At 35.7% G+C, this 60,948-nt stretch overlaps 3 protein-coding genes and 1 long non-coding RNA gene across 5 annotated transcripts; 3 read left to right on the forward strand and 1 right to left on the reverse strand.

Annotated features, from left to right (window-relative positions):
- Positions 1-6,818: 6,818 nt before the first annotated feature.
- LOC144446411 (cytosol aminopeptidase-like) lies at positions 6,819-28,571 on the forward strand. 2 transcript variants are annotated; one of them, XM_078136167.1, is made up of 14 exons: positions 6,819-6,934; positions 18,224-18,413; positions 20,502-20,623; positions 21,523-21,577; positions 21,986-22,160; positions 22,648-22,753; positions 24,049-24,204; positions 24,659-24,817; positions 25,152-25,365; positions 25,855-25,960; positions 26,692-26,771; positions 27,336-27,448; positions 27,589-27,719; positions 28,243-28,571. In XM_078136167.1, exons 2-14 carry the CDS (start codon positions 18,402-18,404, stop codon positions 28,299-28,301), a joined length of 1,488 nt encoding a protein of 495 aa, XP_077992293.1. In that variant the 5' UTR covers positions 6,819-6,934; positions 18,224-18,401; the 3' UTR covers positions 28,302-28,571. The 2 variants fall into 2 exon arrangements, with proteins under 2 accessions (XP_077992293.1, XP_077992292.1); XM_078136166.1 differs by lacking the exon at positions 6,819-6,934 and having other exon boundaries at positions 17,912-18,413.
- Positions 28,572-28,704: 133 nt separating this feature from the next.
- On the reverse strand, positions 28,705-32,983 carry LOC144446768 (mediator of RNA polymerase II transcription subunit 28-like). The gene is made up of 4 exons (XM_078136599.1): positions 32,904-32,983; positions 31,652-31,718; positions 30,453-30,565; positions 28,705-29,799 (listed from the first exon to the last, which is right to left on the reverse strand). Exons 1-4 carry the CDS (start codon positions 32,952-32,954, stop codon positions 29,425-29,427), a joined length of 606 nt encoding a protein of 201 aa, XP_077992725.1. The 5' UTR covers positions 32,955-32,983; the 3' UTR covers positions 28,705-29,424.
- A 117-nt stretch (positions 32,984-33,100) lies between these two features.
- Positions 33,101-40,894, forward strand: LOC144446594 (succinate--CoA ligase [ADP/GDP-forming] subunit alpha, mitochondrial-like). Its single transcript, XM_078136396.1, has 7 exons — positions 33,101-33,146; positions 34,850-35,067; positions 36,097-36,309; positions 37,184-37,325; positions 38,227-38,378; positions 39,487-39,675; positions 40,756-40,894. Exons 1-7 carry the CDS (start codon positions 33,113-33,115, stop codon positions 40,780-40,782), a joined length of 975 nt encoding a protein of 324 aa, XP_077992522.1. The 5' UTR covers positions 33,101-33,112; the 3' UTR covers positions 40,783-40,894.
- A 10,151-nt stretch (positions 40,895-51,045) lies between these two features.
- Positions 51,046-52,505, forward strand: LOC144446502 (uncharacterized). Its single transcript, XR_013481961.1, has 3 exons — positions 51,046-51,141; positions 51,636-51,673; positions 52,436-52,505. It is a non-coding gene; the product is annotated as an uncharacterized LOC144446502 (long non-coding RNA).
- The last annotated feature ends 8,443 nt before the right edge of the window (positions 52,506-60,948 follow it).

Raw genomic sequence — 60,948 nt, forward strand, 5'->3', positions numbered from 1 at the left:
ATGTACGATTTGGGCCAGTGGCCTTTAAAACAGAGAGAGAGAGAGAGAGAGAGAGAGAGAGAGAGAGAGAGAGAGAGAGAGAGAGAGAGAGAGAGAGAGAGAGAGAGAGAGAGAGAGAGAGAGAGAGAGAGAGAGAGAGAGAGAGAGAGAGAGAGAGAGAGAGAGAGAGAGAGAGAGAGAGAGAGAGAGAGAGAGAGAATCATCTTGATTTTTTCCTCTGAGTCTGACGACTATAATAATATAATGTCTTTGGAGACCACTCGACGTATGCATCAGACTCAAAAAGTACTCTGTTCACGTGATTCACGTGTTCACGTAAATACCAACTCTCTTGTGGGTGGAAAGATTGGCTGATGCGTTCATAGATATGACAAATGAATACTATAAATATAGTTGGGAATCTTAGATTCGCATCTTTGAATATATGTAAAAGCTTTCAAATTCCGTTTCCGACTTCATGATGAAGATGGACATCGGAAATAGTTTTTTAATTTTAAAACTCGAGATAGTACAGAAGAACTTTCAGGTTTAATGCCCTGTTATTCATATCAAAAGAAAACGAAGATTGCGACATACATCTTAAATTCTCAATCCATGGAGAGGTAAAAACGGTTACTGGATGCCAACAGCAGTGCCTTTTCATAGTGTAAAGCTTCTCCTTCTGCCTTTTTAAGGATCAGCGCCATAAACGAGGGCTCAGACCTCATACCACTACAGTATCAGAGCTCGGGCCTGGATGTAATGTATGCCTGGCGTGCGCGTTTACAAATAAAGACCGGTCTGAAACACCCGGTCTACTGTCATGTTCAAATATGAACAAGTAAATTACAAGAACAAACCTGAAAAAATCATACTTTTCAACATCTAGATCCATTCATAATCATATCTCCACTTTGGCTACATCGCTCTATATTTTAGCTAGACTGGCCCGAATTTAAACCTAGCTGTCCTTCATGCACGTCAAAACGGAGGAAAACACGACTGTCGACATTGCATTGTACGATTCGACGAGCACATATATTTTACTCGTACTATTTTTTTCAGTTAGTATATGCATGATTATTAACGTTCTCCCACGTTCAACCCGTGTCTTAAGGGACACTCAACTCTCTTGGGGACATCTCATCAATTCATGTATCTTATGCTCACCGTACACAGTACAGGTATAAGCTTATATACAATCTGTGACAATCTTTGTGCGGCCGTCGCCTTGGAAAATAAACCGTTGGTTGGGTAGGGGATGCCATGGCATGACAGAGTTATACTTCTAAAACACCCGAAAGAGTTGAATATTTGACAGCGCAATTTTAAAATTGATATCTTGATGAGATACAGTACATTAACTTTACGGTTACTGATCTGTTTTGTAAAGCTCTTCAAATCTGTTTAATCGACCGTTACCATCAGGAATGGTGATTTTATATGATTGATACCAATGATGAATTATGAAATTCCATTAATAGAAAGTAAAACTCAGTGGATAACATAATGTATGACGCCACCAAGTCGTGTGATTTTTAACTCTTTAATTTGTAGTCCTTGATCGATTGTTTGTGTTGGTAATCCATAGAAAGTAATAAATGAGAAAGGCGACCTTCGATATTTTCTATTACAGATGGAAATCAAAACATCGAAACTTTGGCTTTGTTTGAGATATCAAAATGATAAGTTTGGGAAAATATCAAATCACAAAAAACAAGATTAGTTTGGGTTTTTGACAGAAGGAGTGGGACAAAACAATTCTGATCAGTATTGTATTGGAAAGATTACTTTTCTATATAGTATGTTTTCGTGGCAACCTATACCCGTGTCCACCTTTTCTATACACCATTGAAAGGTTAGATCGTGGATTTCAAAAATTCCAAGATCGACGAGAAGACTAGACGAGAGTAGTATTGTGGGGTTTCACACGGTGCCATATGGTTCCTGGCATCAAAATATAACAAAGTTAACCTAATTATATCAAATATTCAAGTGTGAACCGTTAATCTAACATTTCATTTTATAGGATGGTAGAAACTCATATTGTTGTGTCGAAGGTTATTTAAAAAAAAAACTATATATTTTTCTCTTTAGGTAAAGTACGTAGTTAATAGTTCTCCAGACATGATATGGAGGGTAAACGAACTATTGTTGTATAAGTCACAGGTAATCTGTTGCAATTGATTGTCGACGCCGTAACTCTCCCATGACAAGCTGTCAGATGTTACGAAATTGATAGAGGAATTCTACTTCAACAAAGTTTGTTTACACTAATCCCCTACCTTAGCTTAGCTCAATGATAGAGATTAAATGGATTATGAAAACCAGTCTAAGTCACAGAGTGATAAAAAGTTGCCAGTACAAACTAGTTGCCTAGTTATTTGGACAATTTGAGATGTATTTCATTTACACTGGACTCCTTTAAAGCATAGACCATGTAGGGACTATGATTAAAACTTACTGACTGATTGGCCATGGGATGAGGTCGGTTCTAAACTACACGAATTTGTGATTATATTGAAATCAACAGTGTTCAATCTATGTCCGTTTCACTTTAATGAATTCCAACTCGGGTCTTTGTATTCAAAAGTACGTTGCCATTTCCAAACCAAATCAATCACCGATTGATCGGATAACCTCAGCAGGGTACGGAAAATGTTATTTCCGGTAAACAAGCGGCAAATCAGTGCTGATCAGATGCATGGACGTGAGGGGTACTGCCACTGGCTATGGGATCCGGAGATGTACAGTGTGATGCTGAGTATGAAATGGAACTGGTTTGTGAACTGTGTGTGATGAGCTATGATTGACAGCTGTACCATCTACAGTATAGTGATAAACAAAAAAAGCTTTTACTTTCGAACTTTTGAAAGCAATCATCTTAAGTTAGATTTGATGCCCTTTAACAGTGAACTGTCGAAATGACGAACAATAATTGCCTATTGGCGGCGTGCAGGTGGAATTGATTTTTCGTTGTTTATATGGCCTAAATATTTTAATGGAAGCACATTTTTTGTGTTGTAGACCCAGTATAAGTCTAATCGAGGATTGAAAATGTAAACAAGCACGACAAGAGCTATGACGCGAAATTGCCATGTCTTGTGAATTTTAATCTTTAATTGATAGAGTCAGATATTAAAGTAATCAAAATAACTCAAAGGTAGATTATCATCCAAGGCACAACGATGATTGTAATCTTTAGGCGTCTCTGACTATCTTAAAGAGTTTTTCTTCATTTTTTAACTCCCCAATCAAGACAAATCAAATGTTTAAGTAAGTTATTACACTGAGATAAGCTAGCTTATACAGATTTCCTTGGATTCATTGCAACGCGAGTACACGAATGTTGAAATTAACAAAGAAGTATGTAAACCAGTGTATGGACAGTGATTGATTACTATTGGACCTACTTACAGAGATAACACGTGAACACATTCACAATAAATCAATAGCACTATATATATCTGTAGAAATATTGTTGATTATTGTTATATTGTAATACCATCTCTCTCTCTCTCTTGCTCTCTCTCTCTCTCTCTCCCTCTCTCTCTCTCCCTCCCCCCTCCCCCCCCCTCTCTCTCTCTCTCTCTCTCTCTCTCTCTCTCTCTCTCTCTCTCTCTCTCTCTCTCTCTCTCTCTCTCTCTCTCTCTCTCTCTCTCTCTCTCTCTCTCTCTCTCTCTCTCTCTCTCTCTCTCTCTCTCTCTCTCTCTCTCTCTTACTGTTAGGGCCTAACTGTAATTGAGACCCCGGCGTTTTTAATTGTAAGCGTATATTTCCAGTGCTAAATTTACTTTTGGGGATATGTTATTATATTATTGAATAATCTTGAACCATTGTTGGCAATCTTGACCCAATCGAAATATTAACCCCTTTCTAAATATCTGTATGCCTGTATGTTTGAAAAGAAATAATATCAAAATATTCTCCATTGACGGATCATTTATTGTTTATTTATCAAACGTAAACATGAAACTATTTTCTCCTTATTTTGCAAAATAAGGTTTTACTGTGTCTTAAATGTATATGGAGAATCACCAATTATGGCATTCGTAACTTGCATTATTTGCCCCCCCCCCCCTTTTCTTTGTGTGGCATTGTGGGAAAATTTACATCATGATATCCAAGATGGCTGCGCCCATGATAGGAACATGGTTCCAAAGTGTAAACAGAATTTGTAAGCGGAATGGACGATTAGTGTACCATGCTCAACGATCATGTTCGTCAGTAAATAAAAAGGCAAGTAAAGAGCTATACCAAAGTGTTGCAGTCCATTACTAGTAACATTTAGAATCTAGTACCACTCTGGTGTCATGTCAGTAGCCCGCTCACTTATTAGTCCTGCTTACAGCTGAGACGGTGCACGCACGAGTCGAGTCTAATATTACTGACTCGACTCTAAAACACCAATTGTCAGAATGGAGTCCCGGATTACTCCGTATGCAAGCACGACAATAGTTAGTCCTGCTTACAGACGGTACACGGGTCTATATTACTGACACGACCCTGGGACGACTTGCTCCGTGTGCAAGCAGAAGGAAGGGACGACTTAGGGAGTGTCCAGATTTTACTTCCAGGGGGACCCCGGAGGATTTCCCCTTTTCCTTGTGTATGTTTTTCATGCCCCCCCCCCCCCTCCTGCAAGTTCTTGATTTTTTTCCATGCCCCCCATAGACTTACACACATACACAACATACATGCATATATATCTCGTATGTCTGTGTCTGTCTGTCCGTCCGTCCGTCCGTCTGTACACACACACACACACACACACACAGTGTCAGCACCATGCCTATAGCCGTTGAAGCTCTGAACCTTTGTCCAGTTGTGCTAAAAAAAAAAAATACTCATAAATAACTTATAAAGTGTAAACACTTTTACAGGGTAAATCATTATGCAGAAAATAGGGAGATAACCATTTCATGCACAATGACAAGAACACCATATTTCCATTGGGCAATGTGGGTATACTTTAAATACTTCACAACTGTTCTACTTTTTAGATACATTGTATGTATCAGCTTGTCAACAATTTTGCAATTAGTATAAATGTGAACATTTTTATTATTGGAAGGAATAGTCAAAAACTGAAATAATTTAACTATCAACATTTTTGCTTGTTATAATTTGACTGATATATAAGTTTAACTTCTGTTTCCATTATAACACAAACTGAACTGTAGATGACTTCAATTCCAACCCCGTGCCAACATACAAAGCTGTATGCTTCAAACAGTTACATGATGCAATTGAATTTGCTATATCTACCAGTTCTACTATTGTGGTAGTAGACACTTTGATATTTATCTTTACCGTATAGAGTTACATCACATCTCAGTCCTGTCAACTATCGAATTCTCTTCGGGGGGGGGGGGGGGGGGGTGTAATCAAGCTCAGTCTGTTGCATAAAATGTGACCGTTCGCCAGGAGAGGAGGGTAAAACTTGCACAGTTCTATGCACTGTACATTAGTGATGTCAGAGGTCATCAGCTGGTCATTCGCTTATAATGGTCAACGTGTGGATGCCTGGCTCGGCTTATTTCTCCTCATTTCAGGACATACGTGCCGTTATTTACAAAGCCTTTTTACAACTTGTTATGATATGTCCGTGTTAATTACATGAAATAACTTGCGCATTTTGTTTGATTTTATCTTGCCCGATGAACTCCGTATGTTCGTGGTATTTTGTATGTGAAAATCGACCAAAAGTGATTGTTTTCAAGCCAAAATGCAATCACTTTCATGTATTTTCTGCCATCCAATAATACTTGGAAAGGATGTACGATATCAGGTAAGTTCATGCCATTTTTACCTTCCATAAATAAGGAAGGTTATATATTTGGTCTGTCTGTCTGTCTGTCTGTCTGTCTGTCTGTTTGTCTGTCTGTCATTTTCACAAAGACAGCTCAATTCAAAAGAAAGTTGGTGCACATATTCTTTAGGGTAGTGACCAGCACTGATCAGGTTTTTGAATATTCAGTCCATACCTGACCTGACCTGGCCAGTACCTGCGTTTTGAACAGACCATTCTTCCTCCATGGTACGAAGGTAACAACACAAGTATCCATCATCGAGTGCGGTTACTTCGTTTTTAATTTTGCAGTAGTATCTAGAGTTACAGTTACAGTCATTTGCATATAATAAATTAATTATTATGTTGTATTTCAAGAATACACACTTCAAATTTCATATCATAGTAATTTGGTACATGCATTGATATAGTTTACTGATGTATTCTTTAATTGTAATCAGTCATTTGTATAATTAATGATTTGTGAGAATACAAGCTTAAAAATCAGACGGCATGCATGTTGATGAGAACAAATTACATGTGTCCCATCAAGCTAGATTATTCATTTGCACAATTAATGATTTTCGGTAATTCGGTAATCTTAGTATTGTAAGTATACAAACTTCAGATTTTAATAGTTTCACATAACTATTTGCCAATTAATTAAAGGGCATATGTCAAGTATATGATTGCTGTAGCTAGAATTATTGTGTGTAAGAATGAAAATCTAAAGACTTTGTCCTTACAGAAGGCATTCAGTTTAAATCTCATTGATGAAGTTACTGGTCCCATTTCATATCTATAATGTGTGTTGTCCGTTGTCCTTACATCTCTGAAACAAGTTCTATTGAAATAGGACATTATTTACATTTCTGAAACAGTTTCTGTCTGTTGAAATAGAACATTGTACAATGTATATTTACAATCTCTGAAACAAATTCTGTTTGATTTCCTAAACAGGACAAAAGTTACATTACACAAATTCTGTTTAATTTCACAGACAGGACATTATTGACATAACTGAAACAGATAGTCTGTTTTGATTTTGTAAACACATTCTTGGTACAGTGTAGCTGATTCAACATATTCTGTTTCACAACAAAGACAGCATCGGATGAATTGACGTCACAATAGTTGTCAAGCAAGATTTCAAAATGAACACAGGTAGGACTGTCTGCAATATCTATGTACATGTATTTTATTCTACTAATTAAAATCATAGACATATATAGAATCGATTTTTAAACTATTAATTTTTGACCTTGTAAGCCATTTACCCAGTTTTACATCTTTCAGGAAAATCGCTCAAAAGCCGTTTCAACATAAAGTGGCAAGTTGCTGGTGTCAAACCATTCCATGTCAAATTCTTTGTAATCGTACAGAAGTCTTCATCCTTGTAGAATGTTTTATAAGGTCCTTCAACATTGAAATTGTCTCCATGTCGTATAGTAATATGCAAATCACGGAGCAAAATACCAAAATAAACATCATAAATTTTAATAATTGGTACTTTTTGTGAAATATCAACAACTTTTTCTACAACATCGAACGACATTATTGTTGCAGCTCTTTTATCACAATGTGGCGGGTAATATTCTGCCTGCCATTCGTCCATTGATACATACCATTCACTTTGAGGTGAGCGTACAACTATAGAATCTGACCTTTCATGACAAAATACATAATTTGTTTGCGGTGCTGAAAGTAAATGACGCAGCACATTTTCAATGTTCACGTGAACAGTCGCTTCAGAAAACATAACAAATGTTCCTGGTAACCTTGAAGTAGTAGCCCAGTGAAGAGCTGAAAGAAGATTCCTGGGGTTATTCTGTGGTGTGTCAATAAACTTCTGGTGTAAAATATCTCGATAAAGTTCCTGTTCATGTTTAATTATCATCTTGAGGTCATCTTTGAATTCAGTAGATGTACCAATGACAAAACGAACCATAATCATGTTAGTAAGGATGCCTAACCGACTGAACTGTAATCGGAAATATCTGCGATAAAAATACTCCTCTGGTAATGTCATCACAAGAATAAGAAGAAATGGCTGATTATTTTTTTCGTGATTTGAAAAATACTGGAAAGGAGGGTACATCGCATTTGTATTATTGGTTACTGACTGAATCGATGGGTTCTCTCCAATGACAGATGGATAAAAGTTTGGTCTCAGTTTCTCCAGAGTGCGTCCACTGCACTTGTCTAAACTGGAAGAGTTTTGCAGCATTTCCCAGAAAAGCCTATTCTTTTTTGCAGTAAACCCATGAGAAACAAGTGCAGATGGAAAAATACATGGATGGCGATACTTTCCTTCATCATCCAAGTCAAAATGTATGTGTGGGTAAGGCACTATTCCGAGCTGCTGTAAAATAAAACCAATGTAAACATCCTCCCATTTGAATATTGGAATTATTTTGGTTTTCTCTATGATTTTGGTAACTAAATCTATTGAAAGGACATACGACCCACCACTTGCATAGGGTGGAAAAGAATCACTTGGCCAAATCTCCAATGGCGTGTACCACTTGGCCTTTGTGTTCCGTATAGCTCCCGTACCTAGTCTTAGGTGTCCCATGTAGAAATTCTTTCTCGGAGAGTTTTGTAAAAATTCGACCAAATTATGATAATTCAGAAACACATCGTCATCAACTTTGATTAAATATGTAGCATTTGTGCAATATTTAGACGCCCATTTTATAATAGAAAGTGTTTTCAAAACCAAATGTTGATAAGATTCAACAAAATTGCATTGAATGATATCTCCATTCTCAAAATTTTCTTTCTCAACTGACTTCTGGTCTTTCTCGCTCTCGGTTAATCCTATGAAAAACACAGTTTCTATTCGAAGGCCCGATTCAATATCAGAGCTACCCCAGGTTTCTCTAATGGCTCTGCGCAACTCTTTGTTCTTTGGACGAGTGAGGATGCCCACCAGTATGAATACATCGTCAGTTGTTTTGATGGGTTTACACCTCTCAGGGTGGTTGATAAGGAACGGCCCAGACCCATGTCCTTTGGTGGTTGTTGGCTCTAGTCCAAATACTTGTCCTTCTTCAACACCTATCCCTTCCAACGTGCTGTGTTTCAATTCAATATTACTTCGACTGCAGCGTTTAAAATTTCCCCATTCCTCCAGTTCTCGCCATTTTGTGAACATTATGTTACTAGTCATGTTATTGGACACGATGATTTCTTTCAAGTCGCATATACTTTGTCTAGAACCTGACATATCAAATCCATCATGATGCAGTGGTGAAATTCCCAGATAACTTAGTTGCATGCTCAAATAAACCTTTTCAAGTGGGAAAACTCTTTCCGACCGGGCAGACAACAGCAGTTCGTTAGCTACATCTGACGTCATAATATATGCAAATCCATTCGGGACAGGAGGTAATCTTTTGAACAAATTTGGTTGTAATATTGTTGAAATATTAGTATGTTCATTGATTGGTGTCTTCGTAACATCCAAAACGTGACCAGTGAAAAAGCAATGTCTGGGAGAGTCCAATAGCATTTTCGCAAGGTGCCGAAGATTTACGAACACATCATCATCAACTTTCATGATGAATTTTACATTTTGACAATGTGTAGATATCCACTTTAGAAATTTCAAAAATGTTGGCATGTTATCAGTTCCATTGTCAACTCTGTGAATATCAGAAAGTATGATGTCATGGTGTTTATTGTTCTCCCGTAACACTTTGTCATTGTATGAGTCTTGTATGAAAAATATTTGAATTATTTTTTTACCCCCGATTTCCATAATTCGTCCACGAGTATTTCTAATGGTCTGCCTAACTTCTTCATTCTCGTGGATTGATACTGTTACCAGTAGGAGAAAAATTGCCTCCCGATCTCCGCATGGATTTTTAGCATTTGTTTGGAATACAATGAATGGAAAATGATCATATGTCCCATTTCTCCCAAGCCTTGAATCAAAATTTTCCATGGATTTAGCAGTTTGAGATGTTGTATTCTCGACGACTTCATCACCTAAACTTTGTCCAAGTGCGTACATGAGTCTAGGTTCTACATTACACGACAGTAATATGTCTTGTAGACCACAATGTGTTCTCCTTGCTCCATCGTTGTCAAATTGTTCGATGTCAACCGTGGAGATGTGTTGGATATCTTCTAACATACGAAAGTAAGAGTTGACACTCATGTAGGGTGGGAACCCATCCCTTTGGAACAAATCTGATGTTCGAAGAATGACATCGACCGACATTAAAAATGGTTGACATTCATCAGGATGAGGTTTATCAAACTCTGATATACTATTTTGATTTTGGTTCAGAAGGCGATATTTGTTGCCTACTTTACGGCCAGCGAAATATATCGTTGTAACTGTATTAAGATAATGTAGTACATTGTCCAGCATTACAAATGTTGTATCGTCAACTATCAACACATAACGAGTGTTGATGCAGTAATTTCTCACCCAATGGTGTATTATCGATACATCAGGTGACAATGACGACACATTTGATGACTTGAATAAGTAACTTCTTTGAATAATATCGTTGTGACTAAAGTCTTCTGATTCTATGGACTGTTGTAGAAATTTGTCGGCAGTAGGCCCAACAAAGAACAGAGAAATCACTTGGCTGTCATTCACATCAGGAGTTGCACCTCTACCCCAAGTGTTTCGTATTGCAGCTCGCCTCAAACCTCCATCTGCATTTGATAAAACCAGTACCAACAAACTTAACATCTGGGAATCTGCACATTTTGTTTCTTTATTAATGACATAGACAGTGTCCTTTATCGATGAACTTCTTGCTCTTGGTGGTGCTGTTTGGTAACGACCGCCTTTTATCGATGAACTCTTGGGTCTTGGTGGCGCTGTTTGCTTTTCATCATTTGGTACAGTATGATCTGAACCTGTAAGTTTAGGTGCAGTTTTATTGACAGCTGTCACTTCCTTGCCAAAACTTAGATTATCAGGGATCATAGCTTCAAAGTGTAGAGGTGGTTTTGTAATGCTTGATACGGGCTCACGTATTGACCACACCATTGAAAGTTGAGATATTTTTGGTATTTTCTCGAGATGGAAGTATATAAGGAAGAGAATGTTAATGAGAAATAAAACAAGCCCATAATGAAGAAATGATCTCCGTATCGGTCGCATTGTGACCTTTCTATAGGTAGCGCTGAACAAAGCAGTCAACTCTCAGTGTTGAAGACTATCTCGAGTCGTGAGACTTCTCTAACCCTCTATCTGATTGGACTGTATCCTGCAAATTAACTGAAACATTTGCTAGTTAGCCAACCAAATACAATGTGTATTACAGGAGAAATGATATTGGCTTGATATTTCACTCATACATGTAAGCATGATGTTGGCATGATGTTTCATATGATGTTTTTGACACAAAGATAGACACACTAACAATAACAGAGACACAACAAACACAGCAGGATCCTGTGCCCAATCACACTGAAAAGTGATAAGCATCGCTATTCTTTAACATTACTGTAGAAACAGGCTGCTGTTGAAAATATTACATTTGGACTTGATGATTATACTGACTTCAATCGTATCTCTTCCAATCTGTAATCAACATGGTATCTTGACTACTTCTACATCCCTACTGTGTGTAGCACCTGACAGTGTATAATTATTAGTTAGGGGAGACTACTACAATGGGATCTGTGCATCTGTGCATCAATAATATGTTATTTCTCTGCCATGAAAAATCCAATTTCAATCAAACCTGGTACAGAGGTGACATACCATATGGGACATACAATGTATGCATGTCTCTTTGTTTTATGAGATATGTAAGTTTGATTGAAATGATGTATATAGTTGTAGTATATTTACTACATATAGGTGGTTGATATCCCCGAGTAATAATGGAATCATCCACTTATGTTTTCAAAACCAAACGTTGGCATGTCTGGTAGTAATACCAGGCAGAGTTGGCCAGATTTGACCACCTGACAAAAAAAAGAAAGGCAAAAATATAAATTCAAATCCAAGGCACAGCTGCAATATCCAGAAGGCTGCTACACAAAGACAATAGCCAGAATGTTACAACAATGAGATCATAAGGCAACACACATACCCCCCCCCCCCACACACACACACACACATTCTGCCAAAACCAAATAAACAGAAACTCCCAGAAAGCTGCTGTGAAGTAACAAAAACATATCTGATTCAAGAAATCCTCCCAACCTCAAACTAAAGCATACTATAATAATTTGTATAAGGAAAGGTGTTATGCCAAAAAAGCCACAAAAGAGTCAAATTGTACCTGCCTTATGATTTATGTACAATTCATTTTGTCACATGTTGCCATACTTGGACAGCTATGTGTATTGTACGTGAGGGGGATTGTGTGTTCTATGAAGGCTTGTGTATGGAAAGCCACAGCTGACTTAAGTGTGCAATTACTATTATTGTATGTGCAAATACTATGTTATTATGTGCATTCAATAGTTTATTATGTACTTGCCTTAAGTTATTATGTGCATACTGTATTATTCTATATACAGTTACTATTATTATATGCGCTAACACTATGTTATTATGTGCATTAAATATTTTATTATGTGCAAATCTTAAGTTATTATGTGCATACTGTATTATTATATGTACAGTTACTATTATTATATGTGCTAACACTATGTTATTATGTGCATTAAATATTTTATTATGTGCAAATATTAAGTTATTATGTGCATACTGTATTATTATATGTACAGTTACTATTATTATATGCGCTAACACTATGTTATTATGTGCATTAAATATTTTGTTATGTGCAAATCTTAAGTTATTATGTGCATACTGTATTATTATATGTACAGTTACTATTATTATATGTGCTAACACTATGTTATTATGTGCATTAAATATTTTATTATGTGCAAATCTTAAGTTATTATGTGCATACTGTATTATTATATGTACAGTTACTATTATTATATGCGCTAACACTATGTTATTATGTGCATTAAATATTTTATTATGTGCAAATCTTAAGTTATTATGTGCATACTGTATTATTATATGTACAGTTACTATTATTATATGCGCTAACACTATGTTATTATGTGCATTAAATATATTATTATGTGCAAATATTAAGTTATTATGTGCATACTGTATTATTATATGTACAGTTACTATTATTATATGCGCTAACACTATGTTATTATGTGCATTAAATATTTTATTATGTGCAAATCTTAAGTTATTATGTGCATACCGTATTATTATATGTACAGTTACTATTATTATATGCGCTAACACTATGTTATTATGTGCATTAAATATTTTATTATGTGCAAATATTAATTTATTATGTGCATACCGTATTATTATATGTACAGTTACTATTATTATATGCGCTAACACTATGTTATTATGTGCATTAAATATTTTATTATGTGCAAATCTTAAGTTATTATGTGCATACTGTATTATTATATGTACAGTTACTATTATTATATGCGGTAACACTACGTCGTTATGTGCATACAGTAGTTTATTAAGGGGTTTCGTTAAGATCCCCCGCTAGAGGGCACACTTTCTCGGATTCAAACACGCACGCGCAGAATCGAGTTGCTGTTGTGTTATCCTTTTGTGAGCACGTCCCGTCGTCGTCTGTCATGGAGTCTGTTCTGTCAGATTTAGGTCTGTCAGCTTTCACAGCACGTTTCTTGACAGAGGGAGTCACTTTCTCTCATGTGCTCGACATGACTGAGGAAAATTTAATAAGTTTTGGTGTCAGAAGATTGGGTGACCTACTTGATTTAAGAAGTCGGTGCCGGGAAGCTTTGGGGCGGCCCGGGCCGGGCCTGGCTGGGAGCTGGCGCCATGGCAGAGGGTCCAACTCGTGCGGCAACTAGATCGTCTAGTGACGTCTAGATCGAGATCTACCGTAACTAAAGGGAGAACCGTTTGATTTCGGGGGGGGGGGGGGGGGTATGGAGGAAGTAGGTATGGGAGCAATTTTTTTCCCAGTCAGAGTGACAGCAATTTTTTTTTCTACTGTCAGTCCTGCATCAATTTTTTTCAAATGGAGTAGCAGTGCAATATTTTTTTTAATTAATCATTAAGTTTGAATGCGTTTTTCATACTTATACCACGTCACAATGGTTCACAACTGTACCTCTAAATAACTTGTTCTGTGCAAGTAGAAGAATTAGCAGTTAGTATGAAAGACGTCTGTCTACGTTAAATTACAACTTTAAATTATAGAACAGTTCCAAAATCAACTCTGATCAGTACTAAACCTGCTTTTCTTTGAATCAGTCAATTCCTGTAAGTTCTCAGGGAAGATATTATTTTTTGTATTTCGTTATATTTGTTGTTCCTCAATTTTCATTGTCAACTTGAGAAAGATTTATTTGTACATCTTTATAAGAGATTTATATTGAAAGAAAAACACTAGATTTTAACACTAGTTTAGTGACTCCTGTCTTGTTTTTTAAATTGTCTTATTTTACAGAAGCCAAATAGTCCCCTTCAGATATTGACTGTGTCATTGAGATATTGCAACAAAAATCCTGAAATATGTTTTCTTGGGTCAGAAAAGGAAAGGAAAACTTTGTGTGCACTTGGGTTTAAAGCAGAGCTATATAGTGCATGTTTTAATGATAAGTGCTGGAAAAAAACAGGAATTTATACTTGTATTAAAAACATTTGCGGCGCCTATGGCGGCACGCCGCCAAAGAATACATGAGAATAAGGTTTCCAAATTTGCTCATTTCTGGTGCATTGTGACAATTTTTTTTTCACTTCTGTCTGTTATGACAATTTTTTTTTCTCAAGCCATTACAGGATCAAAAAAAAAATTTTTCTGGTTCACCTGGAAACAATTTTTTTTTCTCAAAATCCTCCATACAGAACACTATGTTGAGTATGCACATAATGTCCTAAAGTCTGTCCATAATATACTATCGCGAGTTAACGTTATAACATAGCGTTTGCACATAGAATAATAGTAACTGTACATTGAATAATACAGTATGCACATAATAACTTAGGGTTAGTACATAATAAACTATTTAATGCACATAATAACAATGTTAGCACATACAATGATAGTAACTGTACATTGAATAACACAGTATGCACATAATAACCTAAGGTTGGTACATAATAAACTATTTAATGCACATAATAACATAGTGTTAGCACATACAATAGTAGTAACAGTGAATAATAAACTATTTAATGCACATAATAACAGCGTTAGCATATACAATAATAGTAACTGTACATTGAATAATACAGTATGCACATAATAACTTAAGGTTAGTACATAATAAACTATTTAATGCACATAATAACATAGTGTTAGCACATACAATAATAGTAACTGTACATAAACTATACAATGCACATAATAACAGTGTTTGCACATACAATAATAGTAACTGTACATAATAAACTATTAAATGCACATACTAACATAGTGTTTGCACATACAATAATAGTAACTGTACATAATAAACTATTAAATGCACATACTAACATAGTGTTTGCACATACAATAATAGTAATTGCACACTTAAGTCAGTTGTGGCTTTCCATACTTGTGTGTTTTGCATTTGTAGCTGTCTGAGTGAGTGTAAATTATGTTATGATAAATGAATGGAACACAAAAGCAACATCATTTGTATTGTAGCATGTTACATGTAAATGAGTATACAGTCGGTCAGATGTCTGTTCTCAAGGAGAAAATGGGTTGGACCATGAGTATTATAACCTTTCTGCTCAACCTATAATATTTCATGACACTCTTACGATCAAGTGAAATTTCCTCTTCAATAATGTCTGTAATAGTGACATTTCTTTCATATTACCTAATACACAGCTTGTCCCGTTGAATTTACAATTGAGGTCATTTAACTGCAAAAAAATGGCATTGTTTGGCAATCTAAAATTCTCATATGTATCCCATGAAAAGAAACAGTAGGAATCCAACAAAGAAACTTTGCTGAGTCAGATGATGAATTATAGAAAAGCTAATAAGATTTTTGTTGCGCCAGTTGGTGAGTTATAGCAAAATTAGTAAGATTTTTATACGTCGAGCCAGACAATGAAATTTGGCTACGTCCATTACTTTTGTGTCGAGTCAAACTATGACTTATTTTAGGTTAAATTGAATTGTAAAAGTCTTGTGTGCATGTTCTAAAGTGATGTTTCATTCACAATACCTGTTATCTTCCTAAGGCTGGCTGATTCTTCTTCTATTCCTAAGATGTACAAATGTTGGGCATGTTGCTGACACCAAATTGCTCTATAAACACTCTAGCCTTATCAGTCAGTGTACTCATTTACGTACAATGTTTTACCTTTATTCATGCGCATAGCTGTGAAATATAGTACCACAGGATAAACATAGATAAAATGTACCAAGCATTTAAGTTAGGTTCTTTATTTTCAAAAAAATTATTAAGGTCCTGTTATGTATCATTTTAATTCGTAATAAGATACCTGCAAAACAGCCACTTTCCATGGTAACATTGGCATGCCATACATTGAAATCATTGAAATGGTCTGTATTTCTGAGTATGAATTATATGACATAAAAAGATAGCCTGATCACGTACGTTCCAACCTCTGTATCCACAGGTTCAGTGAAAATGTCAACATATTAACTAGCTGCATAGAAACCCAGACTCGTTATAACTTATAAGCAAAACTCACGAAATAACTAGATGTAAATGGTTAATGCCTCTGAAAGGATTGTTATTCCCATATGATTTGGTACCATAATATTAACGTGTATACCACATTATATGAAATTTAAAGCATGCAGTAAGATATTGCCTAATTACCCAAAATTATTAATGAGGAAAAGGGCCTCAATAAAATTAACAACTGCATCAAGCAAAATAGAAATGTGGTCCTTGTTATCATCAGTGCATGTACAAAATTACAACTAAAATGACGGTAGTTTGGTGTTTCAATCATGATGTAACATGACATTTTAGCTCTGCTGTCAGTAGTAGTTGAGCAGACCTTTTGATTCTCTGCCATGGTCAGTCGTCCATCTGTCAAATGGGGGGGGGGGGGCTATTCAGATTTGTTCATGCCAAATTGATCTGTGCTATTTTCATTTTCATGTTTTTTCATCATTTTTGTCAAAAATGATATCTTCACCCTTACGGAAATGGTCTATAGTATTCTTATATGATTCCTATAAGACCTATAATATTCCTATAGGATTCCTATAGGACTGAGGACTGTCCTAAAAAATTCCTTTAGGATTATCCTACAATATTCCTAATTCCTATAGGAATTGTAAAGTATTCCCTTAAGAAAGGGGCCAAAATCCTATAGGATCTTATATAATAATCTTTTAGGAATGCTTTAGGAACTTTCCGTAAGGGCAACTTCTTCTGAAATGCTATTTATCAGATTGCTTTGATATCTGGCATGTAGATAACCAGAAGGTAGCTTACTCAGATTTATTAATTTCAAGTCAGTACATGTTCTTTTCTATTTTTTGTGATTTTGTATGTATTTTTTGAACAACTGAATTCTATGAAGCGTGTGCATTGTGACCGACACCATATTGGCCATCAGCACACTAGGCTGAAGTAAGCAGCCACTTTTCAAAAGACACCATTGAGGGCAGACAACAAGCAATGTAATTTGCTATAGAATTCTATGCATCGTGCACCCTCAACGACAAGTGTCTGTTTGAAATAGGTTGTAGGCTTCAGCACAAATCTGAACACCTGCCAAAATGGCATCCTGCTGGAAATGTAAAGTTAATTACGTAAATACCCTCAAAATGTTTGGTTTATCTCAGGATTTCTGATTGTACTGTAATGCTATTGTAATGCTGGTCTGTGTAGGTTGATGACATCGTAAAGTGAATACCCTCGAAAACTATTTGTTTTTCTAAGAGGTCTCGAACAAAGTTTTGTAGATTGAGTTGTAACACTGTTCTGAGTGTAGGAATGTTTATTTAATTGATTAATTTGAATCAACATGTAACAAAAATGACAGGATTTCTTATCATATGGCGTAATCATAGACAGTCTATGATTCAATATATGCTGTAGGTGGACATTGTAACATACATCAACTTCTCACAGAGTGTGAACATTTCAGATTGCTATTTTCACCTTTGACCCTATCAGAGTTTGCTAATAGATAAAGATCAGTTTGTTTTTACACAGTAACAATGTTGTTATGGTATCGCTGATACAGAATTATTTTGAAAACACTAAAAATTCTATTAGTTTTAATGATAGATGTAACAATGCATGTAATGTTAAATACTACTAGCATTGTATACATCTAACCCAGGGGTTTTGAATTACTTCAACGGTTCCAAGTTTTAAGTGATGTAAATTGATTTTGTTGTTGACTACTCGAATAAATTCATCAATCTCTGAATCTTGAATATTAAAATCTTTTAAGAGGATACCATTGCGATGATTAATAAAAATGTTCTTATTCTTTCTCCATAACAGAGAAAATTCAAAATGGAAAGAAACTCTGAGAGGGTAAAGTTCAAGGAAGGTTATAGGAGACGGTGTTCGAATGTCAAAGACAGAGAGAAAAACAACATATTAAGTGATTTTAATATAGAGGCAATGAATCAAGATGTCATTATGGACTATGATAATACTAAAGGAAGAATGAGACGACATGGAGGATGAGGTCAATGAAACAGAACAGTAATACAGCCATAGTCAATCATTGCATCTTTGAAGTAGTTGCATTTGTACAGAAATCACATGTGGTTCATTTTATATGTAATTTTGAATGTAATTGTTCGCTTTTTTTTTTTTTCATTTAAAAAATTGTAAATAAAAGAAATAATGTAAAGTATGTGTAATTGAATGTAATTAGTTCTTGTTATAAAGGGATACTGTGTGTGAAGGACAAGAGTACACTTTGTGTATATGTACATATCTCTGTTTGTCAACATAAAGAATAGACCATTTATTAAACATTTCATAGAGTGTGCAGTGCTGATTTTCATTGCTGCACACTGCTGAATTTCATCGCCAAATGCAGTGCTGGATTTTCACAATGGTGAAATTCAGCACTGAATGGATACAGTGGTGAATTTCATCGCTGAATGCAGTGCTGAATTTCAGTACTGTGCACAGTGCTGGTACAGCACTGCACTGCAGCAGTACTGCAGGAAGTTGGCTGAGAAAGTTCCTGTGTGTTTAGTCAGACATTAAATTGATTTTTAGATTGTTGACAACAGGACTTGCCTTTTAACAACCTCGTTATTTCTTAAAGTTATTCGAAATCCTACAAAAATGCATGTCTGGATCAACATGGCTGTAATTTAGTCATCACATGTTTGGTAATGTGAAAATCAATTTAAGTTTTTCTTTATTTTTCTATTTTACAAATTTGATGCAAGTTATAGTCTTATAGCTTGCTATAAATAATGGCAATAGCAATTTTGTGACTTAAAGTGGCCATGTGGATGAGGATGGGGTATTTATTTTAGATTTTTAATTTATAAAACAATTTTATCATGACTTCCTACTTGAAAAATCAATGTGAAACAACACATGCCAAGTCCTTGTTTGTAACTCAATACATTGCAAAAAGTTAATAAATGTGTAAAATGTGTGTTATTGTACGTACAATAACAAACTTTTTAGAATTTTAAAAATCTTTTTGCAAGGTGACATGGTCTATGTTGTTTCAAATTAATTTCCCCAAGAAGGACGCCGTGATAAAATCAGTTAAATAAATCCAAAATCCAAAATAAATACCCACTCCTCATCCATATGACCACTTTAAAAGTTGCAGAAATTAAAGTTATGCTTGTTATACTACAGTCACAGAAACACACATCTGTCTTGCTTCTGTTGGTGTAACTGGATGTGGAAAGACAAAGTACATTATATATATGAACATTTCATGTGATTGATACAAATATGAAAAAATAAATAAATGCATTGCCACATTCAAAGTTGATTTTAAAAGGCAAAATTATCAATCTTGAATAAAAATAAAGACACATGTCTTTTAAGATAAGGAATTATATGTTTCTAAATTAATCCTTTAAACATAAAAAAAAAATTAAAATTACACTTGGTTGGAAAATTACAACTCAAAAGCTTCTTGATTGACTTGCAACTACTTGTTGTCATGGTGACAAATTTTCAAAAATGACGAAAAATGATGGCTAAATGTACTGGGTAATGCATATTTGATCAAATTTTCAGTACAAAATGTAAGAATGACAAAAATATTAGGAATGGATTTGTTTTTCTTGGTTTTGGTGTATTTCTGATGGCAAAATTGACACATATTTACAAAATGTCTGACGGCCGTCAGCTCCAGAAAAATCATGCATAAATTGCATTCATCGATCTTGTTACGAAAAATAAGTAAGCTGTGTTTACTGGATAACATCAAGAATGTATGTAATACTTTCGAATTTCCAAAAAATTAAAAAGTTATCTCGACGTACCTGCGAGAGAGACGTGTGAGGACATTTAAACTTTCTGCAGGCAGAGGAACTCTGTTTTCAAGTATTTACATACTAGCTATAGTTGTATTGTCATTATTTACTAAGCATCACTCATTTTGAAATAGGTCATAGTTTATCTCCCACAAAATTGCCTCTCCATCGTACTTTACAGAGCAGTGTATTGATCTTGTTATGCAAAGTCTCCATAGTAATATTCTATCATTATGTTAGGAGGATATAATTATATATAGTAGCACTTTGATTGTCTTATATAATAACTTTCAATATTCTTGTTTGTGTAGCGAGGTGTTGTACTAGGAGTGTACGAGAAAGAAGAAAAGGACCAAGATGGTGTGACTTTCACTTCCAGTTCTGAAAAATTTAATGAACGAACATCAGGAAAATTACTAGAATTATTAGAAATGTGAGTATTGGCTGTTGCTTTCATGTAAAAGGTTTACTTTGATATTTCTTATGCATGAACACTTGAATGAACTAATGTTGGAAAGCTGTGACTCTCGAAGTAATGATAGGTATAATTGCTTGTTGATGGGAGTGTTAGTACTTACATATGGATGGTTGACTGGTTAGAGTCAGAGCTTGAAATTAACTGTAGTTATGTGTCCACAGATTACCAATTCTTGTCATGGGGCTATCATAATTTGCAGCTGGTAGCCCACTCAGGCTACAACTGATTATGCAATGAATTACAGGATGGAAGATTTACAGAAATTAAAGTATTTTAATAACAAGCATATTTCCAATAGAGGAACTCTGTTTTCAGTTAAGGGATACATGACTATAGGTCACCATCCTTGGGCTACCACTTTCTGAAATTGGTAGCCCACTAGGACTACCAAAAGAAAAAAAATTATTTTGAGATCTGGGAGTGAATGTTTATTTCTGAACTCTATAACCACATGGGTGTTAAAGCATTCACATTGCAACCTCTATCCTACCAGGTTCCCAGTTATACAGTTGGGTTGACTGGGGACACAATCATGGTTAAAGTCTTGCCCAAGGACTTTAGCCATTCAAAAACAAACGGCAGCAATGGGGCTCGAACCTGCAACCTGCAGATTTCAAGCTGACCACACTAACCACTTGACTGTCTTGACTCCCATAGTAAAATACTAAAAAGAGGTGTCAAGATTTGGGGGATTCTAGCCTTTCATTGAAATAGAATACAGTGTCATATTTATCTTGAAATGATACACAAAAAAATCAACTTCTGTGAAAGTGTTTTCCAAAAAGGAATTTTTCATGATGACTCATCAAGATCCGAAATACAAAATTTCATTTGTGTATATTTTCCTTCATCAGATCTGGACCGACTCTGAAAAAGGGCAAAAGCAGGGTGTTCTATGGACTAGACAAAGTAAGTTGTGATTTTGATAAATAGTGTACACTATGATATAATGTAGCAAGGTGACAAGGTATGGTAAAATGTGAGTTTGATAAATAGTGTACACTATGATATAATGTAGCAAGGTGACAAGATAGGTACAAGATAAGGTAAAATGTAGAGAGGACGAAACGGAGAGGCATTGAAACATGAAGATGATTTTTTATTTGTTTACTTTTGTTTTTAAATCAACCAACCGACCCATAGTTGCCATGAAAAAGTAACAAGAAACATAAAAAAATAAGGTCACCCTCAGTTAATATATCAGTATATGAATAATTAAATTTTATGCATGAAAGAATTTGCACAATAATTCCAGTCTCAAATGTTACAGTACATGTATAGTATGTTGACTGAGTACTATGTTATGGTATATTCTAGGATTATCCAAGTGTTGCAGTGGTTGGACTTGGAAAGCAATCAGCTGGTATCAATGAATTGGAAGAAATTAATGAAAGCAAGGAGAATATCAGAACAGCAGCAGCTGTAGGGGCAAGACAGTTGAGAGATGTAGGAATAAAACATATAGAAATAGATCCATGTACTGATCCACAAGGTAGATATACTAATATTGTTCTAGGGTGGCATATCATGCCTAACTGTGCTTTCTTTCCATCACTGTCACAGAGACTAGATAAGTTCATCATTTAACTGTTCATGCCTAACTGTGTTTTGTCAGTTTTATGCTCAATACCAGTAATGTGACTAGATCCACGCCTAACTGCACCCATCATCCAAGCCCTAAAGTATCACTTCATGCCTAACTGTGATTTCTCAAATACCTGTAGTAAATTTTTCCCTATCAATTTGTTCAATACACCTATACATTACTAGATTCACACATCATTCAAGTTGATTCAACATACCCCCCCCCCCCCCCCCCCCCCCCGTAGACTATAGTGTGTTGAGTTCATGCCTAACTGCCATGTCGTATCATATCTTTGTTGTGTTGTGGATTTCTTGCCTAACTGTGCTTTATCAAATTCCAGTAGTCTATTTATATTGATGCCTAACTCAACTGTCCTTGTATCTATTCCCTGTAGCTGCAGCGGAAGGTGCATCACTGGGACTATTTTCTTATGATGAATTAAAAGATGAATCTAAACGCAAACCTAAAGTAGAAATTGCTCTCCATGGTAACCAAGACAGGTATTGTATTTAGATTTGTTCAGTTGACAGGTTTATTCCATGAAAATAAGAAAATGTAAGCTTAGTACTATGCAGCAGTTCTCTGGTGTATTTCACAGTTTTTATATTATAGACCTTTCCAAAATTTGCCATGGTGGTGCTCTACTTCCTGTCTGTGCGTACCTCGGGGGAATACATGGTATAGGTTACTCGGTTAATCATAGAGCACTGCTGATTTCAACGATGTCTGAACAATACAACAAACATCACTGATTTACACTTCTACATAATACCAAGGGACAAAGCTCTTAAGAAACGGTACTATTAGGTGATGATACCCCCATTTTGAGCGAGGGCGCTGTATTCTCAATTTCCTGTTTGCAGTCTGGAAGACCTCAATCATGCATACAAGTGTGGTGAACACAAAAGTCCTGAGAGAAAGCCAGTATCAAGTTGTTACTGTAACAAGCTAGATACTGAGGCTAACTTTAAAGGACTACACATCAGTAACTCCCAACAATAACAAATTTACAAGAATTGTTTTAACAATTTATTAAATATTTCATTCAGAAATATACAATACATTGTACTTGAACAACTAACAAGTGTAGTATGTATCAAGGAATTCATACAATAACTTTTGAAAATTTCTTTTCCTTCATATTAATGTACTTGAACAATAAAGCCTAGTTTGCATTTCTATATATATTATCAAACACTTTGTATCCTCAGGAATAAAATTTCAGTCTACATAAAAAGCAAAAAAACCTAAAAAATCTGAATACTGTATTTTCCACAGCCTTGAAGATTGCATGGTATGGATGAGAGTGACCGTATTTTTTTATGTTTCTCATTACTCTACCTATGGGTCGGTCGGTCGGTCAAAAATTTTTTTTTAAAATAATAAAATCATTATCTTCATGTTTCTCTGCCTCTCCTTTTCCTCCTCTCTATCTTCTTTTTATTGGATTCCTGGTAACAAACCCTTTCCCAGCTTCTCTACACAATTGCCATGTTCTCAGGTCCCCTACTTGAATAACTTCCATCACGAAAGAAATCGTCACTGCCATGACTGTAGATGATGTCAGCAGTCCAGACACTTGCTTATTGTTGCCAGAGATGGTGCTGTTCCACAATATTAAGGCTGGGTGAAAATAAAAAATATTTTTTGATTTTGATTTTACAGCTGAAAGTGTGGGTTGGTTGGGTATTGAGAAACAGAAGAAAAAAAAATGGGTCACCCTTATAATAGTTAGCAAAGAAACAACATAAATGTCACAGTTATAGATTTGTATATTTTCTGTTCATACAACCAGTCTAGACAAATGGCAGAAAGGAATGATTGTCGGAGATTGCCAAAACTTTGCCAGAAAACTCATGGAAATGCCAGCAAATAAATTAACTCCGACAGAGTTTGCAAATATGACTTTTGATAGACTTCAAGATATGGACAATGTCGAAACCATTGTAAGGTAATGTATTGTGACTTTCCAACATTAAAATGTAATACAGGAAATAGGGTTTAGTGACATTGCATGTCACATTTATCAGCAAGGGCCTAAAATTAATATTCTGTAACCTGTAACCTTTTCAAACAATTTTCATTTTTTCTTATAAGGTGTGGACATGACCTTTGACCTTTGACATGATTTGGAAGGTCACCATTCTTGATACAATAAATATGTATTGTGGATAAATACAGGATAATATAATGTGACATTATTAACATTATATCAAAACAAAACATAACTTGAAGTGAATAACCTTTGAAACATTGACTTGTAGGATAAACTAAGTACCAACTTGAAGATAAGTCTAGTTCCTATACAGTATCATTGCGATTTATACCTTCACTAAAGTTGTATCAAATGCTGCAAATGAAAATAGGAAAGTTAGCCCACACTGAATATTTATTGATTGCCATAGGTCCAAGGAATGGATTGTAAGTCAAAAGATGGGAGCTTTCCTGAGTATAGCACAGGGATCCGTCCAACCACCAGTATTCCTGGAAATCAAGTATAATGGAAGTAAGGAAAAAGATGTCAAACCAATCGTACTGGTTGGGAAGGGAGTCACGTTTGACTGGTAAGAAAATATTAGAAATAGAATAATGTAATTCAAACCAATCTGATTGACTACAGAGTTAACATCTCAGTTGTTTCTATTGCCTGTCATTGACATTTCTCCACCGGTTTCATCAGTGGATGTTTTCTTATGGTTTCCATGGTGATTTAAATTTCACTGTCATCAAAACCTAATTTAGTCTCACCCCAAGGAGATGCAATCACTCGTAAGATGTTTGAAACATCGTGAATGACATAATCAACAAAATTAAGTATTTTAATCTATATAAACAATGCAATATTGCTTTTGAATGTGATTATCCTGTTAATTAGGGTTTCCCTGGGTTTTCCTACAGTGGTGGAATTTCAATCAAGCCATCAGCACAAATGGACTTAATGAGAGGTGATATGGGTGGTGCTGCCGTGGTTAATAGTGTTACCGCTGCCATAGCAACGCTGAAACTACCAATCAATATAGTATGCCTGATTCCTCTCTGTGAAAACTTAGTTAGTGGAGAGGCTGTTAAACCTGGTGACGTTGTCACGGCAATGAACGGCAAAACAATACAGGTAGTTACAATGTAGATTCCACAATGATATCAGAGAGTGTGTGTTTGTGTGTGTTTTATGTCTGTATGTCTGTATGTATGTATGTATGTATGTATGTATGTATGTATGTCTGTATGTATGTATGTATGTATGTATGTATGTATGTATGTATGTATGTATGTATGTATGTATGTATGTATGTGTGTGTGTGTATGTATGTATGTATGTATGTACCGGTATGTATCTGTCTCTCTGTATGTATGTATGTATGTATGTATGTGTGAGTGTGTGTGTGTGTGTGTGTTTATGATAATAGACAAGTCATTATTAGACACTGTTTTATTAACATGTAGTGTAGATGGAATTTTGAAACAATGATGATTAATTATTGCGTTCTGTATATTTGTATAGCCGTGAGATTTTTAACTCAGAAATGACGTTTTATTGTAAGCTTTCATATTTGGCTCATTTCTTGATAAAAATATTTTTTTTATTTGAATTGCTATTCAGGTTGACAATACAGATGCTGAAGGTCGCCTTCTTCTTGCTGATGCATTGCATTATGGGTGTACTACACATACTCCCTCCAGTATAATCAATGTAGCAACACTAACAGGTAACATGTAACAAAATCATTCAAAGCAAGAGTGAAATGATATTGTAGCAGTACAGTAGCTCAACCACTTTAGTGTTGTGTGTGTGTGTGTGTGTGTGTGTGTGTGCGTGCGTGTTGCCTGTGTGCCATCCTTTTGTGCCTGCGTGTCTGTCTCCACATACCAGTATGTGTCTGTGTGCGAGCTTTGATGAGAAATCTACCCGTTGTATGTGGTTACAACTGATACAGTCTACAATTAAACTATTCCAAAACCTTTCTCTACCTCCTTACAAGTGGGAAGTTCATACAAATAACGTTAGGCTAAAGTGCGATACTTATCACTTCCTGCTAATGTTATTTCTGAGTTTCAGGTGTGTACATCAAAAAGAACTTACCAGAAATACAAATATATCTGTTTTCCAGAGCATTGTAACTGTACAGTACCTCTGAACTCTACATCATAGTGGAAAGTGGTGCTTTATAAATTCGATGATTGATTCGTTCATTCATTCATTCATCCATTCAGATTAACAAAATGTGTATTCGATATGATTTATTTACACTAACTCTGACATACTTGCAAGATGTGACATGTACATCATGTATGCCATTATGAATGAAGCATCTGAAATGATGCACTACTGCCATTGATAATGAACAACTAAAAGTTAAGACACAGTCCACTGGTCTTATTTCAAATGAATATATGACCAACATACCACATGACTTATAATAACATTGTTTTGTTTCAGGTGCAATGCAAGTAGCATTAGGTGCTGGTGCTGCTGGTGTCTTTTCAAATTCTTCTAGTCTTTGGACAAACTTACACAGGGTAATTGATTCACTGAGTTTCCTTAATATTGATTGGTTTTATCCAATCTGATTAAAATCTGATGTGGTGAAAGTGGGTAAATGTCTTTATTTACCTCTGTTTCCATCACTTTGTTTCGTGTCTTTTGTCCCAGGTGATCACCACCTTCCCACAAGCAATGGAAATAGATGTAAATAAAGACATCTAGCTGCTTTCACCACATCAGATTCTAATCAGATTGGGATTAGCATCAGTTTCGTAAATGAAAATTTTTACCTGGTCATAAAATCTTTTGGGGAAAACGAATCCCTGACATTTGCTGAAACTGCCAGCATCATCAGGAGTTTATTACAAATGAGCTGTTGTCACGTGTTTCTATTGAGGCACGTGAAACAATCTGATATTTATATCAGAGAACCCTATGAACATTCAGTCTCGCAACATCACTTTTCTTGTGTGAAAATTACTTGCAATATTGGAATCATTTATTCACTATCAGAATGTAAAACCAATAACTCATACTCCTGCATATCTCCTCCTACCCTTTGTCATTTCTGATTGGTTGTCTTGTTGTCATGACTACAGGCTGGTATTGAGACAGGTGACAGACTATGGAGGATGCCATTATTTCAACATTACACTGAACAAGTCACTAAGAGTCAGCTTGCTGATGTCAATAACATAGGAACTGCTGGAAGGTAAGCTATATTCTATTTTGATTTGATGTTGCTTCTAATGTTACCTTGTAACTTATTGTATGAAATAAGAATACTTGTGTGTATTGGTGCATGAGATTACCAACTGTCAAAATGCCCACTTACTATCTTTATTTCTATAGAGCGGCAGGTTCATGCACAGCTGCAGCCTTTCTGAGGGAATTTGTAAGTTGTGATGACTGGGCCCACATTGATATGGCTGGAGTTATGGAGAACAAATCAGAAGTACCTTACCTTGGTAAAGGTATGTCAGGTAAGTGAAGCATCCATGATATAGGAAGAGAGAGAAGTCAGAGACAATGAAACACTTTGTTTTTTCTGGTTGACTCAAAGGTAGTGTAGCAGTCATTACATCACACAGGGAGATGGCCACATAATTTGTGACATGCGCTGTGACACCAATAACTTCTATGTATAATTTTGTGTGTGTACGTACAACTTGAATGAAAAAGAAAAATATCAAAACAATCCTAAAATGTTGTGAATTCTTTCTTTCAGCTTTTTGGTCTTTATTTCCACCAATGTTCTTGTCAATTTCTCAGTGCTAGAAAACCTCACATGCCAAAGTTTGATGTTCTGGAGGGAATGACAGCACTTTCACAAGACAATAGGTCATGTGATGTTTCATTGGAGTCAGTAAACATTTTGGCAAGTTTTATCAATCTCAAAATATCTAACTAGAATAAAAACTCACATGAGCGGTATTTGAGTTTATCATTAAGCAAGTTTTCACCATTTGCTAATCTCTGAAACCTTATCCATGTTATCTCTCGCAGGAAGACCTACAAGGACCTTAATAGAATTCATGTCCAATATGGCCAACAGTGAAAGCTGATGGAGAGAGGAGACTGAGGTTGCCATCCAGGTGAACCAACTTGCAGGACTCACATGTCAATCACATGATCAAAATACAGCCATGTGATTGGATAACGAGTGATTTATTTTTCATCAACATCACAAACTGTGGTGATATTTTAGAGATGTTGGGAGAGACTACACAGTCAACAAAGTTTTTCCAGGAATTAGTTTGTGCATTTTGGTGGTATTTTTTTTAGATTTTCTTATACCGCATGTAGCAATGAAGCAAAACTGTATTTGATGTAAACTGTAACACAAAATAACAATATAAAAATAATTGATACTCTTTTCAAAATCATAAGTAATCTATTGTAATAATTGTAATAAACTATATTGTATACATGTATATCAGTGTATATTACTGAAAACTGTTGTTGTTTGTTTTTTAACTTCATTTATTTAGCTTGGTCACATGTCTTGTTACACTCAATGACATGACTGTTTTTGTCACCTATTGTCATTGATGAAGTGTCAACTCCCTTATCTATTTGTGAGTGGGTTGGTATGATATGCTATTTTTCTTTATGTTGAGCCAGCATATGCTATTTTCATAAATTAATTACGATCAACACCCTGAAGGTTGTGCGTCGCAGTATCCACTTCAAAAAGGTAGCAAACATGTAATATAAACTCCGTGATAAGGCAAACGTGGCACCACTGAAGGCAGTGATATATAGTATTGATACATAGGAGCATGACATCTGGAGCTGTATCACTTCTAGTCTTTAAACACCATGTTGGTGCGCCCTCACACATTGGCCAACCCTACTCAGAGGCCATTGAGGGTGGAACGATACAACAAATCTTACGGACTGTATCACTTCACACTGACACCACTCTTTAGTAAAATACCATGGTTTAATTTGACTAAACCACCATATCACTATTTTGACTACTAGAAAAGAAAGATAATGATGCATTTGAAGCACATAAGTAGAGATATAACTCTGGTAAACCTTAGCAAAAAACACCGTTATAAAAGTTACAGAAGATGCCAAGCTAATAATTCTAAATTGTTCATAACTATAGGCAATGCTCTTGGACATTTGGTCTCATGCTACAATGTATAACAGATTTATATAAAGTACAACAACCTGCTACTATCTCCTTTCAAATGACGTACTAAACTGAGACGCTGCTTGTTCTAAATGAGCTAAAGGTCCCATGTATTGTCCAGTAGAATGACTGGGTGGTGTTGCAACGGGCGGAGTTCCAACTCTTGCATGTGACTGCTGCTGCTGCTGTTGCTGTTGCTGTTGTTGTTGTGTTACAACTTGCTGTGAACGCTGTCCTGCAGCTAGGGCAGCTAAGGGTGTAGTTGGTTGTGCACCAGATTCCTGTTTTGGTTGTCCTGGTATCTGTGGTTGTCCTGGCTGTATACTACTTAGAGTATCCTGCCAATGTTGTACTTTGTTTTGTAGTCTGTGAATTAAGGCTTCTTTCCTACTCAGCTCTGATCTCAAATCATCAATATCCTGAAAACCAACCACAATGGAATCTCAGTTTGTTTGTTAAAGAGTGGTAAGTGGGTAAAATGTACCTTGGTTCCCCAGTCCACTTTTAATACCAAGGTTCCCATCCCAAATTATGATACAAGATATGGGGAAACTCTGTCAGTTTTACCTGATGAACACCACCCACCCCCCTACCAAATTTCCACATCCTTGAAATAAACACTTACGATCTGAGGTAGAATCATGATTTATTTTGGGGCACTGATCTTTGGGTGCTGTCCCAAAAATCAATTTGATTGGCTGTGGCTGACGAGTTAATTGGCCAGTGTTTTACAAGAGACTAAGTAATGTCATACATATATACCATATATGTATGTATGTATCTGTGTGTGCATGCATGCGTGTGTGTGTGTGTGTGTGTGTGTGTGTGCGTGCGTGCATGCTTGTCTGTATGTATGTATGTATGTATCTTGCCTTTGAATACCTTGAAAATGAATTTTTATTCGAAATGTTGGATAACATCTATTTATTTGGACTGTCACAAAATCCTTATGCATTTCTTTTTTCTATGTATGTATGGATGTATGTATGTATGTATGTATGTATGTATGTATGTTTGTGTTGAAGTTCATTGTATTTCTTATCAGCAGTGCTAATGAGACTGAACAACGTACCTCTTTAATAACTTGTTCTGGTCTGTGTGTTGACAACAGTAACCTCTTTTGGAGAAAGAAACACTCTATTTCTTTGGACACATCAATGAATTTCTGTGTTGCCTGTTCCACACCTGTAAAGTTGATAAGAACAGTAATCACTGTTGGCATCTTGGTAAAATAGGTAAAAACATTATTTTCCCCCAAACAAAACAAAACAACAAAGTGACAAAGTGGCTTTGATTTATGAAGTTGAAAACCACATTTTAAACAGGCACCATATCAAGAAATGTTTAAGTAACTATACACACAGCATGACGCTTGCAGGAGACTTGGATAACCTATTTGAAAAATTCATAGTTTATTCTCAGACTTGTCACATGACAGCTGATGACAACTGAGAGATAATGTAAAAGTACTTTACTAAAGGAGTAGATTGCTCTGTAATCAGAAATTACTATTCATATAGAGTCATTGCCTGTCTGGTACGCCGTGACGGGGCACCCTCACACATCGGTCAACCCCTCTCTTGGCCAGTGAGGGCAGAGTGACATGATGTATCTTAAAGTCTAATTGAATCAAGAACAAGGAAACAAAATTGATAGTCTAGAGATAAATTTTATAATTAATATGCTACAAGTTTTAACATGTATGATAAGTCATTGTTAACATGAAGGCATAATTCTTGTTACCTGAAATAGAATTCTCAATGTAGGTCTCTCATAAAAATCGTGATCGTTCAATTTCCTTGGCTGACATCATGCATTACATGTGCATTACTATAGCTACCATACACGTGAGAGTAAGTCAAACTGCTTGTTATATTTTGACCTAGCATAAGCCTTGAAAGGTACAACATTACAGGTATCGACAATCATATTGGTATTCTCTAAGATTAAAATTGACTCCATATAATTAAAGGGGAAAGCCACGCCAGGAAATAAATGCATTTTCATAAAACTTTGGGATCATGAATTCAATATTCAGCGACTATTCAGTGGGCATCTTATAAATATGTATATCTGCTAATTTCCATGAGGTACATGTAAAAGTGGACCAGTGTGAGAACAATAAAAGGTGAAATAGCATTTCAATTTGGTGTTTTTTGGCAGTCGCTCAAAATTTATGTGTTGTGAAATTATGAAATGACTGTCCAGAACCCAAAGTTTATGAAACTACATCTCTACTTCCTGCAGTGTGTTAATTCCCCATAAACTTACCTGTTCTAATTTCATCTTGATCAACTATGTTGACATGGTCTTGACCAACTAATGCTGAAAACAATGCCTTGAAAAGTACAAAGAAATACATGGTGATCAAATATTTTTGCGATTCCAATATACACTATAAATGAAGGTATCGGTAATAAGATAATTTAGCATACAGTGTCTTTCATGTATTTGTCCTTCAAATGGTGTATATCTGAATACTAGACGAGTACATTATCAACCGAGTTCAAAGTAACTCTGACTTGACTACAGAGTCAAATATATTGGTTGATTTGACTCCATACACCAACCAAATACATCTGTGTAGTATATTCAAGTCAGAGCTGTCTGGTTGGACTATGTAACCAACCGTGCTACATGGGCTGACACAGACAACAACAACCCATGACATTAAGCCATGTTGTCATACCACATGTGTTGCATACAAGTACTAATATCAGATGAATTACAAGTTATTGTTATCAACAAAATGTTGTAGAAAATAATCTAATTCTGGAAGATATAAAAATCAATATTGTACAAACTAATAAGTAGATAAACCATATACACAATAATATATAATGAATAAAACCATCAAAGTTTAATTTATAAAAGAGGGAATAACTTGATTATGATGCCATGGTTAAATCAACAAAACATTGGTCTGGGACTAGAATATGGCCAATTTCTTGTTCAAGTTCTATCATTAAAGCATGACGTACTTCCATGCTAGCTATCAGTACAGTGTCAAGATCAAGAATAAACCTTTCTAGTATTACTGTTAGTGAAGGACGCACCTCAGTGATTTATGACTGAAGAGTCCTGAGTTACAGGCTAAGAGGAATACTTTAAATTAATCTATGGAGCCTGATTTGTCGAGTGCATGTGTACGAGTACTGTAGCTGCAATAATTGTAGCGTCTTGTTGCGGTTTTGTGGGTTTTTTCGTCTGTTTTGGTGACTTTTTAAGTTTTTGTGATAACCCGCACCTACGGTTAGGTGCGGGTTAAACACAAAAACTTAAAAAGTCACCAAAACAGACGCAAAAACCCACAAAACCGCAACAACACGCTACAATTATTGCAGCTACGAGTACTGCTGTACGATTTACAAAGAAAGATAGTAGATACAGTTCTCACAGCGTGACTTTTGTACTTGGTGTAAAAATCAGGAAGTACACATTCGCTACAGTGTATCTTTAGGTGTTATAGCAATATACATATCGTGCAACTTCTTCCAACTTCATAAAATTCTTGTAAACCTACCTGAGAGGAGCTTTCCAAGTCATCTATGAGATGAGGAGTGGAGCTCATCATGTTTCTTTATTTTTTATTTTTTGTTTCGGTGACCCAATTTGTGACCTAGCCGCTTCTGCGCATTCTCAAATCAACACTCTTTCTTTGTCACATCGTAAGTGGCGCACTACAATGAAGACAATCGCAAAGGATCTCGGTACCGGTATCCGTGGTCCAAAATGGCTGCCGCCAGAGTATTCACGCGTTCTGTTGGTAAGAAATCCATTTTTCTTCGACCTTCTCAACTGTTTAGGACTATGAAAGTGTTCATCTTTGAATGCAATTGGTGGTGTAGGTATCGCATGGTTTCCTGATTTAAAGGCTACCTTGAACCTTGAACTGCTACGGGGATCTAGGGCTTCAAGGCAAATAACCGAGATCGCATCCTGGCCGGCCATAAAGTACAGCTAGTTCAGGGGTCAAGTGATGACTGACATATCAGATAAATCAGCAATCAAAGTGTCACCGTCTGGACTTTATACTTATTTCTTGTCATTGATGTATGCACAAAGAAACACCACTAAGCGATTCTAGTTATACACGGTATAGACACGCTCGGTACTTGTATTGTAAGGGGGAGGGGCATATGAAAAAGAGTAATTGCAAAGTTGGATCAATTTCTTTTCACAGTGGCAACTCGTCAGTTATTTTTAATCTGATGTAAATTACTATAGTTGCAATGCAACATCGAGCCTCATGGTTTACTCCAGCATTGTAAAGACAGGACACTACATAATGGACATGCATTGGTCCCCCAAAACTCATGAAATCGTGATATTCTGTCACATGTTCAGTGAAAATGAATATTCACATTTCATAGAATCCTAAGTACAATAGTACATAGGGTTATTTTTATAAAATATTTAATGCAGAAGATATTGTTAAAAAATATATGAACTCAGAACATCTACAAATGTGTCACCAGTGTCCTATAAGTCAGAGTATTTTTTGACAGATGAACAAGTTGGGTCATTCTCTTCATTGATGGGTGCTGTTTAATTTAAAGAAACCATGATCTTTATATTGATGTACCTATCTTACAAACACCTAGTCTGAGGAAGTTCTGACTTGAGTACAGAGTCACATATATTTGGTCAACACGACTCCATTCTCAGTCAGAGAGTGGCCTCTTATGTGCTAGTCAATGCTTTCTGATAAATAATAGCATAGTGGGCCCTTGTTCACTGACAACCCCTTGCTATGACCTGTATGAATCAAGGTCATGTACATGTACAGTATACTGGACACACCTGGTTCAAAATACACATAACAATTGGTGAACGGGGTCGCAGCATCTATTTATTATTCATCTGGAAGTCGCGTTTTGAGACAAAAGTTGTTTTTATTGAGCTGTGTTCAAAACAGTGATTTGAGATCTGTTGAAAAGTTGCTGTTGGAGATTGAAAGAGAAGTAAGCTGATCTGTTGACAAATTTACACATTTTTCAGGGAGTAAACTATAAGTGTTGTCATCGGTGTTTCATATTCAAGTCAGTGCTTCATGAAACTAACAAACACCATGTGTTGTGATAGTATTTTACTTCAACTGAAAATTCATCTGTGTTAATAAACCATAGTATTGAATTGAACTTCTGTTCGAAACACAAACTTAAAAATTGTACCTGAAATTTGCGACTACACACTTCAGTCTTTGTCAACAGAGACAGAGGGCGATACAAACTTCCAGGCATCTAGGACCCCTTATTAGGCTCACGTGTCTGTAAGGTCAATGACCGTCATGTGTGCTGAATAGTGGGTCAATCTGTTGACAATGACTAAAGTGTGCAGTCAGAAAATTTCAGGTACAATTTTCATGTTTGGGTTTGGACCGAAAGTTCTATTCGATACTACATGTAGTATTTTAGTTAATACATGTAACATTTTGGATACAAATTTTCTTTCCTTTTTTTCTTACAGTCCAACGGTTTGCCGTTAGGCATTGCTATTCAGATTCTAGAGTGAACTTGAAGTTAACAAAAAATACCAAAGTGATATGTCAAGGTTTTACTGGTAAACAAGGAACTTTTCATTCAAAACAAGCAATAGAATATGGTACAAATATTGTAGGTGGTGTTTCACCTGGCAAAGGAGGTCAAGTTCATGTGGGGTTACCAGTTTTTAATTCTGTCAAAGAGGTAAGATGTTAATACCAAGAGCTTGTAAAGCTACACTTTCTGATGTGAAATAAATTTTAAACCTGCACTTGCTGTAACTGGGATATTATTTCTTTGATCAGACAACCAACAATATCTTTGAAAAATACCAATAATTAGACAATATTATAAACTTTTTTTTTGCGAGATAAAATGACTTACTTGTAATATACACCCCTCTATCTGTAGACTTATATGTATGCAGTATTTGTATATTTGAAATATGCAAATTTGTTTGTATTTACTGTAAACATTGACCGACAGTAGTTGTTGGTTTTATGATTAATATTTTACTCAACACCCATACTATCTGTCTACTAATTTTTACAGCTAATTTCCAATTGTAATCCTTGTATTTATCAAAAAACTAAATTTCACATGCTTTTTGACCAAAAACGAGCGTTTTATACCAATTTTCCCTAATTCCTTGGTCAAGTTACTGACCATACATTCATGTAAATTAAAATTCAATATTTCATAATTATTGATATACTTGTAGATGAGATCATATCCCATCAGTTTTGGTGTAAAATGAATACTATCAAAACATTGTGTACAACTGTGTGCAACCTAAAAAGTCCTTGGCCTAGGGCGCCATTTGCATGGAAAGTCTATGCCATCTTAGGGTTAATGAGCAGTGACGGCAGTCCGTTATTACTAGTGACACTATTGCTCACTATGAACCATAATTAACACCTTTCGCCAGGGCCTTGACTGTACTGTGAGTGAAGGTATAAATCATAATGATACTGTATAGGAACTAGACTACAAAATGATGCTCCTTGCATTTAGACTGTATGCCAGGCTAAGTGATTATGCTGTCAATTGATAAATAGAACATTAGATTACAGTCACTCTGTCAGACAAAATATGTAATGTTCAGTAAACTGTTAATAAATTATGGCCACCATGGCGTGATCTAGTGTGTTATTTGTAAAATGACAATGCCCCACGCACCCTTGTATGATTGTTGTGATTCAATTTATTTATTTGTTTTTTTTCTGTCTACAGGCAAAAGATGCTACAGGATGTGATGCTACAGCTGTGTACGTACCGCCACCGTTTGCTGGTGCTGCAATACTAGAAGCCATTGATGCTGAAGTAGGACTTATAGTGTGTATCACTGAAGGTATACCACAACAAGATATGGTCCGAGTCAAACATCGTCTTGTAAGGCAGAACAAAAGTAGACTTATTGGACCCAACTGTCCTGGAATTATCAAGGTAGCATACATAACTTGATGAAATTTAATGTAACTGATACTGAAATCTTACTATGACTTTTCCTCATTTTATGGTAGTTTTTGCTTAGGGGTGAGATCAATAGTTCAATGTAAATTCTTTTAGTTGGTCTCAGAATCCCTCCCCCCCCCCTCCCACCACCACCAACTAAATTGGCTAAAATTGATAATGTTTTGCACAACACAATCAATTTCAAATCAGTATGTAGTATTATGAATACAAAGCTGGTATGTAGTTGTTAAGACAAAATTGTTCTTTTGCTGACACTTTACTGTATTTTAGTGCCATGCATTTACTATGTACAGTAAAAATTCTTCTAGTCCTCAATTTGACATTTTAAAAGAAATATTTGTACTTTGGTGGAGAGTCTATGCATGCAAGTATGACCAGCACTGTTTCAAATGTTGTATCCTAGTTTGTAGCCAACCTGTAAACTTCAAGAACTATTGCTACTACACTATTCTGCTATCCTAACTGATATTTTTAAGTTCTATTCAAATTTGCACTAATGGTTTTGCAAACATTATGTGTGTGGCGAAGTGTGGCTTAATACCAGCTAGCGATAGGAGTCAGAGTAGACTTGGAAGGACAACGAAAATTTAAAAAATTAAAATGTCAGTTAGGATAGCAGAATAGTGTAGTAGTGATAGTCTTTGAAGTCTACAGTTAGGCTACCTAGTTTGTTACTGTATAAAAATTATATATGCATATATGAAATAATGACTATTTCTTTTTGATGATATGATCGGTTATACAATGATCGGACTTTATTTGTCAACTTAATCCAATATTCTCTATTCTTTTTCAATTGCCAAAATTACCAAGGTTTTGAAATGACTCTTACTTTATGTTCCAGCCTGGTGCATGTAAAATAGGAATTATGCCAGGTCATATTCACCAAGACGGTAAAATAGGTATTGTATCCAGGTCAGGAACTCTGACATATGAAGCAGTAGCACAGACTACAGCTGTTGGACTTGGTCAATCACTCTGTGTAGGTAAGTATAGTGAAAACACATTGCCTGTTTAGTGACCGTTTAGTGGGAATGTAGTCTGAAAGGTCCAGCCTTTGGTCTGCTTATGTAACCACTAGCTACCCCACATCGTGAGAGAGCATATTATATATATAAACGGGAGCAAGGCCTTGATCTTTCAGGCTAGTGGAAATGTAGAAACTTTTTTTTTAAAGTAGCACAAGTGACAACCAGACATAATGATAAGTACAAACACCACCACTGAAAAAAGATAATAAAATGAAATTAAAAATATCTGAAACTGGTCATCTAATTTTGCACTTTTTCATATCCAATGATGTACTCAGATTTAGTACAAATTGCATTCGGTTGAATTCACCCATAAATAGCTTATGGTTGATGTTTGTGTATTAAAGGGGAATATCAGTCTCGGTTATAGATGGATTTTCATCAATGTGGGTTCTGGAGAGTCATTTCATGATTTCACATCATGTAAATTTTGAATTTTGAAATCTTTCAATGATGCACCCATTGCATCATGGGACTTAACACATATTTAGTAGATGCGCACTGAATATTCATGACTGTTCATCTAAAGGTAATAAGCACTTAGGAATCATGAATATTCAATATGCATCTAATAAGTATGCATGTCTGCAAAGTTCCATGAGTCAATGGTGGACCAGTGTGAGAACAATAAATGTGAAATTTTATTTCAATGTGGTATTTCTTGGCAATCGCACCACATTTATATGATGTGAAATCATGAAGTGACTCTTCAGAACCCAAAGTTTATGAAAATACCTTTATTTCCTGGAGTGGCATTCCCCTTTAATGTTCTTTTTCTGTGCAAAAATCTGCTATGCATGTGAGAATCGTCCCCAAAAAAACCCTGACCCAGAATTGACAATGTGTATTATTATAGGTATTGGTGGTGATCCGTTCAATGGTACCAACTTTGTAGACTGCCTAGACATCTTCCTCAGAGATCCACAAACAAAAGGTATTGTATTGATTGGAGAGATCGGAGGAACCTCAGAAGAAATGGCAGCTGAGTTTCTTGCAGAACATAATACGGTAAGTTCAAAAACTAAAAAAATGTATATTTGAGTAGCAGTGATGATTTGTGTTATTACCGGTAATGAAGAAGTAATTGTTGTATTTGTACACAACAGATAGTTTATATAACATTACATATTCATTTGTCTCTCATCAAGTATTTTTATCTTTTTACACTGGAAAAAGTATCCAGGCTTATTATTGGTACACGTTAGGACTTTTTGGGACAGACCTTGGTTGACAAAAGTTCAACCCAGACCAAAGTGTTGTGTCTGAAACTGAAATTGAATCTGCTAGCTGATGAACCCTTTAAGCGCCCTCACAGTTGATCTATATATAGTTGATGGGCTGTGATAGGACCAGGGTGCAAGGGTTTGTTGTAGAGAGTAAGGTGTAGATAAGTTTGTACCAGTCGTTGTGTGGATAGGGTAAGGTTTCAGCTAATATGTAACTGTTACAGTAACATACTCTTGAACCAAATTTTCATGTCTGCATATATTGGCTGGTATGCACCATGAAAGTTAATTCATAAAATTTATACTTTATGTCAATGCCAGCTTGATCTTTGACCGATCTATTGCTCTTAAATTCTAACCCAATCTTCATAGTGTATTTTACTGAAACTTTCTTAATCCAAAATTGAATTTCAAAAATTATGTTTACAAGAACACATACTGAACAGATGAACACAAACATCCGTACTGGTTTTGTGTTTTATATCTGGTATCTTTATATTTGTGAGATAACTACTAAGTCAGTATCATACTTTTAGACGTTATTCCCCAATATTTTTCTTCATTCAGCTAAGGAAAATATGAGTGACCTAAGGGGCCTTATCACTACGAGTCGCTAGGCAAGTAGTGACAACCCTTAGGTCACGATTATTTTCTGGCAGAATGAAGGAAAATATGGAGAATAACATAATTATACCAGCGGCAATAATATCAAAGAAAAATCGGGGGAAATAATGGCAATTTTGAAAATTTTGACTCGTATTTCGAACACAGCAGAACCAGTGACTCGGACACGTATTTTTGTGACGTAGAAATGCGTTGTCATGATGTAGAATGACCAGAGTATATATTCCATATTTTTGGCTTATACATGGTACAATGTGCTTTGACAGGGTGAAAATAGAAAACCAGTAGCAGCCTTTATTGCTGGACTGACAGCTCCTCCAGGCAGAAGGATGGGACATGCTGGTGCTATCATTGCTGGGGGTAAAGGTGGTGCTAAGGAGAAGATACAGGCTTTGAAAGATGCTGGAGTTGCTATTACTATGTCACCTGCACAAATAGGAACAACCATTCTTAAGGTTAGTTTGTTTGCTTGTAGTACATGTACTGGTACTACTATACACTTATTACCTGACTATGAGGGCGCTAGTAGATGTCTATTACCCAGAGGGCCATTATGCAGCAACTGTTTCCCTAGGCTGAAAACTTCAGGAAAAAGTTGATACATGACTTCATGGGGGTAATATGACATCTACTAGTGCCCGAATAAGGCAAGGCAATAAATCACATTCTCAGGCTCATATTCTTTCCATAGTCAAAGCAAATCACTGGAAAGACTCCCTTGCCACTTGAATAGTACCCTTGGGAAAATAGAACGTGACTAGTGCCCCTATATGCAAATTGAGGTCTCTATGGGTCAATTGTTCATAACACATGATATCATCTAAGCCAATCCCTGAAGGCTTTATGAAAACGATGTGTTAAAAATTTGGGTCAAAGGTTACAGCTAATGGTTCGAGATTGACTACATGAGAACCTCCAATATTGATCTTTTCATTGCTCTCAGAAGATCAAAGGTGGGTGGGGATGGGGGGGGGGGGGGGTTATTACATAGAAAAAAATATAGGGGATTATATAAATGTTAATAATCCACCTTATACCCATATGCCTAAAAATATCAATTAACAAATTTTGGGGAAATAGTTTCATCATTACAGTTTGTGTAACCCTCTTTAGGTCAAGTCCATGTAAAATATAATGGCCATTGCAGGATGGGGATACAACAAACTGATGATCATTACAATAACATTCTTGACAACAAAATTTTAAAGCGATAATGCCGAAAATAAAATGAGTCATTACCATGTGTAAAGATCATCAATTCATGATCTTTATTTTGAAGATTTAGTTTATGAAAACTAAAAGATGCAATTATGAGTTATGTAAATAACCCTTGCTCACCCGCTGCAGTTTACATGTAAGAATTTGGCAGAATTTTCATGGCAAGGTGACGTAAGTGGAAATGCCCTTTAAGACATTTTGTGCATTAGATAAAATATATTTAGTCAAATATGAACAATTGTGTGTCTGTAATAGTGTTGCGTCATTCCATTTTAGTTCTGTTCCTCCTGACAATCTAATTTTTGTTGTTATTTCAGGAACTTGAGAAAGTTGGCAAAGCTTAACCTGAAGATTGTCACACCTACAATTGCTAACCTGCTGTACATCATTTTTGCTGTAATTTCTTAACATAATGGTTTTGTGTGTTGTTCATAAAATTATCGTGGTTCTTACTGACAAGAGTAAAATAAGATTTCAATAATTTAACAATAAACATTGTGTGTGTGTTTCTTGTCTTCTGATGCAGCTGATTCTCTTAAAATCCTTCACATTTTTTTTATGCCATATGCGTGTGATAAAAAAACAAAAGGTTGTCTAACTTGGCCACTGGGGGCACTGTTCAGAAAGCTTTTGGACCATGTGGTTGCTTGTTTCTTGTCTTCCAAATCTCTGCTGTTTTCTTAAATTCTTCACATTCTCAGGTTATACCATGTAGAATTTCAGTCCTCAGTGATGGAGAGAATAGAAGTCAGTAAACCTGAAACAGTCAGATTCAAGTACATTAATCTTGCCAACATTGCTAAAAAAATCCTGCAAACATTTCATAGCCTGGCTTTAAAAAATCTGACTAATTTTACTACATTTTATTGTTCAGTGCGACAAAAGATTAAAGTACAAATGTTGCATTCTAATGCTAAAAGATAGCTTTTGCAAAGAAAGTGTAGCAATTTTTATCAAGGTTTTTATTATGCCAGACGATAAAATGTTATGTTATTAAAACTGTTGAAACAGACAATATTGTACTAATATTGGTAAGATTTTGTCTACTTCGATGACATATTTCTGGTTAAATCGTTTCATTTGTACTTTGTCAAGTTCGAATTGGAAAACCATTATGAATCTAGAGGACTAAGAAGAAATGCATTAGTAAAATGAACTTGTCGGGCAAGCACCCAGGTTAAAAAACACATTATTCCAATGTTATTTTTGAAAATTGATATTTATGATCATTAAAAATTGATTAAAAACATTTTGTTGTTCTCTCCTGTTTACTTCACTGTGTCACTGGTTCCTGACGAGATATACCAAAGTTTTACTTAAATAATGTAAAAATCTATAATTTGAACTAGCTGTAACTAGGATATTTGTATCAACTAAAAAGATATATTCATTAAAAATTGGTCAATAATTTACAATAAACAAAGACAATACATTGTATCTGAAGTTAGTAGGTTTATTACAAGATTTGGTTCAAAGTTGAGTAAGCTACGGTTCAAAGGTGCTATTTTCATTGCTCAAAATCATATTTAAGTTGATGACTGTAATCAATATAAGTAAACAAAAGGCAGAAATAAGTTTAATGAACTGACTAATCTCACTGGGACTCAAATCCATTGAATGCCAAAATAAAGTCATCAAAAAACATTTCAGAGAAGTGTAATTATTTTCCATTTAATTTTATTAATGAAGCTTACAGTCCATATTCACTACCCAGATGGCATGTGTAATAATGGTGATCGATACCCCATCAGCCTTTCCGCAAGTAAACACACATACGCACGCGCGCAGGTAAGCACATACGCGCACACGCTCGCACGGATACCGACACACACACACACATACATACATACATACATACATACATACATACACACATAAGCTTACATACATACATACATACATACATACATACATACATACATACTTGTGTAGGTGCGTGCGTACGTACACAGACACACACACACATACATACATACATACATACATACATACATACATACATACATACATACATACATACATACAAACAAACATACATACATACATACATACATACATACATACATACATCGTGTTGTAGAATGAACAGAATCCGCGAAATCTCGCGTTGATGTAAAACATCTACCAAACACGTTACCAGTGACAACGTTCGATTGTGACGTTCCATATACTAGTATTACGTGTAAGCGATGTACATGTATTGTTTCTGCTATCGCTTGGCGTGCAACACTTTGGTCTTCAAAATATCGTCTGTACTCTGACAAAATGAAGCTTGCACCTATAGTTCGGATGGTGAAGTTTTGCATATATATTATGTACTTATTCGTGATTACGCTACCTCCGTTTGAATTATGCTTCTTTCTTGTAGATGAATTGATTTACTACAGCAAGTGTTTCATGAAATATATGATGAAGGGTCGGCCGTTCCCAGTTATCAGCTTTCCAACAATCTGGATTCCACATTTCTTGACAAAATGGAACTGGAGCCGACTTGAGATTATGCCATGGATTGCTACTCGTGTTACTTCGAGTAATGGAATAGGTACAGAGATTTGGAGAAATGTCTACTCCGCGGACACCGTGACGAGTGGCCCAGAGCGTTTACATTTATTCGATGGTGGGTTAGTCTACCCGTTGTGGATCAACAGTGTTCCCGGATGGACAAAGTCAAGACATTCTTCTTGTAAGATCAGACTGTTCTTTGTCGATGTTATCAACAGTGTAATGTATAAAGTTCACCATCTTGTCTCACCAACTTGTGATCTACGTCATCCTGATATTCCTGATGCAGTGATGCATGGATGATGAAAACACATATACAACCTGTACCAAGCACAGCACACGATAGTCATAGTATACTCAATGTTTACTTGCGCACAATAGGCATGAACGTACATGTATACAGTCTCCATCCTTGCCAGAAAACCGACGACTCATGTAGAGGTGTTAGGTTGCCTGATTGTTTTTGAGTACTGTGCTTGTAATTCTTTTTATTTCACTGTTGTTTTTGACATTAAATGGGTTCACTCCAAGTTAAAGATGTATCAAGTTTAGACTCTTCTTTAATGTATCTATATGCGCACGCGTGTTTGTGTACACGCGCGTGCATGGATGGATGTGGCTGATTCTTTTCTCTCCCCCATCTCCACAAAATTGCTTTGATAATTTGTTTCACTCTGAGTTGTGTGTTAAAGAATATAAAATTATGTAGACTGGGTAGACATCCCAAATATAATACGTGTGTAGAAAGATTCCAGTCAGGAATATAGACTCAACACCAAGAATATGAATCTGAAAAGTTTTTTTTTGCTTTGAAATACTAACTTTCATCACAATATTATTAGACACAGCAAATTGAAGGACTCAAATAAATTTTCCGAACTCCTACATGATACGTAGACAGGATAGCAAACATTGATTTCTGGTGATTACATCCTATTTTCTCTATTAAATACATTTTATTAATTAAGCTTACGTTCCTTGTTCATTACCCAGATGGCATATGTAATAATGATGATCGATATCCCCCATCAGCCTTTCCGCAAGTAAACACACACACACACACATACATACATACATACATACATACATACATACATACATACATACATACATACATACATACATACATACACACACACACACACACGTACGTACGTACGTACGTACATACATACATACATACATACATACATACATACATACATACATACATACATACATACATACATCGTGGATAGAATAAACAGAATCCGCGAAATCTCGCGTTGATGTAAAACATCTACCAAAACGTCACCAGTGACAACGTTCGATTGTGACGTTCCATATATTACGTGTAAGCGATGTATTGTTTCTGCTATCGCTTGGCGTGCAGCACTTTGGTCTTCAAAATATCATTTGCTGTACTCTGACAAAATGAAGTTTGCACCTATAGTTCGGATGGTGAAGTTTTGCATATATATTATGTACTTATTCGTGATTACGCTACCTCCGTTTGAATTATGCTTCTTTCTTGTAGATGAATTGATTTACTACAGCAAGTGTTTCATGAAATATATGATGACGGGTCGGCCATTCCCAGTTATCAGCTTTCCAACAATCTGGATTCCACATTTCTTGACAAAATGGAACTGGAGCCGACTTGAGATTATGCCATGGATTGCGACCCGTGTTACCTCGAGTAATGGAATAGGTACAGAGATTTGGAGAAATGTTTACTCCCCGGAATGCTTGACGAGTTGCCCAGAGCGTTAATGGTGGGTTAGTCTACCCGTTGTGGATCAACAGTGTTCCCGGATGGACAAAGTCAACACTTTCTCCTTGTAAGATCAGACTGTTCTTTGTCGATGTTATCAACAGTGTAATGTATAAAGTTCACCATCTTGTCTCACCAACTTGTGATCTACGTCATCCTGGTATTCCTGATGCAGTGATGTATGGATGATGAAGACACATATACAACCTGTACCAAACACAGCGCACGATAGTCATCAAAGGACGACAGGCATGAACGTACAGTCTCCATCCTTGCCAGAAAACCGACGACTGATGTAGAGGTGTTCGGTTGTCTGATTGTTTTTGAGTACAGTGCTTGTAATTCTTTTTATTTCACTGTTGTTTTTGACATTAAATGGGTTCACTCCAAGTTAAAGATGTATAAAGTTTAGACTCTTCTTTAATGTATATATATGCGCACGCGTGTTTGTGTACACGCGCGTGCATGGATGGATGTGGCTGATTCTTTTCTCTCCCCCATCTCCACAAAATTGCTTTGATAATTTGTTTCACTCTGAGTTGTGTGTTAAAGAATATAAAATTATATAGACTGGGTAGACATCCCAAATATAATACGTGTGTAGAAAGATTCCAGTCAGGAATATAGACTCAACACCACTGAGAATATGAATCTGAAATTTTTTTTTTGGCTTTGAAATACTAACTTTCATCACAATATTATTAGACACAGCAAATTGAAGGACTCAAATAAAGTTTCCGAACTCCGACATGATACGTAGACAGGATAGCAAACATTGATTTCTGGTGATTACATCCTATTTTCTCTATTAAAATACATTTTATTAATTAAGCTTAAGCTTACGTTCCTTGTTCATTACCCAGATGGCATATGTAATACTGATGATCGATATCCCCATCAGCCTTTCCGCAAGTAAACACACACACACACACGCGCACACACACACCCACACACACACACACACACATACATACATACATACATACATACATACATACATACATCGTGGATAGAGTAAACAGAATCCGCGAAATCTCGCGTTGATGTAAAACATCTACCAAAACGTCACCAGTGACAACGTTCGATTGTGACGTTCCATAAGCTTATATTACGTGTAAGCGATGTATTGTTTCTGCTATCGCTTGGCGTGCAGCACTTTGGTCTTCAAAATATCATTTGCTGTACTCTGACAAAATGAAGCTTTCACCTATAGTTCGGATGGTGAAGTTTTGCATATATATTATGTACTTATTCGTGATTACGCTACCTCCGTTTGAATTATGCTTCTTTCTTGTAGATGAATTGATTTACTACAGCAAGTGTTTCATGAAATATATGATGACGGGTCGGCCATTCCCAGTTATCAGCTTTCCAACAATCTGGATTCCACATTTCTTGACAAAATGGAACTGGAGCCGACTTGAGATTATGCCATGGATTGCGACCCGTGTTACCTCGAGTAATGGAATAGGTACAGAGATTTGGAGAAATGTTTACTCCCCGGAATGCTTGACGAGTTGCCCAGAGCGTTTATGGTGGGTTAGTCTACCCGTTGTGGATCAACAGTGTTCCCGGATGGACAAAGTCAACACTTTCTCCTTTTGTAAGATCAGACTGTTCTTTGTCGATGTTATCAACAGTGTAATGTATAAAGTTCACCATCTTGTCTCACCAACTTGTGATCTACGTCATCCTGGTATTCCTGATGCAGTGATGTATGGATGATGAAAACACATATACAACCTGTACCAAGCACAGCGCACGATAGTCATCAAAGGACGACAGGCATGAACGTACAGTCTCCATCCTTGCCAGAAAACAGACGACTGATGTAGAGGTGTTCGGTTGTCTGATTGTTTTTGAGTACAGTGCTTGTAATTCTTTTTATTTCACTGTTGTTTTTGACATTAAATGGGTTCACTCCAAGTTAAAGATGTATAAAGTTTAGACTCTTCTTTAATGTATATATATGCGCACGCGTGTTTGTGTACACGCGCGTGCATGGATGGATGTGGCTGATTCTTTTCTCTCCCCCATCTCCACAAAATTGCTTTGATAATTTGTTTCACTCTGAGTTGTGTGTTAAAGAATATAAAATTATATAGACTGGGTAGACATCCCAAATATAATACGTGTGTAGAAAGATTCCAGTCAGGAATATAGACTCAACACCACTGAGAATATGAATCTGAAATTTTTTTTTTTTGCTTTGAAATACTAACTTTCATCACAATATTATTAGACACAGCAAATTGAAGGACTCAAATAAAGTTTCCGAACTCCGACATGATACGTAGACAGGATAGCAAACATTGATTTCTGGTGATTACATCCTATTTTCTCTATTAAAATACATTTTATTAATTAAGCTTAAGCTTACGTTCCTTGTTCATTACCCAGATGGCATATGTAATACTGATGATCGATATCCCCATCAGCCTTTCCGCAAGTAAACACACACACACACACGCGCACACACACACACACCCACACACCCACACACACACACACACACACATACATACATACATACATACATACATACATACATACATACATACATACATCGTGGATAGAGTAAACAGAATCCGCGAAATCTCGCGTTGATGTAAAACATCTACCAAAACGTCACCAGTGACAACGTTCGATTGTGACGTTCCATAAGCTTATATTACGTGTAAGCGATGTATTGTTTCTGCTATCGCTTGGCGTGCAGCACTTTGGTCTTCAAAATATCATTTGCTGTACTCTGACAAAATGAAGCTTTCACCTATAGTTCGGATGGTGAAGTTTTGCATATATATTATGTACTTATTCGTGATTACGCTACCTCCGTTTGAATTATGCTTCTTTCTTGTAGATGAATTGATTTACTACAGCAAGTGTTTCATGAAATATATGATGACGGGTCGGCCATTCCCAGTTATCAGCTTTCCAACAATCTGGATTCCACATTTCTTGACAAAATGGAACTGGAGCCGACTTGAGATTATGCCATGGATTGCGACCCGTGTTACCTCGAGTAATGGAATAGGTACAGAGATTTGGAGAAATGTTTACTCCCCGGAATGCTTGACGAGTTGCCCAGAGCGTTTATGGTGGGTTAGTCTACCCGTTGTGGATCAACAGTGTTCCCGGATGGACAAAGTCAACACTTTCTCCTTTTGTAAGATCAGACTGTTCTTTGTCGATGTTATCAACAGTGTAATGTATAAAGTTCACCATCTTGTCTCACCAACTTGTGATCTACGTCATCCTGGTATTCCTGATGCAGTGATGTATGGATGATGAAAACACATATACAACCTGTACCAAGCACAGCGCACGATAGTCATCAAAGGACGACAGGCATGAACGTACAGTCTCCATCCTTGCCAGAAAACAGACGACTGATGTAGAGGTGTTCGGTTGCCTGATTGTTTTTGAGTACAGTGCTTGTAATTCTTTTTATTTCACTGTTGTTTTTGACATTAAATGGGTTCACTCCAAGTTAAAGATGTATAAAGTTTAGACTCTTATTTAATGTATCTATATGCACACGCTCACGCGTGTTTGTGTACACGCACGTGCATGGATGGATGTGGCTGATTCTTTTCTCTCCCCATCTCCACAAAATTGCTTTGATAATTTGTTTCACTCTGAGTTGTGTGTTAAAGAATATAAAATTATATAGACTGGGTAGACATCCCAAATATAATACGTGTGTAGAAAGATTCCAGTCAGGAATATAGACTCAACACCAAGAATATGAATCTGAAAAGTTTTTTTTTGCTTTGAAATACTAACTTTCATCACAATATTATTAGACACAGCAAATTGAAGGACTCAAATAAATTTTCCGAACTCCGACATGATACGTAGACAGGATAGCAAACATTGATTTCTGGTGATTACATCCTATTTTCTCTATTAAAATACATTTTATTAATTAAGCTTACGTTCCTTGTTCATTACCCAGATGGCATATGTAATAATGATGATCGATATCCCCCATCAGCCTTTCCGCAAGTAAACACACACACACACACACACACATACATACATACATACATACATACATACATACATACATACATACATACATACATATATACATACATACATACATACATACACACACACACACACACGTACATACATACATACATACATACATACATACATACATACATACATACATACATACATACATACATACATACCTCGTGGATAGAATAAACAGAATCCGCGAAATCTCGCGTTGATGTAAAACATCTACCAAAACGTCACCAGTGACAACGTTCGATTGTGACGTTCCATATATTACGTGTAAGCGATGTATTGTTTCTGCTATCGCTTGGCGTGCAGCACTTTGGTCTTCAAAATATCATTTGCTGTACTCTGACAAAATGAAGTTTGCACCTATAGTTCGGATGGTGAAGTTTTGCATATATATTATGTACTTATTCGTGATTACGCTACCTCCGTTTGAATTATGCTTCTTTCTTGTAGATGAATTGATTTACTACAGCAAGTGTTTCATGAAATATATGATGACGGGTCGGCCATTCCCAGTTATCAGCTTTCCAACAATCTGGATTCCACATTTCTTGACAAAATGGAACTGGAGCCGACTTGAGATTATGCCATGGATTGCGACCCGTGTTACCTCGAGTAATGGAATAGGTACAGAGATTTGGAGAAATGTTTACTCCCCGGAATGCTTGACGAGTTGCCCAGAGCGTTTATGGTGGGTTAGTCTACCCGTTGTGGATCAACAGTTTTCCCGGATGGACAAAGTCAACACTTTCTCCTTGTAAGATCAGACTGTTCTTTGTCGATGTTATCAACAGTGTAATGTATAAAGTTCATCATCTTGTCTCACCAACTTGTGATCTACGTCATCCTGGTATTCCTGATGCAGTGATGTATGGATGATGAAAACACATATACAACCTGTACCAAACACAGCGCACGATAGTCATCAAAGGACGACAGGCATGAACGTACAGTCTCCATCCTTGCCAGAAAACAGACGACTGATGTAGAGGTGTTCGGTTGCCTGATTGTTTTTGAGTACAGTGCTTGTAATTCTTTTTATTTCACTGTTGTTTTTGACATTAAATGGGTTCACTACAAGTTAAAGATGTATAAAGTTTAGACTCTTCTTTAATGTATATCTATGCACACGCGCACGAGTGTTTGTGTACATGCGCGTGCATGGGTGGATGTGGCTGATTCTTTTCTCTCCCCCATCTCCACAAAATTGCTTTGATAATTTGTTTCACTCTGAGATGTGTGTTAAAGAATATAAAATTATATAGACTGGGTAGACATCCCAAATATAATACGTGTGTAGAAAGGTTCCAGTCAGGAATATAGACTCAACACCAAGAATATGAATCTGAAAAGTTTTTTTGCTTTGAAATATTAACTTTCATCACAATATTATTATTAATAGACACAACAAATTGAAGGACTCAAATAAATTTTCCGAACTCCGACATGATACGTAGACAGGATAGCAAACATTGATTCCTGGTGATTACATCCTATTTTCTCTATTAAAATACATTTTAAAATCTGCATTAACTGCAATTGGACCATTTTTTCTTCAAACTGTTTGTTAGATATAATGATGGACTTCTCAATATTGTACAAAATGAGATGAATCGAATGAAAGTCAACTAAACTGGCGCCAAAGGAAAGCAAACTAAACTGTCGACAGATTCAAAACCAAGCTCTCACGCAAACCTTGAACCAGTCACTACACTACTTACTCTACTCCCTCCCCCATGTCCAGCATTCTGAGGAGGGAGGGTGTGTGTGTGTGTGAGAGAGAGAGAGAGAGAGAGAGAGAGAGAGAGAGAGAGAGAGAGAGAGAGAGAGAGAGAGAGAGAGAGAGAGAGAGAGAGAGAGAGAGAGAGAGAGAGAGAGAGAATCAAAATCGATGTAATCATAATACAATGAATACACCCTGGTGATATATTAAAATTTCAGTTTGTTTCATGAATGTTTTGCAGTACATTTGTACTTTTCCTGTTTTTGTGTTAAGTAAATGTCTGTCGTTTATGTGTATTGTAAATAGTTTCATTTATCATTTTATTATTATTACTTTTCTCACGAACCTTTCATTGAGACAATCTGTTGGTTCGTGAATGAATGAATGAATGAATGAATGAATGAATGAATGAATGAATGAATGAAATGAAACAATTTATAAACCTATATTTTAATTGGTTGCAGAGGACATCCACGGTTGGTAAATCATAGCACAATCCCTCCTATTGTTCACACACAGTCTTTTGTCGTGTGGATAATCGCGCGGGTGGTTATGGGTATCTTGTACATCTCGCGAGATCCAAAATGGTGGTGTACGGAAGGAGGGACGTTTGAAATTGGTCTAACTTGAAAAGTTCCGTTTTCGAGATTTTTAAAGGTCATCCAAGCGGAGATTGTTATATTGAAGGTGAGTTGCAAAGTGTAAATAGTGGGTCGATCACTAATGTATAACCCGTTGGGACAGTCACTGTCAGTTATTTGTTTTCTGGTACACCGTGCACCCGTACATGGAAATTGTACCTGAGTGAGAGCGACGGAAACCGCTACAGTCATGACAGTTTAATACCCTCGAATCAATCTGTATGACACTATGAGTTTGAAAAAAATGTATTTAAGTTTACTATACGTCATTTAAAAATAATATCATACAGATTGATTCGAGTGCATATGACAGTTACTGTTGAGGCATATGATGTATCCATTACATAATCATGATTTTGTTGAGGATGAATTGATTATTATGCAAATCAATAGAATTCTTGTCGAAAAAAAATTGCAATACTATCATAAATGTACAGAGTTATAGAAAAGGAAATGTAAAGTAAACATTTGAATTTTTTAACGTTTTGAATCTTGTTCATTTTACTCCTTTGCAGATATTTTTTTTTTTTTTTAAACTAGAACTTAGAAGTTGTTCTTTAGCCATGGGTAAAAGAAAGGTGAGTTTTAGTAATGTCTTTCTACATTTATTCAAAAATGATTAGAAATTTCATGCAGAAAAATTTCTGAATGTTTTGTTTCTTTTGCAAACACATGAAATGTTGAAAACTTCTATATATGTATATGACAGATATAAATTTTCAATGTTTACAGAAATTAAAGTGGCCATATGGATGAGAATTTGGTATTTATTTTGGATTTTTATTTGATAAAACACCTTCACCATGTTTTTGTACTTGGAAATATAATGTGAAATAACATATACCTAGTCCATGTTCACATCTCAATAAATGGCAAAACTTTAAACAATGTGTAAAATGTTTGTTATTGTACGTACAATAACAAACTTTTTACACTTTGTGCATCTTTTTGCAATGTATTGAGTTATGAACACAGACTTGGTATATGTTATTTTGCATTATTTTTTCATGTAGAAAAACATGGTGAAGCTGTTTTATCAAATAAAAATCCAAAATAAATACCAAATTCTCATCCATATGGCCACTTTAAGTGAACAGCATGTAAGGAAAAACATAAAGGCTATAGACATTTGCTTCCAGTTCGTATACCGTACAGTATCGTTACATTTACAACTCTACTCCTTTAGTTAGAAACCACATTGGCATCCAGACTAACACTTGAAAGAAGACTTTTCATTTTACATGAGTGTGAATCTTTTTTTTTTGTCTCTAAATAGTACCAATGTTTTATCAACCCTCATTAAAGCAATTAATATGTTATCTTAATATTCTTATTTTTAGGGCAGTGACATGCAGGGAGGAGGCAGAAGGCCAAAAATGCGTGGAAAGTTGCCACAGCTTATTGAACAGGTCTGTATAAAAATGAACCAATGAAAACTTTTTTTATACCAGATTTACCTTAAACTAAAAAAGTAAAAAAAAGAAAGAAAAAAAAAAGATTGTTTCCGATAACATATGCTTCAGAAAATAGGGTAGGTAGGTAGGTTGGGATTTTATTTTGTTACATTTTTTTCATGCTTACTTTGACCCAAAGACAAGGTACTTGTTGGTCACAATACTTCCGCAATAGTTGATGAGGTGTAAAAAAAGTAAATGAAGATAATTATGAGATTCAGAAGTACATGAACACAATATGCAGACTGTCCAGTTATATATGCTGAAAAGATGTCATTTCTCTCTGGGATATGATTTTTTTTAAAAAAATAACTAAAGATACTTTGACAAGAAATTCTACAGGGAAATGGAAGTAAATTATCATAATTTTACCATTTTTGCATGGAAAAAATGTTTATGGTCGGTGGCTTAAACTGGGGTCAGCCAGGTTACCTGAAATACACTGTCTTTTTATTTGGCCTTAACTGGAGTGACAAGAATAGCAAATCTTCAAGTTCAAGTTATAGTTATGTATAATCTCATTCAACTTTGTTGACAGCGATTCATCCACATAATAAAATACTAAATATCAATTTATAACCAAGGACAAAAATGATAAGAAAGGACATTAGATGTTACTTGCTTTATAAATCAAGTATCCGTTCAACTACATGTATGACCTAAATAATCATGTCCATCTATATGGATGAGACTAAGCATATTCACCATGATATATATACTTTACTATCATATATCATAATGTACTAAGGCTATAAATTCAAGACCTATTTCATCCACAAAATGACATCCAGCATTTAGTCATGATGAAAAAGAACCTCAGGACATTTTTGTAAGAGTCCACAGTCCAAATGAGTATTACTATTTGTCAGTATTTTTTTTTTCAAATGTAACCATTGAATAACAGGACCCAGGTTGAAAACCGAGAATGAGTTAGTATTCAAGGCAAGGATACATGAATTACATGAACATGCATGTAAATTGCCTTTCAAGTTGCTGAACTGACATGCTCTCCCACAACTTTACACATAGGACTTTCAGTGTTTGTGATTACCCATGCATGAAGTGTTGACAGTTAAGATCTCAAATGTCAACAGCCTTTTAACTGATTACCTGTTTACAGACAAGGACAATCTCAGCAATGAAATCAGTTAATGCTGAGAATGAGAATATTGTGATTTGTAAACAGACTATTCAACTGATGTTTAAATGACATAATTTGATGGGTTCTTTTTCAGTTGAAAGGTTATGGATAAAGGTGATTGATATGCCTGGTTGAGTTATCTAGACAGTGACAGTAGACAGTGTTTTTGTAAAGGATGATACATAGGTCAAATCTACCTAAGTTCCCAAAGTGTTTGACTGGGTTTCCCACCCTATTTGTGAGACAAGGTTTGGATATGCAATTGGACCATATCTCCTCCCAGAGTCCTTCCCCACTATCTTAACAGGGTTCCCAAACCATAGTGAAATACTGGTAATGCTGTACCTGTGGAATAGAAGGTTTGCTTCATATGTGATCACATATAGTATGATGTGTACAGCAATAGACAGACCATGGATGTATTACTTTCACCACAGACAAGAATCTATTCTTGTCTGTGCTTTCACTAATACATGTACGACCATGGTCAGACAGTCTCAGACAGTTCCCAAACTTGAGTGTGTATTGGATGGTTGACTTTAGAATATTGTACTATGGTCCAAGCACAATCAATTGAATGGTAGTCTAGGAATAACATTTCTGAAGTATATATTTTCAATCATGACCATAGACATGCTGGTCCCTTAGAATGTATTGTTATTCTCATTTGTTATGCAAAATCCATACTGTAAGAGAGAATACTAGTACTCAACTGTTGATAATGATAGTACACCTTCCCCTCCTTTCCACACATGCACACACACACACACACACACACACAAACAAACACACAAACAAACAAACAAACATAAAAGAATGAAAAATGAGGGCTAAAATCAAATGACAGAAAGCAGTCAACAAAATATGGCCAAAAAAGTGTTTCTGAAATGATGTGATCTGAAACAAAGTTGGCAGGATATTTTGATTGAGAATGCAACCAACTTTTGCTATGAAAAAATGAGAGATGATGATTTTTTAATGGGCGGATATAGACTTTAGTATTCAACTATTATGGCCGCACTTTCAGTCCAAAAGCTCCTTAACAGCACTCCTAGTGGTGAAACTATTCAATCTTTTGTCTTTCTGACATGGCATATTTATTTATGCCTATGTAACTGTAAGAGGAATTTTTTGTGTGGAGTCCTTCATCTCTTTAAACATACACTGTGTCTGATTGTTGTAAGTTAGTCTTGGAAAAAGACAAGCTGCACTCTTTCTTCGGAAAATTTAATACAAAAAGTGGTCATGACAAAAACCAACAGATGGGTATTATTGGTGAACCATTTGTGTAGGAATGTCTACCCATGGAAGTATCACCATGGTCTATACCAACTTTATACAACCATATAAAACAGCATAATGGAGTTTGTGTCTGTAGTGATATCAATTCTGCAGCTTTTGACGAGGACATGTATGTATACTATAGGTATAAATTCACTCCATTGGGAAACCATATTGCTGAGATGTAGATATTAGCTGCACCTCCATTTTGAAACCATACCCCTCGACTATGTCCTGGAAAAACCTCAACTGTGAGTTGTTGGCCGATATTTATGTTGCTTGTGTGTAGTATAAAAACATCAGAATACCACAGACTGATACTTTGTTATGAGTACTCATTATCAGTGCCCACAATGACAAATCTGTCAGTCTATACTACCCACAACTATAATTTATAGTCTTGTGGGAACCTTACTCTGGAAGCAGGACTATAGTATTAGAATATAGGGCTAGGGTCACATTTGTATCATTTTCACTGTGTATATACAGTGTGAGTCATGTGCTTGCCTGAGGTATAATGGACATGGCCTCAAATAAACAATAGTCCATCATATAGCACTATAGATTTCCTGTGTGCTTATTGTATTCACTGTTTACACTTTAATGACTCACTAAAGTAACAGCCAGTCTGTCAGGTTGTACTTGTACACATTAGGGGGTGCCACATTCTAACCATAGGTTGTGTGCCTGTACACAATGAAATGAACCAAAATGTGTTCATACCTATGCAATACAACTATGTATGATATGTACCTGAGCAAACTATGTGTCGAGGCACTGCATGTGATGCATTTGAAATATCTATTCACTGTGATACAGCTTTTGGTTTTGTGTTGTTTTTCACCTTAAAAGTACAAGCTATCACATTCATAGTGCCATCAGTGATAGAGGGACTGTATAGCTACCACTCGTTTTCATAAAAACATGGATCTATTATCTATAAAAGAGCCATGATAAAACCTAGTGGTCTGAGATAAAAACCATGGAGGTATACCCCTTATACCTCCATGATAAAACTATGGTACACAATAAATTCCTGATAATCTGAATTATATCCCATAAAGGTACTATGATAAAATCTCCACAGACTTACAGTCAGTGAAAATACAGACCTTTACTAGTATGGTAGCACTACATATGCAAGATGCCTTCTCAGTAAAGGTTGGGATTATATACAACTCAGCTTGAAAGATAAAATGTTGACTATGATCATTCATGAGGATAGAAAATTACCCTGTAATACTGACATTTCACCTTCCATTACCATGTCTGTTACAATATTGATTAATGTTTAGTACTGGCATGGCAGTGAACATATATTGATGTCAGATACCTATCCCAAGTTTCCACTTGCATGATCTATGTTTTGATAGTGACAGCCCCCCTGGTGAGCCTTTTAAGATCTCTTTTGTTATGGTGTGAAAACTAATAGCTTTATATTGGGTGATGTAATAATGCAACCCTTTGTGTGTGATCATTCAGTTCACTGCCATCACATGTGATGGATTATATTCAAAGGAATTGTAACAGTTACAGTTTATGCATTACATGTTGGAACCCTGACTCCAGAGGTGTGCACTGATAGCTGTGTGTGTGTGTGGCAGTGTTTGCAAGAAGGAAACTTGGCTGTGGTTCTAAAAAAATTCCTGACTCCTTAGACCATGGTGGTCTGAGCTTTATCAGGTCAAGGGCAGCATTGTTTTGGAAAGAACTGTGCAAACATGGATTGTAGCTACCAGGAGGAACTCTTTGATGATTTAGACTTGTATTACTTTCGCCAAATGGCCATAAGTACTCAGGTAGAGTAACACTCTGTACCAGTATCTTTCTCTCTCTTTTTTGCAGTATATTGTTCACTCTTTTTTTTTCATGTGATCAACTAGTACAAGTGTTCGAGGTAAAACTCAAACCTGCCCACTGAATGAACATGTGTCAACATTTGTTACCATGCTCCATTTCTCTTTATCATAGATTCTACCATGCATGCATGCGTGCATCAATAACTTTCTATTTCAATGCATCTCACTTTCACATATCAGTTTATTTTGGCACCAATGTCACCAATGCTTGACATAAATACTGTGTTGGTTCAGTACTCATTGTGACATTTCTAGTTTATGTATTACAACACTTTTTTCATTTTATACGTACTTTGTTTGATTATGTTTTTGGATGATATAGTCAGTTGACCAATATTGGTATAGTCTGCTGAAATTGTACCATTTTCTTTCTGTTAATAGCATAACTATTTCAATGATATTTATAAAAAAAACAAAACAGGTTTCACTGTAATACTCTACTACTGTGTTGGTATAGGTCATACAACGTGACCTTTTCGAGTTCAATTATTGACAATTTGATGTCTGTAAGTTTACTAATACATTGTACAATACATTACAATACAATACAATACAATATAATAAAACTTTATTTAATCCTTCACAGGAAATTACACATAGATATGTTAAATTACGTCTTCTAAAACCAAAGTGTTCCAAAAATAAATCATAGACCCTCCACGTGGGTGGAGGGTCTATGAATAAATGTATGAAATACATTTGTATGTATGGTGCAAGCAGACTTTGTTTCTGTTCATTGTGACCTTTTGGACTTCCATAAGTTCTGAATGTTTGACATTGTCAGCTTTATCATGTAGGTACCTTTGTTTTATCATGAATGGTTTATACCACCATAAACAAAGTTCATAGATACTTCCTATGAGCATGTTGTTATTGCCAGGAAGTAGGCAAGACTGTTCAAATTTCAGTGCCAAAATAGCTTACTTCAAGAGAGTGTGTGTAGTTTGGCTCATTGCTGTTTATCTGTAACATTGTGTACACCACAATAAATCAACATGAAATAATGGAATCACATTTATTGGTAAATTCTGATTAATTACAGGCAATAAAAGTGTACTTATCTAATTAGCTTTTATTTAATTAATTAGCTTTTATCCATCTGTGATTTACATTTTAAACCAGTCCTAGTATTGTAATATTTGTTGTAATGTTATGTTTGTCTCAGCATTGTATCTTTTTAGCATCATGTGTGTTTTGAATCGTTTGATGTGTTACATCAATTTTATCTTTTGCTTTTACTTTTCTCTTGCATTTGCTTTGCTACATTATATTCAATTGTTGTTTTCTTTCCAATCTTTAGTTTTCAAATTTGTTCGCCGCTTTTTATGAGTGCACGTGGAAAGCCAATTTCCAAAGTATTTTTATGCAAATGGCAATAAAGTTATATTATTGTTGTTATTAGGTATGAATCAATATATAAAGTTAAAAAAGGAATCTGGTTTGTACACTAGTCAATAGCTTTCTCTGCCAATATAAAGGGGAGGCAAAGTGTGAAAAAGTAGTGTTTCTGCTAAAAGTTTTGAGTGCCAAAATAAATATTTTCACACTCAGTTACAAAAACTATGAGTTGGGCAAAACAGGATGAATGTATGTCAGTCAATTTGTATGTGTTGTTTGTTGTATTAATTGTGAAGGCTCAATATTTGATCTCTGTCCTATACAGGGTTAGAAAATAGTAGTCCTTCTTAGAAAATATAGTCTTTGTATCTATAAACCTTGATTCAAAATATGACCAGTAATTTTTTTTTACCTCAAAAGGGTCAAAATAAAATTAATAAAAATAAGAGTTTTGATGACATTTCAATCTAGACACTCAGTTCACAAATTGGATCTGATAATGTGAAATTCTGACATGTTGAAATGGGTTTATTAAAAAAAATAGTAAAAGGACATTTACACAGACGTACAAATTTTAAATCTAATGCAAATGATTGACATATAAATTCTGAAAAAAGGTCCAAAGGTCCAATGTACTCAGGAATGCTCAGCTAACTTCCGGCAACTAAGATATAATAATGACTTTTGTCCTAAGGCTGCCTAAAGGCATTAAATTGAAATGTTACCCTTTTCCCCCAAGAGCCAGTATTTCATTATTCCTCATGTGAAAATGCTCTTCACTGGGTTATGTTTATTTTCTTATCCTTTCAGTGCAGTTGAAATGTATGCAGTCGGTGTCTTAGTACTGAAATTTGTTTCCAATCAATTAACTTGGTGTAGAATTAGTATATTAGAAATAGTCAATACTGAGTACAATAACACTTGTGTTTTCAGTGATTTCAATTTCAAATAAATGTAATTGGACAAATTCAATTTCCAAAAGGCTAATTAAATGAAAGTACCTGGTGTAATGCAATATATGTAGCTCTGGCCTTTGACCTGTAGGAAAAGTACAAATCGCGTTGTTCATTTCCTGTGTGTTCAATCCAATCAAAGCTAACCTATATAAATGTACCCTTTGCACTAGTAGATTTGTACTAACATCATCTCCGTGGATCCACGCATGCTTAATATAGATTTATCAGTTTTGTATTCAAACCTAGAATTAGATTATGATGTCGCACATTGAGGGTTCAAACCCAAAATGCAAATTGTAGATATGTCAAGTCCATCGTGAAATCTGTCCCTTTGTGATTGGCTGATCATGTCTACTTATAATGATGCTACTGACAGCATTTAACACAGACACAGTGGGTTGTAGTAAGACTTTGTGCCTGTTTTGTGGCCAATGCTTCATTGCAGTCAAATATTGAAAGAATTAGTCTAAGCTCTTTGGGATTATTTAGACAAATGTAGTTGTGATAATAGTACCTTACATGTATTTCAGGTGTTTGAAAGGATAATAATCTTTCTGGTAGAGTTAGTTTGGGTAACCAATACCGAGGTTATTTGTGATTACAAGTAATAGTAATACATGCATCAGTCATGTTTTTTAACAGAATGATACCACATTTCCCACAGTGCATCATTCAAGATGGTAGTCTTTGCAAATTTCATATAATATGTATTTTTTTTTAAATATAGAAAACTGGTTAATTAATTAAGAAAGCGTCCTGCTACTTCCATTATTATTATGATTGATGCTTTATTGAGTTTGACACTATGACACGCATTCGGTCAGAAATGCAATATATGACGAAAGAAATTAGCAAAATGACTGCTCTGTAATCTCATTATTAGTCGAATGTAATTTTTAGTATACAGTAGGTTTGTAACAAACTTGTTATTTTTTTTACTCATTCCAACGAACACTGTGCGTATACAAGTGTGTTTCGTACCCAATTTGAATCAATAACTCAAGTTGTCACAGCTTACAATACATGTACATGTAATTTCATAAGATGAAATATATGCTCAAACTCAGAGGTCAAAATAATATTAGTAATTGAAATTTCTATAACATTCATAAAAAAATAAAGCCTGAAGGAAATACACATACTAAATTGTTAATAGCTATCCATAAAATGTTCATTAGCCCCAATGAGCATCGCCTGGAGGGGGCTATTATATTGGGTTCCATCCGTGCATCTGTCTGTCCGTCGGTGTGTTCACCCTCATATTTCTGCCATGCATCAGCTGTTTTCAACAAAACCTGGCACAAAGGTAACATGCTGTACATATATCTGAGACAGTATGTACGCCATGTTTTGCGACCAAATCAAATATGACCGAATGCCAGCCATATTTTTGTTGTTTGTGTATTTACCATCTATCTATGCCATGCGCCAACTTATTTCAACCAAACATGGCACAAAGATAACATGCTATGTGAGACTTATATGTATGCACATCACTTTGTTTTGCAACTGAATAAACTATGGCTGAATGGAGGCCATATTTGTTGTTAAATTTCATAATATACAACATAACTTTGTAGGTATAATACATGTATGTAGTGACTCCATTCAAGTGCTCAAACTCATTATCAAAGACGAGCTTCCTTTTAAAACCTTGACTTTTGACCTTAAAAGTAGTTCTTCAAAGTTCAATGTCAAATAGCCAAAATTTTGTTATTCTCATAGCTGATGATATTTTAATCATGACTTGGGTTTGACCATGTGAGGCATACTAGTATGCAGGTCTCTTAATTTTGTGAGCTTGAACTGTATAGCAAAATGAAC

This window comes from Glandiceps talaboti, chromosome 15 (genome assembly GCF_964340395.1).
Source record: "Glandiceps talaboti chromosome 15, keGlaTala1.1, whole genome shotgun sequence".
Classification (NCBI taxonomy): domain Eukaryota; kingdom Metazoa; phylum Hemichordata; class Enteropneusta; family Spengelidae; genus Glandiceps; species Glandiceps talaboti.

Bases quoted from the DNA above. Each gene is read 5' to 3' on its own strand.
- LOC144446411 (XM_078136167.1), top strand. The intron at 24,205-24,658 runs GTAATGTATTGT...TGATTGCCATAG, and splicing joins AATGTCGAAACCATTGTAAG to GTCCAAGGAATGGATTGTAA. The intron at 27,449-27,588 runs GTAAGCTATATT...TTATTTCTATAG, and splicing joins AACATAGGAACTGCTGGAAG to AGCGGCAGGTTCATGCACAG.
- LOC144446594 (XM_078136396.1), top strand. From the start codon at position 33,113: ATGGCTGCCGCCAGAGTATTCACGCGTTCTGTTG. The intron at 37,326-38,226 runs GTAAGTATAGTG...GTATTATTATAG, and splicing joins TGGTCAATCACTCTGTGTAG to GTATTGGTGGTGATCCGTTC. The intron at 38,379-39,486 runs GTAAGTTCAAAA...GTGCTTTGACAG, and splicing joins TTCTTGCAGAACATAATACG to GGTGAAAATAGAAAACCAGT.
- LOC144446768 (XM_078136599.1), bottom strand. From the start codon at position 32,954: ATGATGAGCTCCACTCCTCATCTCATAGATGACTTGGAAAGCTCCTCT. The intron at 31,719-32,903 runs GTAGGTTTACAA...GTACTTTTCAAG, and splicing joins ACTTGGAAAGCTCCTCTCAG to GCATTGTTTTCAGCATTAGT. The intron at 29,800-30,452 runs GTACGTTGTTCA...GTTGGTTTTCAG, and splicing joins CAGAACAAGTTATTAAAGAG to GATATTGATGATTTGAGATC.